At 43.3% G+C, this 72,089-nt stretch overlaps 1 long non-coding RNA gene across 1 annotated transcript; it reads right to left on the bottom strand.

The window, feature by feature from the left end:
* Nucleotides 1-34,579: 34,579 nt before the first annotated feature.
* Nucleotides 34,580-37,903, bottom strand: LOC147346328 (uncharacterized). Its single transcript, XR_015153554.1, has 2 exons — nt 37,772-37,903; nt 34,580-34,838 (listed from the first exon to the last, which is right to left on the bottom strand). It is a non-coding gene; the product is annotated as an uncharacterized LOC147346328 (long non-coding RNA).
* Nucleotides 37,904-72,089: the final 34,186 nt, after the last annotated feature.

Below are 72,089 nucleotides of genomic sequence, written 5' to 3' on the forward strand. Positions count from 1 at the left end.
TTCCATTTAGAAATGAGTAAGGAAGCCAGGTCATGCCAAGATTTCACTGCATTTTACCTGCATTTCACTTAGAGGACACTGAAATTCACAAGATTTGCTCCAAGCTCCAAGTAGCTTGTGTATGGATAGTCCAGCTCCTAAAGTTCCAAGTCTCCAGAAAATATGTGGAAAGTATTACGATCAACTACTGTAGTGAATTTTAGGTGTCTCTTTCTCAAACATAAAAATGTTGTACCCAGCCCTACTTCCCTTGCGGCTTGGAGAATCAATGATTTTATCAGAAATATTCTATCAAACAGCTGTCATTTTTGAGCAGTAAGCAAAGTATTAGAACTTTGGTGCCAGGAAAGAAGAGTATAAGACTTTGGAGTCCATTTTAAGCAGTTCATTTCCATATGCCAAAGAGTCATTGGGAAGGTTTATTTTATGCCAAATGCTAAGCCTGAAACTTACTGTGTGGCCACAGCTACACTTGTGAAAACTGCAGCTGCAGCTATTGTCCTCTTGGTGGTACATATCCAAAGATGTCGCCCACTCTAAGGTGTTCCCCTCTAAGCCTTTCCAGTTCTTGAGATGAATCCCATGTATACATCCAATTAAACCACTTTGTTGTACACCTGAAACTAACACAACGCTGTAAATTAACTACGCATGCATGCGCTCTTAGTCGTGTCTGACTCTTGGTGACCCCATGCACCGTAGCCCACCAAGCTCCTCTGGCCATGGGATTCTCTAGGCAAGAATACTAGGACAGGTTGTCGTTTCCTTCTCCAGGGGATCTTCCCCATCCAGGGATTGAACCTGGATCTCACGCTTTGGTAGGTGTATTCTTTACTGCTGAGCCACCAGGGAAGCTCCAACATAAAGTTGAAAAGAAAATTTTTTAAAGATGAATCCCAGAGACTGGGCCAGTGCCTGCAGCAGACAAAGCCTTCTTAGACTTTTAAAACACATCAGGTGGGTCTGTCCAGAATGGCTTGAGCAAGGTCATGTCCCATAAACTCGGGTGGGTTGTGATTTGTGCCATGGACCTCATGAGAAGGAGCTCCTATAATTCATGGGCTCAGGTCAGACTGAGAGAGACAAGAGAGCAGAACATGCTGGCACTTCTCAGGACAGCATTGCTTTAAAAAATCTTTGGTCATGTTGCGTATCTCTAGTTCAAGACAGTGCCTAAATTTCTGCTGGCTTATTTACCATCAGAAACATATACCTGAGCTACTAGAGGCTCCTCAGCCCCCCTAAATGACACACACCTGAAAATCAGGCCAAATCCCCAAAGCAGTGACCCCATTTCTCCAGCCTTAGGATGGTACATCTTTTGACTTTCTCATCATTATGTAACTTAACCACATGTCCCTGGCATCCTCAGCACTCACTGGAAAGGCTAATTGGTTTGTTTCCTTGTATTTCTTCTGCTCAAAAGGAAGGCATCATGTCCAATGTCCCAATGTCCCAACCACAGAAAGAGGCATTTTAACCTCACTATTTGTCATGGGGCAAGCGACCAAATGTCACCCCAGTTAATATTAGTGGAAATGAATTGACTAAAGAAACCAAAAACTCTTGGGACATATGGCATTACACTAGACTCTGTGGACAATGGGGTGATAATGGTCAGAACCTATGTCTGAGGATAGTTTTTCAGAGAACTGAAAACATTTTACAATTAAAAGCCATGTCAGTGCTAAATGTATTAGTGGATAATTGGACGCAGCCTGGGCAACACTCGGGCTGGACACTTCCACCCCTACCCAGTGGGACACTATTCTTCCCATCACTTCCAAATAAGCTTCTCACAGCATCCTCTGTCAACAGGAAAATACAGCAGCTTTGAATATGAACTCTGGTGAACTGGATTGAGGTTATCTCAAAAACATTGCAACTAAAAATATATCTATCTTTCTACAACATAGAGAGATAATCCACATCCTAAGATTTATTTTTTTTTAGAATAACAATGGTTTCAGCAGGAGTGCTATATCATACAGTGGCATTCAAGCATCCTTTTCAAATATATTCGAATCTCAGTGCCAAGGGCATTGAATTCATCTCTGTGCTTGATCTTGAAAAAATGCTGTGGGAAACACAAATAAGTGGTTAAGAAGGTCCATAAGAATGCAAAACATGTCATTCCATTATGGTATGATAGGAGAATGATAGAATATCAACATGCTAATGAAGCAAAAGAGAAGGTTCCATCATCCCTGGTTTAGAACACATTTAACAAATGAAATCTGGATAAAGACAGAACTGCTGGTAGCAGCTCCAGGGAATGAAAGCAACCACCTATGTAACATATTTTGTTTTCATGTATCTAACCGGCTAAATTTGGTAATTTGTGTTTGAAAACTAGCTGAGAAATAAACCTGGAGACTTCCAGTTTAAAATTATAACTGGATAACAGTTCTGAACACAACCCCATTAACTCTCCCACTAAAACACCTATGAAGACCAGAAGATAAAACATCACAGCTATAAGAAAACCGTCATTTCCAAACTCTTATCAGAATCTTGGAGGAAGCTCTTTAATTTAGAAGCAGATCAAACCAGACTGGAAATTCATTTTGTGACTCACCATTTTTGTGCCTGATTGGAAATATTCCTCCATTGTCCACTGAGATTTAGGAATTAAACATCTGTGCCAATCACAAAATTAAACATCTGTCTTTCCACTATGGGGGATGGGGAAAGCTGAAGTTGTCAATGTACTGTTTCACGCCCTCTACCTCAATCAAGACCTTTCTTTATATCTCTATTCAAAGACAGAATAGTAATATTAATAATGACAACAGAAGGCCATTGAAAAAATTCACTATGCAATGTGCTAAGGGCTTAATAAGCATTATCTCATTTAAACCTTACAATGCTCCATAATAATAACAATAACAATATTACTGATTTCATTTTAAGGCAGGGAAGCTCAAAGATGTGAAAGAACTCACCAAAGTTCACAAAGCAGACCAGAAGCTGAACTGGGATATGAACTCAGATTAGGAGACTCTCAAGGAGGTAATTACTGGATCGTATTACAGCCCTTATAAGATATCTTTCAAGAAATACAGAGAAACAGAGAGTTACATTTAGGATCACAGGAGGTATCGTCCCTCCAGATGATGTGATGTAAAAGACAAGGGGGAGAAAAGACATGGAGAGTTCTGGCACCGGTCCACTTTCACTTCTGTGCATTCATCTTTTCAGAACAGTAGAGCTAGGAAGCCTGGAAAGAAACTCCCTTCTCAGTCCTGAAGAGTCACCTGAAAATAAAATGTAACTCAGCCTCCAAGAAAAAGATGTGACTAGCACCAAAGAGCAAAGCCAAGAGTAAGTGAGACACCCTTTCTATCTGAGGACAAACCAGAAGAGAAACATTAAAAAAATGAGGAGCAAGACAGAAAGTGAATAAAAATAGGAAAAAATCATTATAAAAATTCAGAGGGTGAGCAGACTCCTGAAAAAAATGATTATGAAAAATGAAATTGGTGAAAATAGTCTAGACTTATCATTTAAATAGAGAACAAACTGGCCTCCATGGGTTAAAAAAAGAGAAACTCAGAAAGAGATGAATAATTAAGGTGAAAAAAATTCCACCAAATGAGATAAAAGTGATACAGGTCAGATAGATAAGACTTTAAGAAAAATTTACTGGCGGTCCAGGACTCCATTCTTACACTGCTGGAGGCATGGCTTTGATCCCTGGTCAGGGAACTGAGATGCTGTATGGCACAAGCGAAACAAATAAACCACACGGGAGGCAGTAAAGAGTGTAATCAACGCTGCTGCAGAAAATCCATCAGTAATGTAGAGAGCAAACTTCAGTAGTTCTCCTAGAATCCAGACAAAAATTTAAATGATGGGAGAAAATATTAAGATATATGTAATAAAGATTAAGCTTTGAAAGAAGAAACACAATGTCCAAATGGAAATAAAAACAATATCCAAAGCCAGAGTTGAGGAAATCTTCCTCCAGAGAAAAAAAGAAGTATGAATATGATGATCAACAGCTCATAATGTTCCAAGAAATCACTGAGATGGACAACAGGGAGTGGTAGGGAACTAGGATATATTTTTAATGTTAACAAACAACAAAGCAATGACATTTTGAAGACAAAGTTGTCAACCAAGACTATTATACCCTGCCAAGTTATTTTTCTGAATAATGGAACAGAAACATAGTCTTGGAGAAGCAGGGGGTCTGGTGATATACCATCCAGTTGCCCTTCTTTTAAAATTAGAATGAAAATTAGGAACACAACACAGAGGAAACCACATCACAAAAGCACTGATGAAGAAACCAGAAAGAGAGAAACGAATATATATTAATGCATATACATGGAATCGAGAAAAATGATACTGATGAATCTATTTGCAGGGCAGGAATAGAGATTCAGACATAAAGAACAGACTTATGGACACAGCAGGAGCAGGTGAGGGAAGGACGAATTGAGAGAGTAGCATTGAAATCTATACATTACCATATGTAAAACAGATAGTTGATGGGAAGTGCCTGTATAGCACAGGGAGCTCAGGTTGGTGCTCTGTGACTACCTAGAGGGGTGGGATGGGTGGGAGATGGGAAGGAGGTTCAAGAGGGAGGGGCCATGTGCATGTCTATGGCTGATTCATGTTGATGTATGGCAAAAACCAAAATAACATTCTAAAGCAATTATCCTCCAATTAACAATAAATAAAAATTAAAAAAAAACACACACACACAAAAACACTGATGGCCTGTTTGGTGTGATATCACCCCAGGGAACCACACCTACTCTCACTATGGAAACTGCAGGAGCTGTTGGAGGTTGTGGGAGACAGATTTTTGGGGTTTTTTTTTTCACTCTTGATAAAGCTTTTAAAATAAGGTGTTTTTTTTTGTAATGAGTTATTACTCTTAATTATTCAAATTTAAGAAATAATTCTGGAAAAGAAAATTCTGAAATTCAAATAAATATAAATACCATTATGCAAAATAATAATAATAATACCCACCAAATTCCATTTAGAAAGATTGGGGGAAAGAAATTTTGAAATCATCTCTCATGGATAGAATACTTTTCCTTTTTTTATTTACCACACTTCCTTTAAGGATCTCATATTATTTAATTTAAAAAAAAAAACTAAAAGAGAAAGTAGCACATTCCGATTCCATCACAACTTCATCTCCAAGGATTGATATCTTTGGCTTCACTGTGCTGGCATCAGAGCTTTCCAAGTATCTATTTTGAAGAAGTAGGACACTGCTTCTGGCTGGGTGTGTTCTTTGCACACTGACTGGTGCGTGAAGGGGGTTGACAAGATGACCTCAATGGCCCCTATTCAAAACTGTGACGGCTCTTTTGATTCAGGAAGCTTGACCAAAGTAGCTGGCCAACCCACAGTCCAGCTCAAGGGCAGGCAAGTCTTGTTCACTGCGGTGAATTTCAGAAGCTTGCTTTGCCTGATTTTTTTTTTAAATAACTCTTTTTCCTAATTACAAATGTAGTCATGCTTATGACCAAAAAAAATTTTGCTAAACTCTAAGATAGGAGAAAATAGAAAATCTCCCATATTCTCCAGATTCAGAGTCATGACGGCTGCGAGGCAGACACCAGTCCTCAGGGGCAGTCACGATTTCCACCACCCCACTTTGGAAAGGGGACAGGGACATACACAAGCTAATCCTGGAGGATTTGGGGGCTCATTGTCCCCACACTCCAAGCTCAAATAAAATCCGTACCACCCATTGAAGCTCTTTATAAGTTCTCGAGGATTCTACAAATGATACTTGTAATTATTCTCAAGAGCAAATGGGTTGTTGTTATTGTTGTTAAGTCATTAAGTTGTGTCTGACTTTTTATGACCCCATGGACTGTAGCCTGCCAGACTCCTCTGTACACGGGGATTCTCCAGGCAAGAATACTGGAGTGGGTTGCCATTCCTTTCTCCAGGGATCTTCCTGATCCAGAGATCAAAACCACAATCTCCTGCATTGCAGGTGATTCTTTACCATCTGAGCCTGCTTCGGCTAGGAGAGGTCATTGAATAAGATTCCTGAATCCACCTATCACTCCAGACCCAGAGACCCCGTTTCCTTTATGGATCTTCCTAAAGTTGCATGACCCACGGATCCATGCCCCAAAAGTCAACTCTCAACAGAGCATCCATCTCCAGGCTCTTCCTTATTCTTCTAACTAACTTCCAACCAAAAGGTTTATGGTGTCTTGTCAGCTATAACTTCCCAACCCTAATCAAGGTTGACTAAATACTTTGACTTCCTGGGAAATTTTCCCAACATTTCTACTCTATTGGAAAACTTGGGGGAAAAAAATTTCTACAGAATGGGCTCATACAGAATCGCTTGTTTCAGAAGCCCATTACTACCCGAAAGCAAGCTAGGTGACTCTCTAAGCTTCAGTTGCCCCTCTGTTGACAATGACAGAGAAGTTGCTCAGTCGTGTCTGAATCTTTGTGACCTCACGGACAGTAGCCCGCCAGGCTCCTCCATCCATGGGATTCTCCAGGCAAGAATACTGGAATGGGTTGCCATTTCCTTCTCCAGGGGATCTTCCCGACCCAGGGATTGAACCCTGGTCTCCTGCTCTGCAGGCAGACTCTTTACCGTCTGAGCCACCAGGGGCTCCTGTGCCCCTTTGTTGAGATGGGCATAATAATAGAGAAAGGCTTAGATAAAATAATGCACTAGGGCTGCCGTCTGGAGAAGGCAACGGCACCCCACTCCAGTACTCTTGCCTGGAAAATCCCATGGACAGAGGAGCCTGGTGGGCTGCAGTCCACGGGGTCGCTAAGAGTCGGACACGACTAAGCAACTTCACTTTCACTTTTCACTTTCATGCATTGGAGAAGGAAATGGCAACCCACTCCAGTGTTCTTGCCTGAAGAATCCCATGGACAGAGGAGCCTGGTGGGCTGCCGTCTATGGGGTCGCACAGAGTGGACACGACTGAAGCGACTTAGCAGCAGCAGCAACCGCAGGGGTCTAGAACCACGTTTGGGACAGGAAACGCCCTGAAAAAAACACTGGTTGGACTTGAGTCTTTACAACCCCTATTTCCAGAGTTCATTGACATTCTCATCCCAGGGAACAATAGCTGGAGAACCACACAAAACAAAGGTAGTGCAGGAGTTGTCCCGGGCAGAGGAGGCTTTGAATTAGTGGAGGAAGGAGCCTTCTCTGAGGCTGACCCTGCAGCCAACTGGTGAAGGCAAAGCCTGGGGAGGGGTGAAGGGAAGTGACTAGTCATGAAACTGGTTCCCCACCACCCAGCAGCAGCTCTTGAATCGTGAACCATCAATCAACAGTTCTCAGAGGGCCGGGACTCTGAGGAAGCACTTTCTGGAACTTGGGAGTTCCTCTTTGAATCCTGCATCCTGGGTGCCTGGCTCGCCTGCTCTAGTCCTGGCCCCTCCCCGCAGGCAGCCTAGTAGAACAACCCTGTGAAAACCTAGAGGTTTCCCTCCACGTCCCTCAGGCCCCGGGACACAAGCCCTACCCATCAGCACCTGTGTGCTATGAACCAGTACTCACATGGTTAGGAGTCTGGTGGCAACGGGAGAAGCACTGATGCTGCTGTTACATCCCAACTGCCAAATTAATGCTCTTTTATACCAATTAATATTTTACTACCACTCTGCAGTGGGAGAATCTGTCCTGCATTTCAAATTTCCCAAGAATGCCAAAAAGGAGGAAATACGCTAACCCAGCAATAATCCACAGATCTAATTGCCTGGGAAATTCACAAAAGGATGCACCTGGCTTGGGCGTTACCCTTGAATGTAGGTAATCACCCAAATCACAACAGTCTTTAAAACTAATGAATAGGGGCCATCAGCAAGAGAAGAAAGCCCTACTAGAAAAACGTGGCTCCTAGTAAAGAATGGCTTTATTAAGAACCAGGAACTCACAAGTTCTTCTATGGGGATATGAAATTGAAATTTATTTCCCATTCCATTTTCTATTTTAATGGGGTTTTTAAAAATATCTTTGGCTACTGAGACTATCTTTAAAGGCCCAAATTGTGATGAATTTGCATATCAGATATGCTCAAATTGAAGGCAATCTTCAATACTGTCAAGTCTAACTCTTTTATTTGGGGGGAGGTAACTGCAGCCCAGAAAAAGTGTATTCTTTTTCTAGCTGGAGATCTCAGAGGTGAGCCAAGACCCAGGAACCCAGGAATCTTCCACTATCTGCTTACGACTCCTACCTTGTTCACTTAAGAATTTTCAATTTGGCATATTTCTTCCTTACCTAGATTCCCATTTCCGTTCATTATAAACGGAAAACCTGTATCACATGCCATAAATAAAAGCCAAACAAACAGAATTAAGGTAAAACAATGGTAAATTCTAAGAAGGCTGTGAGACCATGTCCGTTTAAATAGTGATGTTAGCAAACAAAATACCATTGACAGCACAAGCAGCTCTAAAAAGGAGTTGAAAAGGCAATGGTTTTCTCAGTATGTGACTTGATCCATTTAAAGTTTATTGGTGTATCAACTGCCATGTGGTTTCTTTCTGGAAAGCTTTCAGCTGTCCTCTGATACCAGCCACGAGACTCACCTCCTCCTGGCAGCCTACCAGAATCTCAGAAGCGGCAGCCTCGTCAAAAAGTTAAGCATGACTTTCTCAGTAGCTACGCACCCTGCCCTATCACCTTATTTTGAAAACTGAAAACCATTCTCAAAGTTTTGGTGAGAACTGTTGAGAAAGAGTTCAGGGAGTCAGAAACGGACTAGAGGGGGAAAATCTTCAATAATAGTTTACAAAATAATAACAGTCTCTAATTATAATCACTGAAATTTAGGCTTTTTATAAAAGGAAACAAATACTTAACGACAAATATCTACTCCTCTGAAACATACAGTACATCTCATCTAATCTCACAGCGACCTTAGAAAGTAGGTATTAATTGGCTCCATTTCACACAAGCAAAATGAAGCCCAGAGATGTCAAGTAACTATTGTACGTGTCTCAAGTCACACGGCTAATAATAGCAGGATTCAAATCCAAGTCTTTTATGCCAACTGTGGCTGCACATGGGAATCATCTGGGACCTTTCATAAGGATCAGTGTCAGAGCCTCACCCACATTCATTCTGATTACATTAGTGAGATGCGGAGCCTTGTTCTCATGCACTGCCAGCACTGGAAAAGCCTTGCTTTATACCATACCCTCGTGTGGTCGCTCATTCCCTGGTCACTTTTTCAGTTACTTGTCCCGTCCAGTTTCCTACAGTTCCTTTCTTATTCCATTTCCTAGCGAAATTTCAACAAATGAGCAAAAGACCAGATCTGGAAGAAGCAGGTCCCCATTGCCTAGGGGTGGGGAGCCCCGAGGCGAGGGCAGGGAGTCCTGGGCCCCAGCTCCACTTCTGCTCTGATTTAGCTGGGACCTTGGGCAAAGCACTCCACCTTGGTTTTCTCATCTGCAACATAAAGGGGTTGGATCTGGTGATCTGCCCAGCTCCCTCCCAGCTCTGAGATTCTGTGATGGGGTTCCAAGCGCTCAGAGCCGCTGCAAAGCCCCGTGGACATACGGCGCCTGCGCCTCTGTGCCCCATTTGCTGTTTTCTTCCCCAGAACAATTTCTATTTAATGAGCTTGAGCCCATATGCCCCGCCTGTTTCCCCAGTCTTCTTGGCCTGCGTCTAGGTCCCTAGAATATATGGGAACATGTTTTCACGACTAATTTGCTTCTACTTTTGAACCCAACTCCACTTCACTGCAGGCTATGGGGACTCTTTTAATACACCCACGTGTCCATCCATGTATCTTAATGTAGCACAATCATTTTCAAACTCCTCCAACGTAGGGGCCAGGGGCCAGGGGCCAGGGGCCAGTGGGTAGGAGTGGGGAGAAGCAAGCACAGGAAAGAGGTAAGACATGGAATTTATTACAGGATGAAAGTCATTATCAGATTCACCCCCAAAATCAAAGAAGTGAAACTCAAATGTGCAAATGTGTGTGCAAACACACACCCATACACAGCTATATATACTTTCAAATTTTAAAATATTTTAGGTATCTCAGGAGAGAACCCTATGAAGTGTTTAGCATAAAAGAATGTTTTGCAGAGCAGAGTTTGTTTCACTCTGTGGAATTAATTTGCTTCTTTATGTTTGTGTGTGTGTTTCTTAGACACGCAAGCCTCAGGATATACCACCATGAAGCAATTTAGAGAAACTCTCAACACAGGTTAGTCCTTGGGCCCCATCCTAGGTTGTACCCGAAATCTAAGTGTGTGAGTCCCGGGAGCCCCAAAGCCAAAGCCAACGCCAAGGGCTGCTGTGAGCCGGAGGGCTACACCCTTCCTTCCGAGGACTCCCAACACAAGGGGTTCACCTTGTTCATCCCAGACTCCTCCACCACCGGCCCCCAACTTCCCTTAATTGCAACATGGCTTGGAAAATTTGTAACATTCAATCTGAGGTTGATTATTCCACAATGACACTCAGAATTTTTTAGGGCATGACGGTCTTGATGAAGCGTTTGAACATCTCCGTGTCCCACAGGAAGAAAGAACAATTTCCAGGCTGTGCTGGGACAGAGGATGGGGAGCGTCTGACCATTTTTCTGAAGGAAACAATTCTGTTGATTGGAACAGGATTTTGCAAATGACTACTTCGTTTTTCAGAGGTTGCAGCTTTTAAAAATCTCCTAACATCAGTTTTACATTTATCCTTGTTGTGGCTGCTTTTTTTAAGTGGAACTAATAATCAAGCCTTTTTAGGGCAAGTTTATTGTTCTGGGTACAAATGTCCTGCATCCAACCCCACACAGCTACCTTCCCACTATTAGGTGGGAAGAAAAGCTTTCGGGTCCTTTCATTATTCCTCCTTTGTCCTAAAGCCAGTGGTGTGTTTTTGATTTTCAGAGAGAAAGGAGAGTGTGTTTATGGTTTGTCTTTATTTTTAGACCCTTCAATTCTTCCTCTCGCAGTGTATATTGTTATAGCGATCTCAAGTTCTAATTTATTTGTTGTTAAAATGCTCATTATGCATTTGCCTTATTTTGATTGAAATTAAATAAGTACAAAGTTAACGGAGAGTGTTTCGGAGTATGCTTTGAAAAGAAAATCGAGTCCGAATGTAAAATCAAGATGGACAGACGGCGGGACAGATACCCTCCTGGGATTTCAGGCACAGGAAGCCACTTTTGGGTGAGGTCACTGGCCATTTAGTGACGAGGCAGCATCTAACTTATTCCAGGGTTTTTTTTTTAATAAAGCATAAGGACCACAGGAAGAGTAGGAGCTTCACAATTATATTCCACCTGCACGTGGACAGCAGCAAATAGTGTCATTGGTGAAAACACGAGAAGTCTCCAGTCTTTGCAAACAGTGTGATGACAATGGCCCTTGGAAATCCTGGGGACCCTCGTTACCAGCTGTTCATTACAAAGAGTCCTCTGATACATCAAGATGCTGAAGCTAATCGAGCTTGAAGACCACTCAGTTCTAATTCCCATATTACACTGGAGGAAACTGAGCCCCAGAAATGGGAACTTAAGTCACAAGCAAGTGGATGACAAGTGTGGCTTGCGCCTCTCAAAACAGGGCTCTTCCCCATCAACATCTAACAGCAGAAGACCCTCTGCTTCTTAAGGAGAGGAAAAGTAAAGGAGGCCCTGCTTCTTAATCCTTTAACACATACCAGCTAAGTCCCTGTCCACATTATCTTATTTAATTCTCCTAACAGCGCTTTGAGGTTAGCATTATTGCAGATAATTCAACTGTGAAGCAGTTAAGCACTAATTCATTTGCCTGAGATCATATGACTGGTAAGCAGCAAATTCCGAATTTGGTCTTGTGTCCCGCATCCGTGACCCATAAGCCAACACACTCTTAATCTGTCTCTTAACTGCTTCTCTCAACTCTTTGATGCCAAACACCAGCACATCCTACAGGCTACACACTGCCCATGACCTTCTTTCCTGACCTCAGCTCTCTGACCATGGGTTCAGGAGCCAGCAAGTGTCTCTAGATCTCAGGGAAGGTGAGTCTTTCCCTAATACCAGGAAGTAAATAACGGCTGAGCCAATAGCTAGCGGCAATCCCATTCCCTGCCCCTGTGATTATGCAGGGCAGTTGTGTGAGAGCAGTCTGGGAAATGAGAAGTAACAGGGAGAAGTCCTTTCCTTACACCATCCTCTGCTAAGCTTCCTTTGGGCTTCCCTGGTAGCTCAGTTGGTAAAGAATCCGCCTGCAATGCAGGAGACCCCAGTTCGATTCCTGAGTTGGGGAGATCCACTGGAGAAGGGATAGACTACCCACTCCAGTATTCTTGGGCTTCCCTGGTGGCTCAGCTGGTAAAGAATCTGCCTGCAATGTGGGAGACCTGGGTTTAATCCCTCAGTTAGGAATATCCCTGGAGAAGGGAACAGCTACCCACTCCAGTATTCTGGCCTGGAGAATTCCGTGGACTATATAGTCCATGGGGGTCACGAAGAGTCGGACACAACTGAGTGACTTTCACTTCACTTCGCAGTGAAAAGGCAGGCCTTCAGAGGATAGGACCTTTCTTTAGCCTCTGACCTTCACTTTCTTCTTAAGGTGCTGACATGAGCTCATGATGCCTAGAGCTGAAGCAGTCATATTGTGAACATGAGATGATAGCCATGGGGGCGGGGAGGGAGGGACACAGAAAATAGAAGAGAAGGACTAAACATGAGATGATAGCCATGGGGGCGGGGAGGGAGGGACACTGAAAATAGAAGAGAAGGACTATTAGAAAAATACTGGCTCCTGGATGTTTGAAAGATATTACTGATCCATTGCACCAACTGAAATGTGTCTACCTTTATGTTTTTTACTGGTTTAGAAAATTCTGTCAATCACGTAGGGCACCATTAGTTAGATTTTCAGTCCCTGGGAGCTGGAAGCATTGCAAACTGATGGTCTGAGGATAGCTCTCTCATCTCATGCCCAGCCTCATCTTCTTTATAAGAAGTATACAGCTAGAATTATATCAAGATTTTATAATGCATTTACGTTCATTATCCCTTAACATAAAATCTTTAGCATTTGCCCTAATACTATCATTTGAAGTACGGACTTTTGACGAAGCCACAAGGAAAATAAATCTTGACTCATAAAGGAAAAAATTTAGATAAACACAAACTCCACATATGTATAGACATATTTTAAAAATAAATTATATGCATCATGGGTTAGTAAGTCACAAGATTATTCAGTACAGAATTTCAAACAGAGTCCGAGTCTTAGCTTTTCAAGTTCAGACCAAGTCAAATATACCACATACACCTCAGTCTACAGATCTTGCCTACAGAAAGATTTACAAAAGAAGGGGAGGTGGGTAACGCCTGAGAATCTACAGGAGGCATATTCTTGCAATGTTTTCCTCTCTAAACCTGCAGTTCTTTCATTTCCCTATAAGCATATTCTAGAATTAATTTTTAATACATTCACAGTGTTAGTCACTCAGTTGTGTCCGAGTCTGTGCAACCCCAGGAACCATAGCCTGCCAAGCTCCTTGGTCTCTGGAATTCTCCAGGCAAGAAAACCCAAATGGGTAGTCGTTCCCTTCTGCGGGAGATCTTCCTGATCCAGGGATTAAACTTGGGTCTCCTGCCCTGCAGGCAGATTCTTTACTGTCTGAGCCACCACATTCATAGGAGGCATTATATTAACATTTGCTGCTTGATCCTCTTATTTTGGAACTACACTACAGTCCTTTATCACATAGAAACCTTTTCTGAGATGCTCTGGCTCTGTGCCTGTCATCCCTGCATTGTCATTTGTTCAATCAACAAACATTGACGTGTGCCAAGCATCGTGTGGAGAACTTAGGACTCGTGTCTGACAGTGCTGGGCTGTGAAGTTTGTTCTTTTTCGACAACAACACAAATAGAAGTGATCTCAGTGTGAAGACATTATGGTCTTATTCTTATTCTTACCCAAGAATTCCATCCCCAGTCCTGGGAAGGGAAAGCAGAACTGTTTTCGCAGCTGCCATGTTGAGAGAAGAATCGACGAGGGCAAAGCATTCAGTACAAATGCTAAGAGACAGTAGCATCACGTTCCTTGCGCTGGCTACTCTTCCACCGGCTTCAACGAAAAACAGGGAAGGAGAGATTCACCTTCCTTGTTATCTGGATCTTGTGTAATCAGCAGCTCCGTTGGGAGAAAACTAGATAACTAGATTAGCCAATTAATTTCTTTAAGCCCAGTAGAGATTCACTGAAAAGACTGAACTTCTTAAGGCCCAAAGGATATCTCTTACTCATTTTTGCATCCTCAGCACCTAGGATGGTACCCAACACACAGCAGGTACCCAATAAATGTGTATTAAAAAAAAAAACACCCTGAAACCGGTATGTATTACAAGGCTTTTATTACTATCATTATCATCATTATATCTACCAGGGAAGCCCTTCATTATATCCAGGTAGATCGAACTTTGTACCTTTCATTTGGGATACTGTAAACAAACATGCATTCTCTAATAAAATATGATATTCTGTTCTAGCTTTTAAGGTCTGAGCCACAAAAGCCTCACAAAATGTTTAAATGAAATCTTAAAGTTGAATTTTAAAAACCCTGGAAGGAAAATCTAAGTTGGGATCTCAACCTTGTTGCAGAAGGGATCATTAGGTTCCTTTATAATATCCTCTAAAGTAAGAACATGGACTGCAAGATGAACCCGCATCGTTAGGTCCTCTAACAACACCCACGGAGAACTATTCCTGAGACAGAAACACCTGACTCTCTGATCAAGCATTGTATTTGTCAGAATAGATGATTGGGGTGGCACTGACAGAAATTTTCTCACATGTAACATTTGTTCATTTCACACTTCAAGCTCTCTCTCGATCGCAGAATTCGTTTCATTGGCATTTGTCATATCTCGGCCATCTTCTTTCCCCACTTTGTAGATGGTGGCTTTTTTAGGCGACTTTTTCTGAGCTGAGGATTTTTTTTCCTAGGATGCCAATCCAATCTGGTATTTCAAAATGCCAACACCATTGGCCCTGCTGGAAACCGATTAAACAATTTCTATGCCTAACAGCTCTTTTCAAGTTGCTGAGTTTTTGATTTTCATTTCTTAAGGCTAAATTTTCACACACACAAAAATTGCCCACTCTTTGCATGCAAATGAAGCAGTTTAGAAATGGAAATTCAAGCACAGTGAGCCCTGCATTAATTTACAAATCCATGGCATATTTAAAATATTTTTTCAAATTGCTTCACACGTTTTGGGTGTGTGACACATCGCCATTTAACTTAGTCAAAGTTATTTTGCTGATAAACTTTAGATAACTCTAAAGAAGGCATCTTTGTGAGAACTTTATTATCTATTCCATTCGATATTTTTTTTTTCATTAAAATTAAACAGGATCAAATTGTGTGAATTCTTTGTAAAGGCAGGACTTTCTCACCCAGGTGGGTCTTTTAAAACTTGAGTGACTGGAAGCGTGACATGAATGAATGTCCTTGTGAGTAGAAGTTCCTCAAAGTACAAGTGTGTATGTTATCAACACTTTACATTTCAGCCACTTGATTTCTGGTTCCTGTAAGGAGAGAACCCAAATCTATCTTCACACCTCTGTTAAGATAAAAATAGGTAATCACCACTAGTCTTCAGCAAATTATATCCTAGCTTTCTGCTGTGTATTTGCAAAAAAATTGTACATTTGCCTCAAATAGGGCTATTGAAGAAAAAGACTTTTTTTATGCTTTCATTTTCTTGCAATATTCAATGCCAGGACATTTTAGAACTGACATTTTTGAGATGTTTGAATTTAAAGGAAGTCTTCTATTTATCTATCAGCTTAGTCCTGGCCAACTCAGATTCCCACTGGATCTGAAAACTATATGGTGCCCTACCAGACAAGAATGACTATAAACTCGGAGAAAAATAGAGAGTGATGTTGGTGCAGAGACAGACAGTCTGTGGGACAGACAAAGATGCGCAAACTGACCCACATATACAAGGAAGAGGCAACATCACCAATAAGTGGGAAAGGAGGGATTTTTCAGTAAATGATGCTGCACCAACAGGTTAGTAATATAGCATAAGGAAAAACAAGAGAGAAAACTAGATCGATTCCTCACACCATTCACTAAAAGCAATTTCAGACAGATCGATGACTTAGGAAGAACATACTCACACTTTTTAGGAAAAGAAAAACATTTTTGTGACCTCATGATGGGAAGGACTATGAAGCAAGTCACAAAAAGAACAAACTATAAAGAATAAATTGTGATTGGTTCAACCACATTAAACCCCATTCTTCAGCAGACATCATATAAGAATAAAAAGACAAGATACAGATGGAAAGAAGAGATCTTCAATACGTACAGTTAACAAAGTCTTAATATCCAGGAAATAGCTTCTACGTCAATAAGAAAAGACAAACCACCCAAAAAGGCACAAAAAATTCATAGTCAAAAGAGACAAAGAAACATTTCATAGATGAGGCAAGATGAATGCCCATTATGTATGGGACAATGTTTCTTAATAATCAGGGAAATGAATAGTAAAACCACAATGAGATACCATTCACTCCCATCTGGTGGGCAAAAATTTTTGAGTCTAATAATATCAAGTAATAGTAAGATGTGGAATAAAGATGGATTAGTGAACACTCCATACATTGTTAGTAGAACCAACTCCCCACTTTATCTTTCCCTTGGAATACAGCATACCATCACACAGTAACACAGCACATTGGCAAACCCCACAAGCCAGCGACTTCTCTCACAGATGTACAGCCAAGAGACTCGGGCACATGTTCACCAGGCAACACGGACACGAATATTCAGAGCAGCACTGCTCTTCAAAGCAAAACCCAAACATCTATAAAGAGGAGCATGCATGAATGAATTATGACCTAGTCACAAAGTAGAATGCAATGTATCTCCATATGAACATGATTCAATCTAGAGTGTACATTGCTGAGCAACAAAAAGCAAGTTTTAGAAAAATACATACAATATGATTTTATTTACCTAAATTTCCAAAGCAGGCAAAACGAAATAATACATTGTTTAGGAATACCTATACATCAAGAAAACCATCCTGAATTTATGGGTAATACAATTTGGAGATGTCACGTACAAGGCTTCAAAAATATCAGTACTATTTTTCTTCTTACTGGGTTCATTTTGTCGTTATTTTTTTAACTCTTGTATTACAGCCATCAGTGCAACTTCTTTTCATTGAAGTATAGTCTGTGTACAATATTATATAAGTTAGAGGTGTACAATATAATGATTCACAATTTTTAAAGGTTGTACTCCATTTATAGTTATTATAAAATATTGGCTATATTCCTTGCATTGTGCAATATATCCTTGTAGCTTATTTCATACCTGCTGCTAAGTCACTTCAGTTGTGTCTGACTCTGTGCGACCCTGTAGACGGCAGCCCACCAGGCTCCCTTGTCCTGGGATTCTCCAGGCAAGAACACTGGAGTGGGTTGCCATTTCCTTCTCCAATGCATGAAAGTGAAAAGTGAAAGAGAAGTCGCTTGGTCGTGTCCGACTCTTAGCGACCCCATGGACCGCAGCCTACCAGGCTCCTGCGTCCATGGGATTCTCCAGGCAAGAGTACTGGAGTGCCATTGCAAGAGTACCGGAGTGCCATTGCCCTCTCCGTATTTCATACCTAATAGTTTGTAACTCTTATGCCCCTACCCTCGTACTGCTCCTCCAAGCTCCCCCTCCCCACTGGTAAAACTACTGGTTTATTCTCTATATCTGTGAGTCTGCTTCTTTTTGCTATATTAAACAGTTTGCTGTATTTTTTTATCTCACATATAAGTGAGATAAAACAGTATCTGTCCTTGTCTGACATTTCATTTAGTATAATGCCCTCCAAGTCTATCCATGTGTGGCAAATAGCAAAATTTTACTCTTTTTTATGACTGAGTTGTATTTCATATATATATATATATATTCATCACATCTTCTTTACTTATCTGCTTACGGACACTTGGGTTGATTCCACGTCTTGGCAATTGTAAATAATCCTGCTATAATGTTGGGGTGCATGTATCTTTTGAAATTAGTGTTTTTCTTTTTTTTTTCAGATATATACCCAGGAGTAGAATTGCTGGGTGTTATGGTAGTTCTATTTTTAATTTTTTCAGAAACCTCCGTACTGTTTTCCATAGTAGCTGTGCCAATTTACATTGCCACCGACAGTGTACAAAGGTTCCCTTTTCTCCACATCCTCGCCAACATTTGTTATTTGGTTATTTTTGATGAGAGCCATTCTGACAGGCGTGAGATGATCGCTCACCATGGTTTCGATTTGCATATCCCTGATGACTAGTAACGTTGAGCATCTTTTCAAGTGCCTGGTGACCATCATTTAGTCATTATTCTTGAAATTGTACAGAGATGTTAAGTTTCTAACAGAACTTTGATGTGTGAGGGCCAAATCAACAGTACAAACACACGGTAATACCCTTCCACCACCCCCACCAGACTTCGTCTTAACCCATAAGTTACTTCTAAAACTGTTCTCCAAAAACCACGTGGACTCCTCCTCACTGCACTGCTGGGAGGCAAACAGAGCTGGTGGACAGCAGCACTCAGAAAACAGGTGGAGCCCCATGGGCCGTGTGCTTGTCACCGAGGCTGATGGTCTGACTGTTCTCTTGCCACTGTGAGCTGGGTCACTTGTCTTTTGGTCATGTCCTGTGCTGGGAAGATTGAAGGCAGAAGGACAAGATGGTGACAGGGGATGAGATGGTTGGATGTCATCACCGATTACGGATGTGAACTTGGGCAAACTCCGGAAGGCGGTGTAGGACAGGGAAGCCTGGCGTGCTGCAGTCCACGGGGTCACGAAGAGTCAGACACGACTTGGTGAATGAACAACAGCAACGGGCTGAAAAAACGCAGAAACCTTTTGGCAGTTTCTTGCCCTTATTCAGCAGCCGCATTTTAATAACTCCTTTGGTGGGGGACATTTGAAGAAAGACTCGACAAAGAATCTCGTCCTGAACTCTGGGTTGAGCACTTTGTGGAAACAAAGATAGTTTCAGCTGAGAAAGGATCTTTCCTTTGTCTGTATTCATTTAGTTTATGCTTGTTAGATCCCAAATTTCCTTATGTGGCCCCCCAAAACGATGATTATGTATTTCCTCGAATCTTCCATGCAGTTTTTGTGGTTATTGTAACATTGCTGAAATCAAGCTGCATTTGCAAACTAGAACACGATGTAGTTTGACAGCATTAGCGCTTTTTTCTTTCTTAGAACACAAAATAATGGATTGTCTTTAGACTGATGATTCCTTGGATTCTCCGGCATATAACATCATGTTTCAGTGAGAATTCCCATCAGTTGGGGTGGGGAGGGGGGGTGACGGTCAAAGGTCCCAGAACACAGAGAGATCAATGTGACCACCCTCCCTAGGTATTAAAAAACCCGTGCCTGAGTGTCATTCTTGTAGGTGGGAAAGCTGAAGATAAACCAGGAAGGAAAAGATGGTTCCATTTGCACCAAAATACTGGTAAATGTTTGCTTCACTGCCAACACACGCACACACACACACACACACACAGAACTGCATTAAACCTCAATTATTGAGGATGCTCTGCAAGGACCCTGACATCAGAAAGCTCCAAGCATAGCTCAAAATGTTCAGCCAATCACTACCTCACACTGTACCTTCTCTTAGATGTTTGTCCAAAACAAATCTAATTTTTCAAAAGTCATTCTTCAGTACTTATCCAGATAACATGTAAATTATATCTTGCCAAGGGTTGGAAATAAAGTTTGTGATTCTGCCTAGAAGAAAATGTTCAGTCAAGACACTTCCATGCAAGCTTGAGGAACTGCACCCAAAAGTGAAGCTGAGCATCCGTTCCAGGGACCACATCTACAGACAGCGGTGACAATGAGACCAAGAGCACGCCAGCCACTCTGAAGCTCTGAGGGCCAGTGTTTCCCTGATGAGTGTTTCCATTCTTAATTTAAAGACAGAGAATTAACAGCCACCACTTTGTATGTCTCTTGCCTCTACCTGGGTTCACTCAGCCTCACTGTAAGTAGTTGATGGACTATAACCCAACTTGAACAAAAAAGAATCCAAAGTTCTTCAGCCTCTCGCATCATGTTCATTCAACACATGCCGATCATTTCACAAACACCAGCACAAGAAAAGCTGCTGGGTGCTTGGTTGCCGGAATCGAGGCAGAATAAGGCAACTCTGACTGAGCTTGAACTCAGAAAATAATGAGTAAGGGGTTGTCTCGCCATCCACAGTGTGAGAGGTGAGAAGACCCTCTTGATCAAATCTCTGGTCACGTGGCCCAGATGGTCTTGACCAAGTGCTCTGATGTCCATAAAGGAATCTATTTGAATAAACCAGCATCTCTTCATGAATCACCAGGACTTGTAAAATCTCCATGGAGCAAACAAATAAATCAATCTATGGGGCGGAAGGTGGGGAAACTGCCCCCCCCTCCACTAGCTAACTCTACCCTGGCTTAACTGTTTTATTTCAGCAACTTGGAGGCTGACGTATCACGTTAGACGGCGGACTTACAAAATCACATGAGGATATATTTTTTATACAGGGTTTCTTAAAGAGTTATTCATTTCTACAGATCCCTTGAGTGTTCAAGAGCTACTTGATAGGTTGCACTTTGGGAACCAGTTGGTGTACGCAGCACCCTCTTTGGGACTTCAGGATGGGATGCTTTCTGTGTCCAGCAGGAATTAGCTAAACTGGGGGCAGAAGCCGTGGCAGCTGTCCATCTGCTTGTGGCAGCACCTCCTTGAATCAGGACTTACTAGAAGCGGGGCTGTTGTTCAGTCTCTCAGTTGTGTGTGACTCCTGAGACCCCATGGACTGCAGCACGCCAGGTTTCCCTGTCCTTCACTATCTCCCTGAGTTTGCTCAAACTCACGTCCATTGAGTCCGTGATGCCATCCAACCATCTCATCCTCTGTCATCCCCTTGTCCTCCTGCCTTCAATCTTTCCCAGCATCAGGCTCTTTTCCATGAGTCAGCTTTCCACATCAGGTGACCAAAGTGGTGATGGGGGGTGGGGGCGGGCAGGGCCATGCTTATTTGGTTTCATGTGTTACAGGGAGAGCCAAGGCCCACACCATGAACACAGGGCACTTAGCAAGTAGAGACTGTCCAGAGTTTCAGTGGATTGAACCTGGGCAGAAAGGAAGAGCAGAAATCGATCAGCACGTGTCCGACTTATTTTGAGGAAATGACGTTGATCTGACCTAGCACAGGCCACACTGATGTAGTCCAGCTTTTTCACATTCAAGGTCTGGGTAGCTGGTTCCCCACATCCCTGAGGGAAATCAGGGTAGAGATTCTGACAGTTCCCCTTGCAGGAAAGGAAACAAACGGGAAGAACTGATGTAGCTAAAACACCAGGCTGGCAGCCTGAGGAACTCCTTGCCACCTGGCCACTATGACACCCTGAGTTCCTGCCTCCGTCATGCTTGCTTTCCACTCCATGGAAGCAGATCCTAGGAAGCAGTTTGCCTCCACCGCCCTGCTCCGTGACAGTTTCCTCTACAGGACTTTTATTCCTATTTGGCACTTGAGCTTCTAAATGACTCAGTGAGTCAGGCTTCGCTGCTGCACGTGATAATTACCTTGGCAGAGAAGGATGTCTTTGTTCTTGCCCACTCACCTTTTGTGCGGAGTTTCCCACTCCCGTTCCCTTATTTATGACTTGTTGACAGTCATCTATATTTAGCAAGTGTTTTGCTAATATCCAAGGAGTCATCGAAGATGCAGCTGCTGCGTCCCTACAGGAAGCCCCACTTTAGGGGGCGAGTGCTACTCTACATGGATCTGTTCCCGAACATTCCTCTGCATGAAGATGAGAAATGCACTTCTTGGTTTTTAAATTAGCTGGCTAATGCCTCTATCTTTTCTCCCCTTTTGGAGCTCGATGAACTCATATGTTATTCTTGGTTGGTTGTCAAACGAGCGAGGATGTTTTTCTGATCATCTTTATGTGGAGTTATATTTGGCTGTTTTTTCCTCCCTTTTCAGAGACTCCTTTCTTCATGGTGGGACACGTGACCTTGTTTTTATGCTTTCTGGGTCCCAGGCTAGGAAACTTGTGATAGCCCTTTCCTGTTCCTTCTTGAGTCACTGGTTTGTGTTCCCAATGCATGGCTCACTTCCTCCAAGACCTTAGACAGGGGTTTCTCCAAAACAACCTGTGTCATCGCATGGACACAGCAGCAGAGGCCATGACAAGCTCCGACCTTCTCCAATACCATCGCAATCTGGTTAATGAACAGTGTACTCGGAGTGCTCTGCTTTAAAGGGATCTCATCTTCAGGTGGCTTAGACGGTAAAGAATCTGCCCTCAGTGAGGGAGACACCATGATTCAGTCCCTGGGTCAGGAAGAACCCCTGGAGAAGGAAATAGCTACCCACTCCAGTGTTCTCGCCTAGAAATTTTCATGGGCAGAGGAGCCTGGTGGGGTCGCAAAGAGTCTGAGCAACGGAGTCTGAGTCAAGTCAGTTGAGTCTGAGTCAACTGAGCAACTAGCACACACACCACACCATAAGACAGGCCACTCTAAGGTTCACACACACACACACACACACCATAAGACAGGCCACTCTAAGGTTCTCACACACACACACACACCATAAGACAGGCCACTCTAAGGTTCTCACACACACACACACACACCCCATAAGACAGGCCACTATAAGGTTCTCACATACACACACACCATAAGACAGACCACTATAAGGTTCTCACACACACACCATAAGACAGGCTACTATAAGGTTGACACACACACACACACCATAAGACAGGCCACTATAAGGTTCTCACACACACACACACACACACACACCATAAGACAGGCCACTCTAAGGTTCTCACACACACACCATAAGACAGGCCACTATAAGGTTCTCACACACACACACACCATAAGACAGGCCACTATAAGGTTCACACACACACACACCATAAGACAAGGCCACTATAAGGTTCACACACACACACACACCATAAGACAAGGCCACTATAAGGTTCTCACACACACACACACCATAAGACAGGCCACTATAAGGTTCACACACACACACACACACCATAAGACAGGCCACTATAAGGTTCTCACACACACACACACACACACCATAAGACAGGCCACTATAAGGTTCACACACACACACCATAAGACAGGCCACTATAAGGTTCTCACACACACACACACCATAAGACAGGCCACTATAAGGTTCACACACACACACCATTAGACAGGCCACTATAAGGTTCACACACACACATACACCACACCATAAGACAGGCCACTATAAGGTTCACACACACACACACACACACCACACCATAAGACAGGCCACTCTAAGGTTCTCACACACACACACACACCACACCATAAGACAGGCCACTATAAGTTTCTCACACACACACACACACCATAAGACAGGCCACTCTAAGGTTCTCACACACACACCATAAGACAGGCCACTATAAGGTTCTCACACACACACACACCATAAGACAGGCCACTATAAGGTTCTCACACACACACACACACCCCCCCACACCATAAGACAGGCCACTATAAGGTTCACACACACACACACACCATAAGACAGGCCACTATAAGGTTCACACACACACACACACCATAAGACAGGCCACTATAAGGTTCTCACACACACACACCATAAGACAGGCCACTATAACGTTCTCACACACACACACACCATAAGACAAGGCCACTATAAGGTTCACACACACACACACACACACCATAAGACAGGCCACTATAAGGTTCACACACACACACCATAAGACAGGCCACTATAAGGTTCACACACACACACACACCACACCATAAGACAGGCCACTATAAGGTTCACACACACACACACACCCCACACCATAAGACAGGCCACTATAAGGTTCTCACATACACACACACACCACACCATAAGACAGGCCACTATAAGTTTCTCACACACACACACACACACACACACACACACCATAAGACAGGCCACTATAAGGTTCACACACACACACACACCATAAGACAGGCCACTATAAGGTTCTCACACACACACACACCATAAGACAGGCCACTATAAGGTTCTCACACACACACACACACCACACCATAAGACAGGCCACTATAAGTTTCTCACACACACACACACACACACACACACCATAAGACAGACCACTATAAGGTTCTCACACACACACCATAAGACAGGCTACTATAAGGTTGACACACACACACACACCATAAGACAGGCCACTATAAGGTTCTCACACACACACACACACACACACACACCATAAGACAGGCCACTCTAAGGTTCTCACACACACACACACACACCATAAGACAGGCCACTATAAGGTTCACGCACACACACACACACCATAAGACAGGCCACTATAAGGTTCACACACACACACACCATAAGACAAGGCCACTATAAGGTTCACACACACACACACACCATAAGACAAGGCCACTATAAGGTTCTCACACACACACACACCATAAGACAGGCCACTATAAGGTTCACACACACACACACACACCATAAGACAGGCCACTATAAGGTTCTCACACACACACACACACACACCATAAGACAGGCCACTATAAGGTTCACACACACACACCATAAGACAGGCCACTATAAGGTTCTCACACACACACACACCATAAGACAGGCCACTATAAGGTTCACACACACACATACACCACACCATAAGACAGGCCACTATAAGGTTCACACACACACACACACACACCACACCATAAGACAGGCCACTCTAAGGTTCTCACACACACACACACACCACACCATAAGACAGGCCACTATAAGTTTCTCACACACACACACACACCATAAGACAGGCCACTCTAAGGTTCTCACACACACACCATAAGACAGGCCACTATAAGGTTCTCACACACACACACACCATAAGACAGGCCACTATAAGGTTCTCACACACACACACACCCCCCCCCACACCATAAGACAGGCCACTATAAGGTTCACACACACACACACACCATAAGACAGGCCACTATAAGGTTCTCACACACACACACCATAAGACAGGCCACTATAACGTTCTCACACACACACACACCATAAGACAAGGCCACTATAAGGTTCACACACACACACACACACACCATAAGACAGGCCACTATAAGGTTCACACACACACACCATAAGACAGGCCACTATAAGGTTCACACACACACACACACCACACCATAAGACAGGCCACTATAAGGTTCACACACACACACACCCCACACCATAAGACAGGCCACTATAAGGTTCTCACATACACACACACACCACACCATAAGACAGGCCACTATAAGTTTCTCACACACACACACACACACACACACACACACCATAAGACAGGCCACTATAAGGTTCACACACACACACACACCATAAGACAGGCCACTATAAGGTTCTCACACACACACACACCATAAGACAGGCCACTATAAGGTTCTCACACACACACACACACCACACCATAAGACAGGCCACTATAAGTTTCTCACACACACACACAGACCATAAGACAGGCCACTATAAGGTTCTCACACACACACACACACCACACCATAAGACAGGCCACTATAAGTTTCTCACACACACACACACACCATAAGACACGCCACTATAAGGTTCTCACACACACACCATAAGACAGGCCACTATAAGGTTCTCACACACACACACACCATAAGACAGGCCACTATAAGGTTCTCACACACACACACACACCCCCCACACCATAAGACAGGCCACTATAAGGTTCACACACACACACACACCATAAGACAGGCCACTATAAGGTTCACACACACACACACACCATAAGACAGGCCACTATAAGGTTCTCACACACACACACACACACACCATAAGACAGGCCACTATAAGGTTCTCACACACACATGCACCATAAGACAGGCCACTATAAGGTTCTCACACACACACACACACACACACACCCCCCACACCATAAGACAGGCCACTATAAGGTTCACACACACACACACACACCATAAGACAGGCCACTATAAGGTTGACACACACACACACACCATAAGACAGGCCACTATAAGGTTCTCACACACACACCATAAGACAGGCCACTATAAGGTTCTCACACACACACACACCATAAGACAGGCCACTATATGGTTCACACACACACACCATTAGACAGGCCACTATAAGGTTCACACACACACATACACCACACCATAAGACAGGCCACTATAAGGTTCACACACACACACACACACACCACACCATAAGACAGGCCACTCTAAGGTTCTCACATACACACACACACCACACCATAAGACAGGCCACTATAAGTTTCTCACACACACACACACACCATAAGACAGGCCACTCTAAGGTTCTCACACACACACCATAAGACAGGCCACTATAAGGTTCTCACACACACACACACCATAAGACAGGCCACTATAAGGTTCTCACACACACACACACACCCCCCCACACCATAAGACAGGCCACTATAAGGTTCACACACACACACACACCATAAGACAGGCCACTATAAGGTTCACACACACACACACACCATAAGACAGGCCACTATAAGGTTCTCACACACACACACACACACCATAAGACAGGCCACTATAACGTTCTCACACACACACACACACCATAAGACAAGGCCCCTATAAGGTTCACACACACACACACACCATAAGACAGGCCACTATAAGGTTCACACACACACACCATAAGACAGGCCACTATAAGGTTCACACACACACACACACCACACCATAAGACAGGCCACTATAAGGTTCACACACACACACACACCCCACATCATAAGACAGGCCACTATAAGGTTCTCACATACACACACACACACACACACACCATAAGACAGGCCACTATAAGTTTCTCACACACACACACACACACACACACACCATAAGACAGGCCACTATAAGGTTCACACACACACACACACCATAAGACAGGCCACTATAAGGTTCTCACACACACACACACACACACACACACCATAAGACAGGCCACTATAAGTTTCTCACACACACACACACACACACACACACCATAAGACAGGCCACTATAAGGTTCACACACACACACACACCATAAGACAGGCCACTATAAGGTTCTCACACACACACACACCATAAGACAGGCCACTATAAGGTTCTCACACACACACACACACCACACCATAAGACAGGCCACTATAAGTTTCTCACACACACACACAGACCATAAGACAGGCCACTCTAAGGTTCTCACACACACACACACACCATAAGACACGCCACTCTAAGGTTCTCACACACACACACACACACCATAAGACACGCCACTATAAGATTCTCACACACACACCATAAGACAGGCCACTATAAGGTTCTCACACACACACACACCATAAGACAGGCCACTGTAAGGTTCTCACACACACACACACACACCCCACACCATAAGACAGGCCACTATAAGGTTCACACACACACACACACCATAAGACAGGCCACTATAAGGTTCACACACACACACACACCATAAGACAGGCCACTATAAGGTTCTCACACACACACACACACACCATAAGACAGGCCACTATAAGGTTCTCACACACACACGCACCATAAGACAGGCCACTATAAGGTTCTCACACACACACGCACCATAAGACAGGCCACTATAAGGTTCTCACACACACACGCACCATAAGACAGGCCACTATAAGGTTCTCACACACACACACACACACACACACACACACACCCCCCACACCATAAGACAGGCCACTATAAGGTTCACACACACACACACACACCATAAGACAGGCCACTATAAGGTTCACACACACACACACACCATAAGACAGGCCACTATAAGGTTCTCACACACACACACACACACCATAAGACAGGCCACTGTAAGGTTCACACACACACACACCATAAGACAGGCCACTATAAGGTTCTCACACACACACACCACACCATAAGACAGGCCACTATAAGGTTCACACACACACACACCATAAGACAGGCCACTATAAGGTTCACACACACACACACCATAAGACAGGCCACTATAAGGTTCACACACACACACACACCATAAGACAAGGCCACTATAAGGTTCACACACACACACACACACACACCATAAGACAGGCCACTATAAGGTTCTCACACACACACACACACACCATAAGACAGGCCACTGTAAGGTTCACACACACACACACCATAAGACAGGCCACTATAAGGTTCTCACACACACACACCACACCATAAGACAGGCCACTATAAGGTTCACACACACACACACCATAAGACAGGCCACTATAAGGTTCACACACACACACACACCATAAGACAAGGCCACTATAAGGTTCACACACACACACACACACACACCATAAGACAGGCCACTATAAGGTTCTCACCACACCCTGAGCCCCTCTTTGCAGGAAAAGAGGACACCCAATGACAACTCCCCATAGGGCTTCATGGGTCAATCCGCCAACACATTTCTCCTAATCCTTAGAAACAGAAAACATTTATTCTCCATTGGTCCAAGCTTTCTAACATCAGGAGAAAAAAAAAATTACCCTTTTCATAAATCTTAAGTAAAGAAGGGAAGTCTAGAATAGACTTCACAGGTTCTTCTGAAACTGGTACAAATCTACGGGAGGAGGAAAAGTAAATGGAAGAAACTGGAATGGGGAGAGAAAGCAGGGCATTTGTCTGCTTCACTGTTACCTTGCCTCTGGCATCCACTGGCTCTTGCCACAGAACCAGAAGGACAGGGAAACAGCAGGCAGACTGCTGCACGCGGAGCTGCAACACACGTCCTGGAACACCGTGCGGCACCGGGGCTGAGAACACAGGCTACAGAGCCGGGTTCGGATCCTGCCTTCCCCTGCCCAAGCTTTCAGCCTTTAGCCAGTTACACTCATCTCTCAGTGCCTCAGTGTCCTCATCTGTAAAATGGGCGTCATGATGGTATCTCTCCCAGAGTTATGAGAAGTAAATAGGTTGATATTAAACAGTGCCTGACAGGCAATAACTATGATATAAGCATTTGATGAGCTTAAATATCAACTTAAGTTAATAAATAAGTCCATCTGATCCTTGTAATGCCCTGAGCTAGATATTTGTCACAAACCCCATTGGTTGCTGGCTCAGAAGACACCCTTCCCCGCCCTGTGGGCGGGGCTTGCAGGGGCTGCAGAGGCCCTGTGCGGCTTTCCCAGCATTCCCTGCAGCTGAGGCGGGAACGTGAAGCCCAGCCCTGGTCAGTGGAGACTGAGGACACGTTGGCTCCTATCTTTTGGAAAGATTTTCCTCCCTACCAAAGAAACAGACAATAAGAGATCCACTCCCAGGGTCCCTGTCTGCTGATACCATTCTATAGCCAGCATCTTGTGATCATGAGGAGGAAGCCCAGAAAAGCCAACCTGGTTTCACGAACCACTGGAGAACCACGGAGTCCAGGCTGCTTGTCAAGTGCAGTGTCCACTTGACAATAAGGGACACTTTGTTGGCCACTATATAATGGCCAATAATGGCCACTTCCTAACAAAGAGATGAATAATCTCCAAGCCACCCTCAGTCCAGTGGTTTCATGTATTTGTAGTCAAAAATGAAGTCCCTCAGTCGTGTCTGACTCTTTGCGACCCCGTGGACTGTAGCCTACCAGGATCCTCAGTCCATGGACTTTTCCAGGCAAAAGTACTGGAGTGGGTTGCCATTTCCTTCTCCAGGGGATCTTCCCAACCCAGGGATTGAACCCAGGTCTCCCGCATTGCAGGCAGACGCTTTACCATCTGAGCCACCAAGGAAGCCCATTTGTAGTCAAAAGCATCTGGAATAACACAAGGTTATGCTATATGAGGAACATAGAGAGTTAAAAAGGTTAAATGGCCTCACTGGCCAGACAGGTGGTAGAAAAGTGGAAGTGTTAGTCGCGCAGTCGCGTCCAGCCCTTCGAGACCACATGGACTGTAGCCCGCCGGGCTCCTCCATGGAGGAGAATCCATGGGATTCTCCAGGCAAGAATACTGGAGTGTTGCCATTTCCTTCTCCAGGGGATCTTCCCTAGCCAAGGATCAAACCTGGGTCTCCTGCATTGCAGGCAGAATCTGTATCGTCTGAGCCCCCAGGGAAGCCCACAGATTGTGGAACTGGAATTCCAATTCAGTCTCACTCCAGAGCTTAAGCTCATGCTGCTGCATCAGAAGTTGCCACAACCGACAGTGCTCACCGCCTGGATGGTACCGGTCAGGACTCAGAGCACCGGGGGATGGCTGTGGTCAGGGATGACTGGGCAGAGTGAAAAATAACAAATGACTCCTAACGTATGATTGCTTTCATTGTTTGTACATCACTGTCACCTCAAGAAATGTAGAACTGAAAGGGAGCTCACAGGCCTTCTGGTCCACAGAACAAAACTGAGATAACTAAAGTCACACTCATTAGTAACAAAGTCAGCTAACAACTGAATTCATGACCCCATTTTACAGATGGAAAAACAGGCACCAGGAGATTTTTTTTTTTTTTTAATATATATCATCCAAGATTGCAAAGCTAGTAAGTGGTTAAACTGGAATGTAAACTCAGGTGACCTGGCTCCAAATTCCTCCATCACTGTGACGTACATTTTCAAGCACACTGCTTCTGCATCTTGGCCTTAGCTTATAGAGATGCATGAGTGCTAAGTTGCTTCAGTCGTGTCCAACTCTTTGGGACCCCATGAATCATAACCCACCAGACTCCTCTGTTCATGAGATTCTCCAGGCAAGAATAACAGAGTAAGTTGCCATGTCCTCCTCCAGGGGGACAGGGAATCTCTCCGACCCCTGTGTCTCTTATGTGTCTCCTGCATTGGCAGATGGGTTCTTTAGCACTGGCAACACCTGGGAAGCTTATAGAGATAGTGCTCTTATAATTTGGGTGCTTAGTCACTCAGTCATGTTAGACTCTCTGTGACCGCATGGACTGTAACCTGTCAGGCACCTCTGTCCATGGGATTCTCCAGGCAAGAATACTGGAGTGGGTTGCCATGCCCTCCTTCAGGGGATCTTTCCAACCCCAGGACTGAACCAGGTCTCCTGCATTGCCAGCCAATTCTTTACTGTCTGAGTCACCAGGGAAGCTATAATTTGGGAAGGGATTGTAATAAAAATGCAATCAGTATCCTAAATGCCAAGTGGTCAGCTTAAAGATTATAAGCCCTTGATCCTGGCTGGCTGGTACCACCACCCGCCTATCACCGCTGACGTGAACAGCTGGCTTGACCAAAGTTCACACTAACTCATGCAAAGAGCACCAAAGAATTAGGGGCAACCTGAGAAGGAGAAAAGTTCAACTTGGAAGAATTTACCCAGAATTTTATAATTGAAAAATCTGAAAAGATGCACTTTCAGTTTCAGCATGAAGATAAGTTTTTTACTTGATGGTTTTGGATTGCCACCCCAGCTGTGACCTAGACGTGATGGAGCAGAGAAGAGTCTTCCCTGAGTTTCTGACTCACAAAACCCTTGAGTGGAAGTGTTGGGGTAGTTTGCTCTATAAGAAAAAATAATCAAGCACTACCTCTTCAGAGGAATCAGCAGTTTGGCCAAATCGGGCTAATTTGTTAAACAATTGCTTCGGAGCCTCAAGTCCATCTCCCAGTCACCTGTTTGGGGGTGTCCAGGCCACCTGCACTTCTGACCAACGGGCTACGAATTCAGAACATCCCACAAACCACCTTAGGTTTGACAATTTGCTCGAATGGTTCTCAGAACTCAGGAAAGCGCTATACTTAAAATTGCAGTTTTATTATAGAGGATACGGGCTTTCCTGGTGGCTCAGATGGTAAAGAATCTGCCTGCAGCACAGGAGACCCAGGTTCAGTCCCTAGGTCAGGAAGATCCCATAGAGAAGGGAATGGCTACCCACTCCAGTATTCTTCCCTGGAGAATACCATGGACAGAGGAGCCTAGAGGGCTACAGTCCATGGGGTCACAAAGAGTCAGATACGACAGAGCAACTAACACTCCTTCTACTATAGAGGATACAGATCAGGACCAGCCAAATAGGTCTGCGTGGGTCCAAGACTCAGACCTCCTGTGCGCTTCCCCTGTGGAATCCGCCCATCTCCCCTCCTGATGTGTTCACAGCCAGAAGGGTCCTTGGAGCTCTGGGGTCCAGCTTTCTCTGGGGTTTCCATCTGTAGACTTGGCTGATGAAATCATTGGCCCCGAGGTTGGATTCAGCATTCAGCCCCACCACCTCTCCCCGGAGGCTGGAAGTTGGGCTGTCTCAAGGTCCTAACCCATTAATCATGTGGTTGGTCTTCTTGGTGAGCAGTCCACATCTGAATCATCTTGATAGCATAACTACAGGTGTGACCCAAGGGGCTTATGAGTAACAGAGATACTCTTAGGACTTGGGAAATTCCAAGAATTTAGAATCTTCCTCCCAAGAGCTGGAGAACAAGGCCAGTCAAATTCTTCATTATATAACAGGCCCCTCACCCTCAGCCTCATACTTTGCTTCCCAATGTTGGGGCTGGGATTTGGCAAGACATTCTCCTTAGCCAGTTGGGTCCCTGCTAGGCTTTGCCCGAGGGATGCTAGAGGAAGCCTGGAAGGTGAGAAAAGGGAAGCAGGCTTTACTCCTGGGTGTCTGCCTCCTGTTTTCTGCCTGTTTCTTTCCTCTTTCTGTGAACATGACCCCAGTCACACTTCCCACCCCTACAATGGCAATTTATTCCAGTACCTGCTGTAATTCCAGTTTTTAGTTTTTCAAACTCCCAGAATCAGCCTTGTCATGCCTTCTTGGAGACAACAGAACAAGCCAGCCATCAAGAACTCCCTCTGCTACTAAAGGTGTGGGTCCCAGCCCCACGGAGCTCCCCCTCCCCCGCTCCTCGCCCAGCTCTCAGAGGTACCATGACCTGCTGAGCTGCATCCCTTTCTCAGGGGTCTGTGTTCCCGTCCCTAGACCTGTCCTTCCAGTTCAGAGCAGCTAATTAACCAGTGTAGATTTTTATCTCCTGACTAATGCTCAGATGGTCAAAGATGATTCCTCTCCAGAATCAGATATTGTTCTGTCATCCCTGGAGATCACCTTGATCCCCTGGACTTAACACATCATCATAGTAGCTCTAAACCATCATTGCTCAGTAGAACCTTCTGTGATCATGGAAATGCCACACGTCAGTACTGTCCAAGATGGTAGTCAGTAGCCACAAGTGGCTGTTGAGGACTTAACTTTGACTGGTGCAACTAGTTTCATTTGATTTTAACTAACTTTACTTTAAATTGCCACCTTTAGCTAGTGGCTGTTGTGTTGATGCCACAGCTATATGACCTTACTACGAGCTCTCCCACTTACTGGAAATTATCGTTCTGTTTTTCCATAGCACCTTGTTTTATGAAATACTCTTCATATTCTATCTTAATTATTTACATGGTAATCTTGCTTACTGATGATAGACTCCTTGAAGGGCCATCTGATGGTCTCAGTACCTGGGTACATGGAAGGAAAACATACTCAAAAATGATTCACAAATTGATTGTGGTGTCTAAGCACATACAGCCATAGACAGACTGTGACTCCATGTCAGGGAGGGCGGGGAGAGCCTGGGGCGGCTGAATGAGACTACTAAGACAGAATTCTTCTCTGTGTTTCCCCTCTTGTCATCTGTAAAATAAGCCTTACAGACTAAGCTGAGGTTGGTGGTGGTGGTGGCGATTTTGTCAGTGAGTCATGTCCAACTCTTGTGAGCCCATGAAGAGCCCCACCAGGCTCCTCTGTCCATAGGATTTCCCAGGCAAGAATACTGGAGTGGGTATCCATTTCTTTTTCCAGGGAATCTTCCCAACCCAGGAATCAAAATCACAACTTCTGTATTGCAGGCGGGTTCTTTACTGACTGAGCCACCAGATAAGCAAGTTGAGGTTATCAGGAATTAAAACATCACTTACAAAGTTGGTCTGGAAGCTAAAGATTCATCTTGGCTTTAACTTTGACATTTTATCTCGCAAAACTGGGCTCAATGCCTTATCCTCCTACTCATGTTCCAGATCAACTAGGTCTTTAGGTTAAGAAAAACATCTGTCTTTTAAGGAGAAAACACAGAGAAAAAGTTCAGGAAGCTTGTCCCAGTGTCTGGGCACAAAGGGAGGAATGAAGGACTCCATTTCTTTCTGTCATCCGTTTATCTAAATGATCAGTCAATAGTCAGGAGAGGAATAAATTAGGAGTTCAGGATTAACATATTCACTACTGTATATAAAATAGATAATCAACAAGGACCTACTCTATAGCACAGGGAACTCTACTCATTTTCTGTGATAACCTACATGGGAAAAAATCTGAATAAGGGGGACTTCCTTGGCTGTCCAGTGGTTGAGACCTCTCCTTCCAGTCCAGGGGCCACGGTTTTGATCCCTGGTCGGAGAGCTAAGATCCCACGTGCCTCGTGGCCAAAAGCACAAAACAGAAAACAGAAACAAACTTTTAACAAATTTAATAAAGACTAAAAATGGTCCACATTAAAAAATATATGTTTAAGAAAAAATATGAAAAAGAACAGATACCTGTATGTGTGTGCTCAGTCACTCAGTCATGTTAAAGTCTCTGTAGCCCCACGGACTGTAGCCCGCCAGGCTCCTCTGTCCATGGAATTTTCCAGGCAAGAATACTGGAGTGGACTACCATTCCCTATTCCAAGATACGTGTATATGTAGAGTGAAATTGCTTTGCTGTACACCTGAAACTCACACAACATTGTAAATCAATAATACCCCCATATAAAATTTAAAACACGGTCATTCAACAAATAATTGTTCCATAAAAGTCAAGTACCAAGAACTACAATTCCAAAACTATTATTTTGAAATTATGTAAGTTAAATCTCTGCTAATCTCTCTCATGGTATCTTGTATTTCTCTTTGTATGCAGTAATCAAATATTCTATGAATTATATAATTATATTTGTTGTGCGTTCATCAATCAGATGGTAAGCTAAATGAGGGTGGAAATCATACCTGTCTTTTCATACCTGTATTCTCAGCAGAATAGCAATATAGTATGTACTCATTAAATCATTCTTTAATAAATGAATAAACAGAAAAAGAATAGCATATATAGTATTTTGAAAATTAGTCACCAATGCCATAATCTGATAAGAATTCATAATTGCAATTAATAAGTTTTCTTAAGAAAATTGTTGACCAAGTATTGAAAATCCTGAAGCCCCAAAGTGAATGTGGCGGGATAAAATAGGAAGCTAATACCTGAGCTTTCTTTTTTCTGAAATTCTCTCATTGCCCCACAGTCCTCCACTCCTTGAATCAGCAGCATTCAGTGAATCAGCCAAACACAAAAATATCAGTCAGGGACATAAATAGGTGTTTTTAATTTCAAAAAGGAAACAAGCGTCTTACAAATTGAGTCTCTTCATTGTAAGAGCGAGACTTTCCAAAGAAGAAAAAGAGCTTTGATCTTCAAAAAGTTAATGGTCCGAGGAACTCAGGGTGTAGGGTCAATCCTTAAACCAGAGATGAGAGGAGAATGCCTGAGGATGTGACCACAGTCCTCTGGTTCAAAAAGAAATGGATGTCGATCAGCCAGGAGGAAGACGAGGACGTGAAACAGAGCCCAAGAAGGGTTCAGATGCTGCTGGATTTACACAGTATGCCTCTTCCTTCTGGACCAAGCCCTGGGGTAGGGAAGAAGTTCTAGAAACTCTGAAGTCTAGAACCCCAAATAGGTTTAGGGAGGGGATGTCCTCCAGCAAGAGGTTGGTGCTTAGGTAACCAGTGAGCAGTTTCAGGGAGAAGACCCACGCCCCACCTTAGCTTTGCAACAGACAAGGAGAAATGGTGGTAGATTATGTTTGCAGAGAGGACCTAGAAAAGCCTGAGTCTTCCATGGCACTGGAGAGGCAGGAAAGGCGTCTGAATTTCCTGTGCCCGTAGAAAAGGATTTCTCATGAAGCTTAGGATGCTTCAGCTTCAGGGCTAAGCTTCAGGGTCCTCGTTTACCTGCCCCCTTATAAAGTCCCAGGAAATGTGTGTTCACCTAGTCCCATATTTTGTAAAACTTGCGACAGTAAAAATCTGGAACCCCAATGAATTAAGCCCATTGTCTCTTTCCATTCTAACTTCCCTCCCATGTCAGATGATGTTGGGGTAACCATGAGTGTTTTGGGCTGCAGCTCAGAGGAAGCTGAGATGAGGATATACTTATATTTTGAAGTTTTTTCTTTTTTTTTTTTCCAGTTTAACTCCACGCAATTTCTTTAGGGCAGAGGGTAGCATCATTTGCTTAGACATAGAGTAGTGTTTCTGAAGGACCTATGCTTTTAAACTTTTTATTCTGTCTTGGGGTGTAGCTGATTGACAATGTGACAGTTTCAGGTGAACAGCGAAGGGGACTCAGCCACACATACACATGTATTTGTCCTCCCCCACACTCCCCTCCACTCCAGGCTGTCACATAACATTGAGCAGAGTTCCGTGTGCCATAGAGCATTTCCTTGTTGATTATCCATTTTAAATACAGCGGTGAGAATACACTTATGTTTGAGTTTAGTCAGATGTATTCTTATGGTTCCCAGGCACTTCTGTGTATAGTTGCTTGGCTAGCCATCCAAGTATACCAATGGATACCAAAAAGCCTCCTAGCATCCCCTGTGCCAACACCCAGAGTCATGGCACAAAGTTGCAGGGCCAGAAGATGCCATCTAATATGAATACGTCCTACAGCACCAAGAACCAGAAAGTCATGGAGAGAAAGGGTTTCCAATGTATGGAGCCAGGCACCAGCCTGTGGGAAGTTCTTCTAGTCACAAGATATGAAATTACAAGAAGCGCCTTCAGCTTTCACTGATGCCCAGTCAAAATGGAGGCTCTTCCCAGCCAGGAAATATCCTCAGTAATCCTTCCCACGTGGCACGGTGGTAAAGAATCCACCTGCCAATGCAGGAGATGCGGGTTCGATCCCCAGGTGGAGAAGATCCCCTGGAGGAGGAAATGGCTATCCTTGCTTGGAAAGTTCTATGGACAGTAGAGCCTGGCAGGCTGCATACAGTCCATGGGATCACAAAGAGTCGGACACAACCGAGCATGCATGCACGCACACAATATACTTAACCCCACTAAGTGAAAAATTCATATTCTGTTTCTCAAAGGGAGCTCCACAAATTTAACTAAATCTCTCCCTACAAAATCTGGCTTCTCCCCTTGCTGCACCCAAGAGGAGAGTGGAGTGTTGGCGAACCTGCAGGGACCTTACAATGCAGGGGAACAGGGACACAGAGGGACCTACAAGGACAGAGAGAAGAAGGGCCCGTAAGGTCCTTCAGCCAAGAGGGCAGAAAGTGGGGACCAAATGCCTCCCACTGAGGCCAGATCACCTAACCGTGGAACTCTAATCAAGGCTGAGGGAGAAGAGAGAAACAAGGGAAGCGCTAGCTCTGACTGAAAAAAGTTTAAATACTCAGGTGACCAGTATCCTAAAGTGCCTAAATATTTAAACATGGAAGTAAACTGCTATTTCAGTCTCAGCATCAGTAGAAAGGGAGGACTCAGATCTTAGTTAAACTTCAGTTAAACACCTAAGATTTGGGACTGTAAAACTAAGACCCAATAAACAGATGAAAGGTAAATTCTCTAAAGAGGTTGAGTCAACTCAACTCACCACGCTGCTGGGGCCAGTGTTGAACTTGCCCTGAGTCCTGTGCTCCAGGAAAACAGCCATGGTTGTGAAACACCCCTACATTTTAATGTTTCTGGAAACAGCTAATAGCAACAAACCCCCTTTCTCTCCCATAGTCCAGATAAGACAAGGCTGTATCCCTCTGAATGGCTCCCAAGAGACTCACGAATGACTTCCTTGTTTACTGGCCTCTATAAAACCCCACACAGCCTCCTTTTTTTCCCCCTCTGAGACATTCCTCATTAATAAATTTCTCTCTATTGCAAAAGCCCCAATAAATCATCTCCTTCATTGTCTGGTACATCTTGTCCTTGATGCTGGCATGGTCTCCCTAAATGGTAACTCAGAAGCTACTTGAGAAGTAGTTAGGAGTTAGAGTCACAAAACCAAGCACAGTGGGGTAGGGCATTAAAAGGTTCTGAATGATCCTTTCAGTGGAGAGAACTTAGCAGAAGTTAAAAAATATTTTTCAAAGAAACAGAATAAAATTTCAGACTCCCAAATAATAATAGTACATACACACACTTACACACACACACACACATACACATGCATATACATGCACACATACGCACACACATACACATACAGACACACACACCCTAACACATACCACCTCATCTCTGCCTCCACACTCAAGACCCCACACTCTGGTGACCATCATCCTTTTAGAGGAAAGAAGAGAAAGGTTTCTTCTGGTTAAGGTCAGAGCCCCTCTTCCAGGGACTCTTCTGGGGACCCTCCCGGGGAAAGAAAAGAGAGCAGGAGGAGGGAGCCTGGCAGAGGTGAATCAGAGCTGCGCTCCATTTCCTGACTTCAACCATCCTTAACAACCCAGAGTCTAGTTTAAGACTTGGCTAGACAACAGAGAAGGAATGTCTAAATGTTTGAGAATAAAGAAGACATATTTGTAGCTCTTCCCAAGTTCATGTTAAGACGTGCCGAGGGAGCCTTACAATGTCACAAGCGTTATGAGGGGATTCGTGTACTGGTCATATTTATATATACCATAGCAAATACACTTTTATCCTCCCAAAAGATTACCTTGGGAAATGCACACCGATTTTTGCAGGCTTCTATGGAAATATAATTAATATTCACTTAGTAACCAGTCAAAATGTAGAAAACCAGCTTTCATGCTATATGCAATACAGAATCATCCCAAGTGCAATGTCTGTGACACAACAAACAATCCAAAGTGGAATTTTTCATCATCCTTGCATCAGCACCATCCCGTCTTTGGCCAGGATTTTCCCTAAGATCCAAAGTTGCAAGGGCTTCCTAGGTGGCACAGTGGTAAAGAGTCCATCTACCGACGTATGAGACGCAGGAGACAGAGGTTTGCCCTCTGGGTTGGGAAGATCCCCTGGAGGAGGAAATGGCAACCCACTTCAGGATTCTTGCCTGGAAGATCCCACGGACAGAGCAGCCTGACAGGTTACAGTCCAGGGGGTTGCAAAAGAGCCAGACATAAATGAGTACACACTCACCAAAGTTGCAAAAGAGCATCAAGACATTGTCTACTTTTAAAAAACTAGTCCAACATCTTCACATCATTCTTAGCTCTTAAGATTCATCTCTCAATAGGGGAAATGGGATTTTGAGGGTGTGGGTTTTGAAGCAATTCTGACAATTCTGTATCTCCATGTCTGAGTTTCATTTCCTTCCCCAAGATCAAAGCGTACATGACGGCGTTGGGTGTGGACAGGGCTGAAAGCCGGGAGATGAACGTGTCCCGTGCGCTCACTGGTGATTTATGTTAGATACGGAAATGAGTAGTGAGTGTATGGCGGGGAGTGCTTTCCCTTCTGTTTAGTATGTAGGCCGCGTCTCCCCTGGCGGCCTAGCCCGTTATCTTTCTCCTCCTTCTTCACACTTTCCATAAGCCTTCTGGTTTCACAGCGGACACGTTGTAAGTCTTCTCCTTCTAAGTGTCCCACATATGTTTCATTAAAAGTGTTTGTTTCTTTGATCAGCTTGACGTTTCTAATGTGAAAAAAAATAATAAGTCGGTCGCCTGGCACTTGGAAATGTACAGGGCCCGAGTGAGAAGCTGCAGAGCGGACAGTCAGCCTGGGGTCTCGGTGTCCCCCGTTCAGGCTGCGCTGGGAGTGGGCCCGCTGCCCCCGGGCCCGGGTGAGCACGGATGGGATGAGACAGGAAACGCTGTGGATTAAACAGCCAAGGCTGCCATAACAAGATTCTACGGGTGGGGTGGCTTCAAGCCACAGAAATACACGTCACAGTTATGAAGCCTGAAAGCCCCATATCAAGGCATCCTCAGGGGTGGTTTCTTCTGAGGCCTCTTTCCTTAGCTTGGAGATGGGCACGTTCCCCCTGGGCCTCACATGGTCTTGCCTCTGTACGGGCGCATGTCCTTTGCACGGGTGCGTGTCCGGGTGAGTGTCCTCCGTACAGGCGCGTGTCCTCTGTACGGGTGAGTGTCCACTGTACGGGCATTGAGTCCTCTGTACGAGTGTCGTCTCTACAGGTGCGTGTCCTCTGTATGGGCGTGTGTCCACTGTACGGGCGCATATCCCCTATACGGGTGCGTGCCCGCTGTACGGGCATGTGTCCCCTGTATGGGCGTGTGTCCCCTGTACGGGCCCGTGTCCTCTGTACGAATGACTGTCCTCTCTACAGGCACGCGTCCTCTGTACGGGCGCGTGTCCTCTGTAAGGGTGCGTGTTCTCTGTACGGGCGCGTGTCCCCTGTACGGGCGCGTGCCCCCTGTACAGGCGCATGCCCACTGTACGGGCACGTGTCCCCTGTACGGGCGCGTGTCCTCTGTACGAGTGAGTGTCCTCTCTACAGGCGCGTGTCCTCTGTAAGGGTGCGTGTTCTCTGTACGGGCGCGTGCCCACTGTACGGGCGCGTGTCCCCTGTACGGGCGCGTGCCCCCTGTACAGGCGCATGCCCACTGTACGGGCGCGTGTCCCCTGTACGGGCACATGTCCTCTGTACAGGTACGTGTCCGCATCCTCATTTTCCTTTCTTATAAGGACACCAGGTCTGTTAGATTGTGTGTGCTCAGTCATCCAGTCGTGTCTCACTCTTTGCGACCCCATGAACTGTAGCCCGCCAGGCTCCTCTGTCCATGGGATTTTCCAGGCAAGAATACTGGAGTGGGTTGCCATTTCCTTCTCCAGGGGACCTTCCCGACCCAGGGATCGAACCTGTGTCTCTTGCACCTCCTGCCTTGGCAGGTGGATTCTTTACCACTGGGTTTTTGAACCCGTCCTAATGACCTCATTTTAACTTTTTTTTTCTTTTCTGGTTGTGCCACACACATGTTGGGATCTTAGTTCCCTGACCAGGAATCGAACTCCTGCCCCCTGCATTGTCATCGCAAATTCTTAACCACTGGACCACCAGGGAAGTGCAATCTCATTTTAACTTAATCAGTTCTTTGCCAACTCTATCTCCAAATAGTCACACTCAGAAGTACTGGGGATTATGACCCCAACATATGAATTTGGGGGTGGAGGTGACACAGCTCAGCCCATAGCACCTGATGTGTTTGGCAAAGTACAGGAAGAACAGGGAGGGAAGAGGGTAGCCAGGGAGAGGCACCCTGCATGGATTTCTTAGCCAGGTTGAGTGGGCTTTTTAAAAAATTCTGTCTCTTCAGAGCAGTTGGGTTAGCAACAAAATGAAAAGAAAAGCACAAGGATTTCCTGTACCCGCTGCCCGGACCCGTGCACAGCCTCCCCATGATCTACATCCCACCATACATGGTGCCTTCGTTACAACTGATGAACTGACATTGACACAGCAATTGTCACCCAGAGTCCATGGTTTATCTTAGGGTTCATCCTCAGTCTTGTACATTCTGTTGGTTTAGACAAATGTATAACAACAGGTGGTCTTCCCTGGTAGCTCAGACAGTAAAGAATCTGCCTGCAATGCAGGAGACCTGGGTTTGATCCCTGGGTCAGGAAGATCCCCTGAAGAAGGGAATGGCTACCTACTCCAGTATTCTAGCCTGGAGAAGTCCATGGACAGAAGAACCTGGTGGGCTACAGTCCATGGGGTTGCAAAGAGTTGGACATGACCAAGCGACTAACACACTGACACACACACACACACACACACACACACACAACAACATACATCCACCATTATGATATCGTACAGAATATTTTTACTGCCCTAATAGAGTGGACTTTTCAGGGGCTTCACACTCCATCTATTAAGGGGCACAGAGTGGGTAGGGCACCAACACTTGAGCAGGCAAATTAAGCCATCACAGCAAGGGCCGGGCGAGCTCTGAGTCAGGGATGAAGCTCTATTTGGGACTTCTTGCCCTCTGAGGACGCCCATTCCCCAGCAGGAGGGCAGCGGTGCCTTGCAGGAGACTGATAATTTCCCCCTCCTGCTCCACCTCCTGCATGCCATCATCGCCAGGGGTAATCACAGAATATGCCACATGCACTTGTAGCCTTTGTCCCCAGGCGTCCAAGTGACTAAACTTCACCACAGCTCCCGAAGCATCATTTTTACTCACAAAAGGGCCATGAAAGCATTCTGTCCCCTGGGAAGTGATTCCACTGCCAGCCAACCCACCCCCAAGGTGACTTTCTTCAGAGGGTTATGAGAATGTAGCCCTCCTCAGGATTCCTGAGTTCCAGTCTGAGCCCCCTAATCTTCTCAACACTGTGTTACTTCCAGCTATATGTGCTTCCCTTGTGCTTCACCTGGTAAAGAATCTGCCTGTAACGTGAGAGACATGGGTTCAATCCCTGGGTTGGGGAGATCCCCTGGAGAAGGGAAAGGCTACCCACTCCAGTATTCTGGCCTGGAGAATGCCATGGACTGTATAGTCCATGGGGTGGCAAAGAGTCGAACATAACTGAGCGACTTTCACTTTTTTTCAGGTTTATAGAAAAGCCTATTTTATAGCACTTTGTGTACGCAAGACACTGTTCTAAGTGTTTCAATCATCAATACATTTAATCCTCTACCCTAGCCAGTGCTGCTATCCAAATATGGATGCTTATAATATAAACATGGTGCGTCTCAGGTGGCACTAGGGGTAAAGAATACACCTGCCAATGCAGGAGACACAAGAGACGCGGGTTCGACCTCTGGGTCAGAAGGATCCGCTAGAGGAGGGCATGGAAAGCTGCTCCAATATTCTTGCCTGGGGAATCCCACGGACAGAGGAACCTGGTGGGCTACAGTCCATGGGGTGGCAAATAGTCAGACACAGACAAGACTGAAACGACTTAGCATGCACAATATAAGCATAACATAAGTTAAGGAAGAATGTAAAAGAAGAAAGGACATTTCAATTAGAACCCTCACAGCTCCCAGCCACAACCTTACCACCTTATCAGTTCAGTTCAGTTCAGTTCAGTTCAGGCGCTCAGTCGTGTCTGACTCTTTGCAACCCCATGAATTGCAGCATGCAGGCCTCCCTGTGCATCACCAACTTCCGGAGTTCACTCAGACTCACGTCCATCGAGTCGGTGATGTCATCCAGCCATTTTATCCTCTGTCGTCCCCTTCTCCTCCTACCCTCAATCCCTCCCAGCATCAGAGTCTTTTCCAATGAGTTAACTTGTCGCATGAGGTGGCCAAAGTACTGGAGTTTCAGCTTTAGCATCATTCCTTCCAAAGAAATCCCAGGGCTGATCTCCTTTAGAATGGATTGGTTGGATCTCCTTGCAGTCCAAGGGACTCTCAAGAGTCTTCTCCAACACCACTGTTCAAAAGCATCAATTCTTCAGTGCTCAGCCTTCTTCACAGTCCAACTTTCACATCCATACATGACCACTGGAAAAACCATAGCCTTGACTAGATGGACCTTTGTTGGCAAAGTAATGTCCCTGCTTTTGAATATGCTTTCTAGGTTGTCATAACTTTCCTTCCAAGGAGTAAGCGTCTTTTAATTTCATGGCTGCAGTCACCATCTGTAGTGATTTTGGAGCCCAAAAAATAAAGTCTGACACTGTTTCCCCATCTATTTCCCATGAAGTGATGGGACCAGATGCCATGATCTTCATTTTCTGAATGTTGAGCTTTAAGCCAACTTTTTCACTCTCCTCTTTCACTTTCATCAAGAGGCTTTTGAGTTCCTCTTCACTTTCTGCCATAAGGGTGGTGTCATCTGCATATCTGAGGTGATTGATATTTCTCCCGGCAATCTTGGTTCCAGCTTGTGCTTCTTCCAGTCCAGCGTTTCTCATGATGTACTCTGCATATAAGTTAAATAAGCAGGCTGACAATATACAGCCTTGACGTACTCCTTTTCCTATTTGGAACCAGTCTGTTGTTCCATGTCCAGTTCTAACTGTTGCTTCCTGACCTGCATATAGGTTTCTCAAGAGGCAGGTCAGGTGGTCTGGTATTCCCGTCTCTTTCAGAATTTTCCACAGTTTATTGTGATCCACACAGTCAAAGGCTTTGGCATAGTCAATAAAGCAGAAATAGACGTTTTTCTGGAACTCTCTTGCTTTTTCGATGATCCAGTGGATGTTGGCAATTTAATCTCTGGTTTCTCTGCCTTTTCTAAAACCAGCTTGAACATCTCGAAGTTCATGGTTCACGTATTGCTGAAGCCTGGCTTGGAGAATTTTGAGCATTACTTTACTAGCGTGTGAGATGAGTGCAATTGTGTGGTAGTTTGAGTTTGTAGTCTATGGTATATACGCTGTTGCCCTCACCTTTGCTGACCTGAGTGGAAACCACTTAGGGAGTGGAGGAAGGTAGATACAGAGCCAGATGCCATTCTTGCTATTTTACATTTCATAGCTCTGTTCATCCAACACTGTCTAGTAAAGACACACTTCACTTCACTCTATACATAAAATTATCATAATTTAAAATATTACTAATTCAACCCTTTGCCCATTAACTTAAATCATTGCAAACAAAGGGGAAAAAGTTTTATTGCAAGCTACCTTACCTATGCTGCGTGTGCAGCCAGATGGGTAGGTCCTAGGACTCAGCCTCCCGAGAGCCACACAGAGAGGAGAGGACGGCTCCCCAAAGGCAGGGAGGCTGTGCGGACAGAAACCGCGTCAGCCCAGCGCGGGGCAATGGCGTCTGGGGCAGGGATAGTAGAGCCACATGGTACGTGATCGTTTCCTGCAAACAGGAAAGAAAATTTTGTTTATGGGGCAGTGAGTTCTGGTCTGGATGCTACTAGTAATTAGCTATAAAACCTTAATAATCCTCTTTCTCTCTAGGCTTGTTTCTTTATCTGGAAAATGAGGGTATTAAAGTACATCATCTCCAGACAATTTGCAGGACTCAGAGGATCTCTTTACATTACTGAAAGGTAGGAGAGTTAACCCTAATGTCAACTAGCATCATGAAAAAGGGAAAATCAATTATCCTCTCTAAGCCACATTTATAAAACAGGAATAGTAAGTTGCCAAACAAGATTGCATATGAAAAATAATATGAAAGATCAAGAATACTAACAGCTACCATTTATTGAGCATCTTCTATGTATTCAATATGCACTAAACACTGCCTTGTGGCTGCATCATAGTTCTCTGCTCTGTTCACCTAGTTCTGCCTGACAAAGACCCATCTTTTGTTCTTTTTACCCAATTTCTTTTTTTCCCAATACTCTACAGTTTGTTCTGATGTCTGAATAGACAAAGATAATAGAATATTTACAAATGAGTAGTCACAGAAACTTAATGGATTTTACTGTCAAGAATATGCTTAAAGATGGGGTCATGTAATAACAAAAAAAAGTCATGAGAGAAGCAATAAAGGAAGGAAGGAGGGAAAGGAAAGAGACTGAGAGAGGAAGGAAGAAAGAAAGGGAAAGAAACTCAAACTGAGATGACAAGAAATTAGAACAAGATAAAAACAAATACAGGTAAGGACAAGTGCAAGAAAAAATGCAATAACAAAATAGAAATATGCATTGAAGCTAGTAAAGACCAGGTTTAAAACTACAAAAAAGTGGGTGAATAGTGTGAAGGACATAACTGATACATTCTCTGGGATATAGGAGAGGAAATATTACAAAGATGAAATTTATGAGAAAAATATTGAGTTTGACATTTAGTCTCAGTCTTTCAGAGCAAAAGATCCTTGAATAAAATCTTTGAATTAAGCCTCTTGAAACTGAAGAAATAAATGAATGCAGAATTATAGAAAATTTCTTGAACCTAAGAAAAGAGAAATATTGAAGGGTGTCACTGTGTTACAAGCAAAGTCATGAATAAACAACCGTATTTAGACTTATAGTTGTATATTTTTAATTATAAGGATGAAGAAAATCCTATAAAAATCTGAGCTGAAAACAATTAGCTATAACAATTAAAATTATTTGTTTGTAATGCTTCCCAGGTGGCTCCAGTGGTAAAGAATGTGCCTGCCAATGCAGGAGACACAAGAGACATAGGCTCAGTCCCTGGGTCAGGAAGGTTTGCTGGAGGAGGAAATGGCAACCCATGCCATACACCAATGCTCCGTGCAAGATGACCATGGAGCAACATCTGGAGAGTTGTGAGGTTGAAAGTCAGTGAACATGAATTTTTATTCCCAACCAAATCATTGTTTTTGTATAATAGGAATTACTAAAGAAGGTATCAGATATGTACAAACTCAGGAAAATATAATCCCATCTTCCCACTAGGAAAGACAAACTACAATTGATCAACTGACCGAGAGAAGAACCAAAATTACAAACTCAAAAAGTGAAAACTAATGATATAAAAACCAGCTTTTTGTTTTCCAGTTATCAAGGACTGCCACACAAAGCCCTGATGAAACAAGATGATGGAATGTAGCATTTTCAAACTGGTCCCTTGAGTTCTGGGAGCCACAGACTCAGAGATACCAGGAAAGTTGTGCTAAAAAAATTCTGAAAGATCCCCCCCTGTTTCCTTTCAACCACAGTAGCACCATGTTTATCTCCTTCATATATTATAGTCCTGCAAAATTCAGTTTGGAAAAGCAGGGAAAGGGGACTAAAACCCATTAGTATCAATAGAAAGAACACAAACAGGAAAATCTAGGTTTGGACCCCCACTCTATCACCTCCTAATTATGTGATGTTGGACTAACCATTCATCTCTCTGACTTTTAGGTTATAAACTCATATCATCCCCATAAAAAGGTTCTTGTTAGAACAGATCAAGATGAAAAAGGAATCCTTACTGTGCTATTATTACCCACCCAGAGATCCATACATTTCTCGCAGAAACCACAGAACTTACATCATTTATTTGGAGTAGGGGCTGACTCAGTGATATTTGTTCAAGCTCCTGCTGCGAGCAGGGGTTTGATAGGTGAGACAGCTTGTCACGTGGACTAGGCTTCTCCACCACTTTCACCTTTCGACAAACACAGAGATTGTTACTTGGAGTAGAAAGAGAAATCTGTTTGTGGCCCAGGGACTCCAGCCACTCAAGCCTCACCCAGATACCCAGAAGGACTAGGAAATAAACATCTCAACCCACAGTAACCCACTCATGACACAACAGTAAGGAAGTTCTGATGTAAAGATCCTCATTTCTCAATGCATTATCTTCTAGATCTAGTTATATTGCAAGCTTATAAAGCTTAGAAAGCTTCAAGTCTTTTGAATTGTTGGTCAGTTCTTCCAGAATCTAGACCTTCCAGGATTAATTTCCACTCACCAACCTAAGTTTATCATCATCTTCCTGAACCTTCACCCAAATCTACACCTGCCTTACATAGGCTGTGCTACATTCTATAGATTGGCACCACTGTTTACCCTATATCTGTGGGTATCTCCAATTCAACTTTAGTATCTCTGAGGGGAAATTACATTTTTCAAGGGTTTGTAGAGTTCCTTGGAAAATGTTTATGTTAAAAATGTGAACTAAAGGTATATAAATTGTATATGGATTATAATCTCAATTCGTAAAGACTATGCATTGAAAAAACAGTCATTACTCAGCTGTAAAAAGAATGAAATAACGCCATTTGAAGCAACATGGATGGACGCAAAGATTCTCATAGTAACTGAAGTAAATCAGACCAAGACAAACAGAAGATATCACTAATATGTGGAATCTTATAAAATAAATTTATTCATAAAATGAGGAATTTATTAATAAAACAAAATTGACTCAAGGTCATAGAAAACAAACTTATTGTTACCAAAGGGGAAAGATGGGAGAGGGATAAATTAGGAACTTGGGATTAGCAGATACGTACTACTATATATAAAATACATAAACAACAAGAGCTTACTGTATAGCACAGGGAACTCTATTAATATCTTGTAATAACCCATACCTAGATAGCATATTCAAAAGCAGAGACATTACTTTGCCAACAAAGGTCCGGCTAGTCAAGGCTATGGTTTTTCCTGTGGTCATGTGTGGATGTGAGAGTTGGACTGTGAAGAAGGCTGAGCGCCGAAGAATTGATGCTTTTGAAGTGTGGTGTTGGAGAAGACTCTTGAGAGTCCCTTGGACTGCAAGGAGATCCAACCAGTCCATTCTGAAGGAGATAAGCCCTGGGATTTCTTTGGAGGGAATGATGCTGAAGCTGAAACTCCAGTACTTTGGCCACCTCATGCGAAGAGTTGACTCATTGGAAAAGACTCTGATGCTGGGAGGGATTGGGGGCAGGAGGAGAAGGGGACGAGAGAATGAGATGGCTGGATGGCATCACTTACTCGATGGACGTGAGTCTGAGTGAACTCCGGGAATTGGTGACGGACAGGGAGGCCTGGCGTGCTGTGATTCATGGGGTTGCAAAGAGTCAGACACGACTGAGCGACTGAACTGAACTGAACTGAACTGAATAAGCCATAATGGAAAAGAATCTGAAAAAGAATACATATACATATATGCGTATAATTGAACCAATCTGCTGTACACCTTAAACGTTGTAAATCAACTATACTTCAATTTAAAAAAAGCAGAAAATACTGAAATAGTCCACTAGATCAGCAATGGTTTTCTATGAGCAATAAATGATTATTTCTTTCTACCTTTATGTATTTTAAAACTATCTTATAACGGTCAACATTGCTTATGTTTAATGAGCTCTAACTTAAATAATGTACACAAATCTGCAGTACACAGCTTGACGGATATTTACGTTTGTGTACATACAGGTGGCCCTTAACCAGATCTATTCCATCTCCCAACAAGAAGCTCCTCAGCCCCCTTCTAGCCACTGATGCCCTCAAAAGTACTCATTATCTTGACCTCAGTCATCATGGATTGATCTCTTCTGTCCATGAAATTTTCCGGGCAAGAATACTGGAGTAGATAGCCATTCCCTCTTCTAGGGTATCTTCCCAACCCAGGGCTCTAACCTGGGTCTCCTACATTGCAGGCAGATTCTTTACTGTCTGAGCCACCAGGGCAGCCCATGGAGCAGGCAGTACTTTTACAATGGAATAAATAATAAACTTAAGTTTTTAATTATAAAAAATTTGAAAGAGATAAATAACAGAATGTAAATATCTTATTTTAACATAGACACACGCTCTTCCTTAAAGGGTTGACTGATATTCATGATTATTTCATCCCTGCAAAATAGATCTTCCAGAAAGTGGCCACCATGAGAGAGAAATAACCCACATGAGTTGAAAGTGAACCTTGGGGGCTCTGCAGGTTTGGTTCAGAATAGCAAGCTTCGTCCTAATTGTCACACACACAAAAATTAATATTCATATGAATTTGCAGAGAGACCCTGCATGAACAGACTCCCCTTTGGGATTTCTGATAATTATCAATTCTCAATGAGCAGAACTGCTGACTCCAAGTACCTTCTTTCTAAATATAGTTGAGTATATTTTGCACTTTCACAGCCTGGCCAAACTCTAAAGAAGTAAAAAAAGATGGATTATTAAAACTTTTCTATAGAGCCCAATGAGCTGAAAATATTTCTTGTTTGAAGTGCAATCATGTTCTCCATAGAATGAGTTTCCACCGTTTCCCTTCAGGTCGAAACACCATCACTGAGAGCGGCCTCCTTCTTTTGTGTGATCAGGTTCAACATAAGATGAGGTTCGGCCCTTTCTCTCTGGTGTCTCCCTAATGGACATAGCCACTTCTTTCAGCAAGCTTTATTTCATAAACTGTCATATACCCGAAAACAGTTGTCAGCATTCCCCCTCTGATGTCTCTTATTAAGTTTAAATAATGTATTCTGCTACGTTTCCACATGGAAGTGATTTTGTATAACTTCAAACATTTTAGGCCCTCCATTCCTCTCTAGAGCCTCCATATGTGGGGAGGTGTGGACGGCCGTTGCCATGGGAATCCGAGCAGCGCTCAAACAGAAAGGAGGATGGTTCCCATTTACGGTGGATCCAACCAGCTCGAGCCCTCTCTCAGTTACAGGGCTTTGCTCGCTGACCCTCACCCTGCTGCCAGACCCCTTCTGCCCTGCACTAAACCCCACTGGCTTTTCTTGATGTGTTATTTCTGGACTCTCAACATCCTGCCTCCAAACCCTGTCAGGTCCCCTGAGAGGTTCCTCTTCCTTCCCCCTTTTCACATAGAAGCTCCCTTTACTTAAACATGTTTGGGGCAATATTTTTGTTCTTCTGTTTTTCAGATCTCGCTCCCTGACCCATTTCGATGCCTCAACCATGCCCCACTCTGATCACTGAGAGATCTTCCAAGCTGTGTCCTTACCACACAGAGCAGAGCACTCTTTCCAAGCAAATCTTCACCATACCCCAAATCTAGCTCTCCATTTGCTTCTCAGTGATGGCTCCCCGCATGTGCTTAGTATCCCGAATGCCTCTTCAACCCAGAGTCAGTGGGCTGTTTTCCAGAGACACACACACACTAAAGATGAGTAATCAGAATTTTCTTCATTTCCCTTTAGATGTCCAGCCTGGTCCCCGTGTAATATTCTAGCCACATAGCAGACGCCTGCCCTGTTTAATGCTGCTGCTTAGTCACCGCAGTCATGTCTGACCCTGTGGACTGCAGGGTCCTCTGTCCCTGGGATTCCCCAGGCAAGTACTGGAGTGGGTTGCCATGCCCTCCTCCAAGGGATCTTCCTGACCCAGGGAGCAAACCTGGGTCTCCTGCATTGCTGGCAGATTCTTTACCACTGAGCCATCAAGGAAGCCCTTTTTAATAGGTTGCCACAATATATTCAAAGACTTCATGATAATCTGGCACTGAGGGCAAAACCTGGGCTTGGAAGGCAAACAGGCTTGAGTTCCAGTGTTGTCAACGCCCCAGACTCTCAGTGTCCTTAATTTGAGTGAAGGACATAAACGTTACTTTACGGAACACTGGGTGGGCAAAATCAGAAAACATAGTCTCCTATGTACCCATAGAGTGTTCACTTCTAGGAGGAAGCATTTTTAATTTGTTCTGTGACCATTCTTTCCCCTGCTTTTCTTTAAAAACAAAATGTGGGGGACGAAAATAAATTAGAAGTTTGGGATTACCATATTTATATTACTATATATAACCAACAAGGACCTACTGTACAGCACAGCAAACTCTAGTCAATATCTTGGAATAACCGCTAAGGGAAAATAACCTGGAAAAGAATATGTATATATATATGTGTATATATATGTATATATGTGTGACTGAATCACTTTGCTGTACACCTGAAATTAGAACAGCATTGTAAATCAACTATGCTTCAATTTCTTTAATTTCATATAAATTGATAGATAAATAAATGAAAACACTGGCATGCGTGTGCGTGTATGTACACACAAACTGGTATTAACCTAAACTCCCTAGACTAACCCCAAATTAAGTTGTCTCTCCCCTTGGCCACAAACCCTATCTCTTACTCCTTCCCTTAAGGCCACCATTGGTGCTGAACCTCTCGCCCCACACTCGCAGCAGAAGCGGTCTCCACAGCCACGCTTGCTCCTGAGCTCTGCATTTGCAGAACCTCCCTCTCCACTCCCACCGAGAAGATGCCCCCACGTGTTTTGCTCGCTTCTTGACTTGACAAACGTAGCTGTTGTCCAGAGCCTGTTCTCCCTACGTGCTTCTCGAGTCTGGTAAATATTAGCGGCTGCTGCCAAGATTCCCTCTCCCTCTGGTCCTTCTGAACCTAGTTCAAATCCCTCCTGGCACTTTTATAATCTTTTTTTTTTCTCCCACAAAATTCAACGTCTCTACACTCAGAAGTGAAAGCCAAGTGCCCTCTCAAATATGTCAGGTTACTTCTTTGGGTCTTCTGCTTTTTGACTTCTCTAGGTTGCTTCTACTTCTTTCCTTTTTTTTTTTTTTTTTTTTGCTCATTCTTCACCTGCCACCTGGACTTTTCCCATTGATGTCGTTGTTTCCAGTCCTCATTCAAAGGTGCTCCTAAAACACCATTTAAGAAGCTAATGAGACCTCAGTCTTGATACTATCTATTCAGTGGATACTGTGAGGACTTTAAAAGAATGAAGTAGTTATTCTGGGATAGAGGAATCTCCCAGAAATACTATTTAGTTGCAGGGGACAGATATGGACAAGTCTGTATAGTTTGATCCTTTTACAATAAAAATACATATACATCTGTTGTATGTTCACACAGAGAGATAAAGCTGCATGTTTTTTTTGCAAGGATATACAAGAAATTTTTTTTAATGTTTACCTTTGAGAAAAGAGTTCTCTGTTTGAATTTTCTAGCTTAGGTACCTTACTGACTTTTCCCCTAATATCCTCAGAAGATACCTGGGCATCAGGATTATGGCAGTTATTGTTTCTTTCTTATACTACGTGACGTATTAATATCTCAGAAATGTTACATTTGAAAAAGTAAAGCAATTATGCCCCCACCTTAGAGGCTCGAGCCTTCTTCCCCTCATTGCTGAGCCCTGGATTCTTCATCTTTCACTGGTGTCCGTAACCCTGTTCTTGCCTATGTTGGATTATCCCTTTATTCAACTCTCAACTACCCCTTAATACGTCATCTGTTCGCTGCCAGGATGCACCCATCTCAGTTCCCCAGCCTTCTCCGGGATAAGGGACTATACTGGAAGTCCGACAAAGACAAGTCAGCCCAAAGAAACAGCCTCCAAACAAAGTCCTCACTGAAATCTACTGGAGTAAGTTCCCCTGTGTGCTGTTGGTGGGAATATAAGATGATACAGTCACTATGGAAAACAGTATGATATTTGCTCAAAAAATAAACAGTTTGCTCCACAAAATTAAAAAGAAACTAAATGATCTAGCAGTTCCATTTCTAGCTATATACCCAAAAGGATTGAAAGCAGTGACTCAAACAGGTATCTGAACAGCCAAATTCATGCAGCATTTTTCACAGTAGCCAAAGGTGGGGGCAACCCAAGCATCTATCAACAGATGAATGGGTAAATAAAATGTGGAATATACATACAATGGTATATTATTCAGTCTTGCAAGGAAATTCCAACATATGCTAGAACAAGGATGAACTTAGAGGATGTTAGGCAAAGTGAAATGTCACTCACAAAAACACAAATACTGCATGAATCCACATATGTTAGGTACCTGGAATTGTCAGGAAAATCATGGTTGCCAGGAGCTGGGGAAGGAGGGAATGAGTTATTGTGTAATGGATTTGAAATTTCACCTGTGCAAAATGCAAAGAGTTCCAGAGATGGATACTGGGGGTGGTTGCACAAAAATGTGAATGTACTTAATACCACTGAGGCATATCATTTAAAATAACTATCAGACGGTAACTTTTATATGTATTTTACCACAATTAAAAATAATTTTAAAAATCCCCTGCACCCCGATAAATATACTTTTTCCCCCATGAGAGCAAGCATCAAGCGTGCTTAATCCAAACAACTCCACTGGATCAAGTGAAGTAGGAAGTGAACAGCGATGCCTCCAGACAAGCTTTCACCAGGGCTGGGACCCCCAACTGGACCAAAACATGTCATTTTGCAGAAACCAGAAACCCACACCATATGGATCGCCTGGAAACTGGACTTAACTGTCCATGCACAGGGCTGTGTCCTAGGAAGGAACGCCTCTCTCAGGCAGCAGAAATAAAGCTCCTGGTTCCACGCTCTCCAGCAGCCTGATTTTGAGCTTGAGCCTCCGTCCTGAAACCAAAGATCCTTCACTTCCCCCCTCCACCTGGGTGGAGACATCAGAATCAGGACACTGGCTTTAAAGTTTAATTAAAAAAAAAACAAATGAGTTCCTGGGGAACTTCCCTGGGAGTCCAGAGGTTAAGAATCTGCCTTCCAGTGTAGGGAACACAGGTTCGATCCCTGGTCAGGGAACTAAGATCCCACAAGCCCCAGGACAACTAAGCCTGCGCCCCCATTAGAGAAGCCTGTGCAAGGAATCGAAGAGCCCATACAGCCAAAATTTAAAAAGTAATTAATTTTTTAAAATTGGTTCCCATAGCCACTCTGGCTAACCTAGTTCCCCTGGCCACTCTAGCTAGCCTAATTCTAATGCCTAGAATCCACAACATCATTGTTTTTCTTCTGAAGCCTAGGATCTAGTCACAAGTGAAACATATGGAGCATAATATTCTGTATCTCAGGATATAATAGGTACACAAGGTCTGCACTCCAAGAAGCATGTGGTCCTGCCTCCAGGGTAAGGCAGGGCTGGGAAAGCCCAACTACAGCTATTGAGAGAAACTTCCATCAGGCTGACAGTGTAAAGGCAAATTATAATCTAAACCAGTGGTTCTCAAGGAATGAGCCCTGAATCAGAATCAGCATCACTTGTGAGCTTATTAGAAATGCAGCTTCAGAGGCTCCACCCCAGCTTTGAGTCAGACATTCTGGGGGCTTCTGGGGCTGGGACCCAGAAGCCTGTTTTGTAACAATCCCTATCCAGGTGACCCTGATGCCCACTCAACGCTGTGAGCCACTGGTCCTCACCTGTTGAGTCTCAGTGTGCGTGCTTGTAAATAAAGCAAATTCCCATGCCCTATTCCAAAAGTCTGACTCACGTCAGAGGCATGGCCTGAAAACAAGTTACAGACTAGCCAAGTATATATAAGAAATCTAGCAAGGGAAGATACTGCTAGACTGGCACTGAGTGAGCAATCAAAGGACAGGTCTTATTCTGTGAACAGTAGATCCCTGAGTCAGGAAGATCCCCTGGAGGAGGAAACAGAAACCCCCTACCTCCCAGCATACTTGTCTGGGAAATCCCACGGACAGAGGAGCCTGGTGAGCTACAGTCCACAGGGTCGCAGAGAGTTGAACATGACTTAGAGACTAAACCACCACAGGAAAGTTAGCAGAGTTCTGGTCCTAGCATGGATTCTGGAGACAAAACTCTTGCCCAGAGGAAATGAGGGAGTGGGGGAAATGGAAATAGAAAATGGAAAAGGTCAGGAAGGCTTAGCAAAGGCATTTAGCCCTGGGGAAGAAGAGGGAGACTCAACCATCAAAACTGGAAACACAGCCCTCACCCCCATTTAGTCTGAAGAAGATCCACTCGTCAGCCCAAGAGCAGAAGAGCTGAGGCAAGTGTCTCCAATGATGACTTCAGATTCCACCTGATGAGCTCAGCTGGCCCCCGGAGCACTGGGGAGTGAGGGGGCAGGCTGGGTCCTCAGGTGGGATCTACCCGGGAGGAGGGAAGAGGTGTGGATGAGAAGCCAGCACACCCAGAAGGAGCTGGGCACTGGGAGCCTCCTGGGGAACGGTGCAGTGTCTTCTCAGTCTGAACTAAAACACGAATTCAGTTATGTTCATTTAAGGCATATTTGGGGCTTGCCTGATAGCTCAGTTGGTTAAAAAAAATCTGCCTGTAATGCAGGAGACCTGGGTTCGATGCCTGGGTTGAGAAGATCCTCTGGAGAAAGGACAGGCTACCCACTCCCGTATTTTGGCCTGGAGAATTCCGTGGAATCGCAAAGAGTTGGACACAACTGAGTGACTTTCACTATTCACTAAGGCATATTTACCAGGCACACAACTGAGGTAGTTATCACACCCTTAATAAACAAGGTTAAGTTATCATGCCTACACACTACAATATACACCCCCTGCACAGACCCAAACTGAGTTTGTAATCGTATGAACAGATGTCCCGTCTCCCATGGGGAACACTTTCAGACACGACAGTGCTTTCTAATTCTCTGTTTTCTGGGGTCACTATATTTCAAGTCTCCATAGAAAATGCCATGGTGGGAGGTCATCCTTCTCAAGTGAGCTCTCCTTCACACAGACAGACCTTCCCTTCTCTCCCGGGGTGGGTCTCACTCCCACGTTCCTTCAGATCCCTGCATATTAGAATGACCCTTGTTCTAGCATGAGTCCACTTTGTAGATAACACAAGGTTTTCAGTGTCATTCGATAGAACTCCATTTTCATGATTTCTCTTTAGAATTAGTAAGTGATAGTAATGTCACAATAGCTCACATACTATTATATTACACACACATGCACCCAACAGGCTCCCAAGTGAGCCTCATTATAAAGGAGGGGACTCCTGAAGTTGTGATGTCTTAACCCAAAGGGTCAGAGCTCCAATGGCAGGCAGAGTAAATACCTTGTAAGCCTAGTTGGCTAGAGAGTGGGGACACAGAGGGCCTGAAGCACTCTTCAAATTATATAGAAAAGGAAACCGCTTTCTTCTCCAATGACCACACCAACCCTGAACTCTGGAATTTCAGAGGAGCTCCATGATGGGGGTCCCAGGCTCTTCCAGGAAGACTGTTGAGTATTCACTGCTTCCCACACAGACTGTCTCCCTTTGAGTCACCACAGAGAGAGCAGAGGCTGTAACCCAATGTCTTCATCAAACAAATGGCTCTTCATTTCCAAGAAGAGAAAATGCTCGCCCATGAAGAGTTTCATCAGGTTGATAGATAAATAATGTTGCGGTGCTTCCAGAACTGTGGCATTCATTTTTACCCAAAAAAAAAAAAATCACTCCCCAAATTTTCCCAAACACGGCATTACCACTGAAAGCATTTCCTCAGAGGTGGCTAAACTCCTGGAAAGTCTGCGACGTCTAGATTGACGAGGCCACGTTAAGAGACATCCCCGCGCCTGCCATGGCCAGTTGTCTGCCTGGAGCCTCCGTGAGGGGTGACATCCATCAAGCGCAATCGTCCCACGACCTGCACGACAGCGTGATCTTCACGCGGCATCTGTTCCTTCCTGTCAGGAAGCGCAGATGATGAACGACCAAGAAGACCATCTAATGGCTGCTTTTTTTAGCCATATTTTAAAATTGAAGTATAGTTCATTTTTGGCGTTTCAGGTGAACAGCCAAGTGAGGTGGTTATCGATATACATATGCACGTACATATTCTTATTCAGATTCTCTCCCATTATAGGTTATTACAATATCTTAAATATAGTTCCCAGGGCTATACAGTAGGACTTTATTGCTTATTTTATGTATAGCCGGGCTGTTAATACCGAATTCCTAATTTATCCCACCCCCGCCCCATTTTCCCATTTGGTAACCATTAGTCTGTTTTCTATATCTGTGAGTCTGTTTTTATTTTGTAAATAAATTCATAGGTATCATATTTTAGATCTCACGTATAAGTGATATTATATGATATTTGTCTTTGACTTACTTCACTTAGTATGATAATCTCTAGGTCCATCCATCTGCAAATGGCATTATTTCATTTTTTATGGATAAGTAATATTCCACTGAATGTATTTATAAATAAATAATCCATATATATATATACACAAAACCCATATGTGTGTGTGTGTGTGTGTATACACAAACAACCCAAGTGGCCATCATGAATATATGTGTGTGTGTGTGCGTGTGCTAAGTTGCTCAGTTGTGTCCGACTCTGTGTGACCCTACGGACTGTAGGCCACAAGGATCCTTTGTCCATAGCATTTTCCAGGCAAGAATGCTAGAGTGGGTTACCATGCCCTCCTCCAGAGGATCTTCCCAACCCAGGGATCAAACCTGTGCCTCTTATAGCTCCTGCATTGGCAGGCAGGTTCTTTACCACTAGCGCCTATATATACGTGCAAAGAGCCAACTCACTGGAAAATACCCTAGTGCTTGGAAAGATTGAGGGCAGGAGGAGAAGGGGACGACAGAGGATGAGATGATTGGATGGCATCACCAACTCAATGGACATGAGTTTGAGTGAGCTCAGGGAGACAGCGAAGGACAGGGAAACCTGTCGTGCTGGAGTCCATCAGGTAACAAAGAGACATGACTGAGTGAACAACACATTTATGTATATCCTATGTGTATATATATACACACACACACACATCCATAGCACACCTTCTTAAGCCAATCGTCAGTCGATGGGTCGATGAGCACTTGGGTTGTTTGTTTCCATGTCTTGGGGTTTAACATGTTTTTGTTTCGTTTTGTTTTGGCCTCACCTCGAGGCATACAGTATCTTATTTCCCAGATCAGAGACTGATCCCATGCCTCCCACAGTGGAGGCACAGAGTCTTAACCGCTGGACTGCCAGGGAAGCCCCCAAATGTGTCTTGAATAGATGGAGAAAACAGAGGACATCCAGAGTCATGGATACAATTCAAACTACAGCATAGATCACAGCCTGTGCCTGGAAGAGCAAGACCAGCCCGTCCATAGTGGAGGACAAAGGTTGGCATAACAAAAAGATGGATGGAGAGAGTTGCCATCAGTTTACAAAGGGCCTTTGGAAGTTCAGCTGGGGAACCTAGGTTTGACTGAGGAGTAAATGCACAAGAGGTTCTTCTCCAGCAGCCCTCTTGGAAGCTGGATAAACACACTTGTAGGTCCCCTTCTGTCTCCCTCTCCTCTCACGCTCATCCTTCCAGGTCTGATGCCTCACCTGGACTGTTGCGGAAGCCTCGTGACTGGCCTCTCACCTGCACCCCCTGTCCGCTCCCATCCACCCCACACTAGCTCTCAGGTTCATCTCCCTAAAACTCAGCCCCCATCAAAAGCCTGTTTGGTGGCTCTGCACTTCAAGTTAAGCAAAATCCCAACTCCTCACTCTTGAACTCAAGGCAACGCGGGCTCCACCCTCATGGCTTCCTTTCCCACCTTTGACCTATTTCTTCATCCTGCAGTGAAGACAGACAACACAGGGACACATTTCCATTTCTACCTGCCTCACCCTGAGTGGTCCTCTCCCTGGAATGGGTTTCCTAGCTGTAAAACCAAGCAGGAAAAAAAGCATCCAGAGACCGTGTAAGTAAGAATGGTCCATGTAGGTAGTGGGGCTAAGGAGGACCTCAGGAAGTGCCAAGGAGGCAGGGTTGTGTGTGTATGTGTGTGTGTGTGTGTGTGTGTGTGTGTACACACACGTGCAGAAAGAGGCACTGCAGCCCAGCGGTTATGGACTCTAAAGTCAAGCAAACTGAACTTGCACCCTGTATCCAGCATCTCTTCTTAGCCTGAGACCTCGGATTAGTTCCTTAACCGTTCCAGGCTTCAGTTTTCCCATCTAAAATCTGAGACTACTAATAAAAACCACGTTCCTCTTAGGGTTACTATGAGAATTAAATGAGATGATATATATATATATAACTAATAGCATAGTGCCAGGCAAACAGCAAATGCTAACTAAGTGCTAGCCTTGCTTTGGGCAGAGCTCAGTGAGAGTGGACTCTGGTTCATATTTATTTCCAAATGTCTCCATATTGATCATTCTTCTCTTTCACTGTCCCAAAGCTAAGCCCCTCCCAGTTCTTCTAGGGGTCATCTCCTTCCGTTGCATCTTCAACCTTTACTTTCCATGAAAAAGCCTCTTCTCACCTGCAAATGTCTCACATCCCTGACCCAGTACCTGGCAATGTGCAGACTGAGAGGATGTGGTCAAAGCTGGAGTTTGGAGGGGAAGGCAGAGTGGGAGGTGTGGATGTGGAAGATGTTAGCAAAAAAGAGACATCATTCAAACTAATGAGCCTTCTGAAGAGAGAAAAGAGAGAGAGAGAAGGAAAACCCTGGAATCGAACCATTAGAGACAAATATCTGGAATCCAGGTACTTGTGAGGGAAGGCAGGCTGCTTCCAGGGATGTCCTGGAGCCTCCCTTCCCTTACACAGACGGCTCATGACCAAGGTACTGTTCCTGACCCTCCTCTTTTCCAGAGTCTTCTGTCATGTCAACACAGACGGCACACACAGGTCTCCCTTGCTCTGCTACCTCACCCAATGTTCAACTTTACCCCGAAGGCCCTTACCTAACAGATCTATGGAACTTATCCTCCGTATATCTTGAAATGCAAGGAAAGTAGAGAGAGTTGATCAATATCCAAATGTGTCCAGTTCAAAATTGTCCTTTCAGAAAACCTACAGAACAAAATGACAGCAAACCTATTTTTCTGTAGAGTTACTCTATCTCCTAAGGCAGTGAACATCCAACATAACTCTGAATACAATCTTTGGAGGGTGGATTGGATTAGGTTTGTATCTTTCCTTTCATCTTCTGTAAGTTAAACTCCTAGCAACCTGAAAAGAAGGGAAGAGGCAGCAGTCACCCACCATGGCTGTAGGGCATGGGTCGAAGAACCAAGCCCAGCATAGCAACCTCACCAGGGAGCCAGCTCTCTGATCTTACAGCCCAATCTTTGCAATGTGTACTTTTACACTGAGGCTCTGTATGTAATTTATAGTAAAGGACACTCATCTTAAGGGTATAAATCGATTCATTTTGCATATGCATACACACCTGCTTGAAGGCTTCCCAGGTGGCTCAGGGATGAAGAATCCACCTGTGATGCAGGAGACCCTGGGTTGAGAAAATCCCCTGCAGAAGAAAAAGGGAACCCACTCTAGAATTCTTGCCTGGGAAATCCCACGAACAGAGGAGCCTCATGGGCTATGGTCCATGGGGTCACAAAGAGTCACATATGACTTAGCAACGGAGCACTCATGCACGCATACCTGCCTGACCACCACACAAATCAAGATCTAGGATAATTCCTAACCACCCCCCAGCAGACTCCTACATGCCCCTTTCCAGTAAGTACTGCTCTCCTCCCAAGATAAACACCACTCTGACTTCTCTCATTTTTAATTACTTTTGCCTATTTGTGATCGCCTAAAGTGAGCCATCCAGTAGGAACTCATTGGCTTGTAGCTTTTTTTGCTCAAAATAATGCCAGATTCATTTGTGTTGTTGTGTGTATCTGTAGTCTGTTCCTATTGCTATGCATTATTTCTTTATATAAAAACCACAATCTATTCATCCATTCTCCAGTGGATATTTGGTTTGTTTCCATGTTTTTCTAATTTTGTTAGAAAGCTACTAGAACATTCTTAGACATGTCTTTTGTTGGTATGTACTTGTTTCTTTTGAATGTGTATGTGTGTGTATGAAATTTCCAGATCATAGGGTATGTACACATTCAACATTTTAGGATACTGCCCGACAGGATTCCAAAGCAGTTCTATCATTTTATTATCCCACCAGTTGGAGGATTCTGGTCATTCATATCCCCATCACAGCCCAGTCTTGACCCAACTGTAACTTAATTTATAACAAAAGGAGCTCTAAGCGTTCTTGACCTGAAATTTTCAGAATTGGGTTTTCTTTCGAACATCATCTATCTTCTAGAAGGAGAATATGAAGATTTTATTTCATCCACCAAAGAGAAGAAAGTTTTTTCACTGTTGCATTCTGCAAAGGACTTGAGATATCTAAGGAAAAGACAGGCGCATACATAGAAAAATAAAGAAGAGAAATGCAGACTGGGGAGTGACCAGGCTTACACAACTCCTGACTTAGGAAAGTGTTTTAATTTGATACATACCACTTGGGACACCCACATACCTACTTCAGCCCAATAACACCATTTGGTGTAGAAAGCAATTGTCTCAGAAGACATCATCACTAAAAGAAGAATAGACTTGTAGCCAATGGGCTGGAGGAAAGTCTAGAAGGCTACCTTCAATCTGTACCATAAGTCAGTCACTCTCGCATGGATTTTGGCATAATCGGGCTTTTTGTTGTCATTAGAAGTTTTCCTCCCCCTGGCTGTTCAGAAGTTTCAGATGAAATCTTTCTGATGTTTTTAATGAAAGATGATATTTGCTTACCCATCATAGAAGGTATTTCCTCTGCAGGAATGCTGTCGAACATGTTGCATTCACAACATGACACAAAGTCTAAAAAGCACAGAGAGACTAATTACTGGAGGAAAATGACACCAAAGGACCTATTTCCTCATGATGAGGATGACAGCCTGGTGCCCCGTTACCTGGCCCGACCGGGCAAGTAGCCTGTGCGGCACAGTTCTCTGGCTTCGTGTTACAAGCCACAGCGGAGGAAAGAGGCCTTCGGTCCTGTAACCAGCTTGGTGAGAAATCAAGGTAAGCTGTCAGTCAAGTGAGGTCTAATTATAAGTCTCAATTCCAGTATTTATGAATGTGACAGAGAGTAAGCTGCATCTATGGATGAGCAGATCCTCTTGACGCCGTCATCTGAATTGTCATCTTGACGCCTTGACACTTAGTGCTGAAGGCCAGGGCCTGCCCCCAGCCAAAGCTGTGAAGCGAGGACCACCCCTCCTCATCACTCTGCTTTGCTTCTTCTCATCAGCTTCCCAGTACCAAAAGGGTCTGTTCCTTTCCCTATCAGAAACCTCTTTATAAAAGACAGAAAGCCATCTTTTCTTCCTTAATATGAATTTAAATCACCTCAAATCACTTCTCTTTGCAGTCACAAAACATCCCGTGTTATATGATTCCATTTATATGAAATGTCCAAAACAGGCAAATCTATAGAGACAGAAAGTAGATTAGTGGTGGTGGGAGAGGTTGGAGGGGAATAGGGAGTGAATGCTAACAGATATGGGGTTTCTTTGGGGTTGATGAAGATGTTCTAGAATGTATCTGGTAATATCTGTGAATACACTGAAAATCATTGAATTGCACTGGCCGCCGGGCCACTTCAAAGTCCCTGCACACTTTAAAGTAAATGGGTGAGCTGTGTGGTATGTAGATTATATTTCAATAAAGCTTCTTTGTTTTAAATCACTTTTTAAAAACTCTGGTCTTTTTCCCAAATGCAGGAAATTTCAAGCATCCAAGAGCAAATGAGGAAGTTTAAGAGTGAAGAGTAGCTAAGGAGGAGATGGAATCATTTCTGTTCCCCTGAAATCACTCTTATAAATTCAGTCTTGGTCATTGTATTAGAAAAGGGGAAGCTTGCTTGATTTTCATCAGGGATGCTCAAATTGTTTAACCCATAACCATTGTCAATAAACCTAAGTGTGTCATGACTTCCTTTGAGCAATTTGAAATTTCAAAATAAATATCACGATTACAGGCAAATCCAAGCAATTATATCACAGCCTCTCAAACCTGATGCTACAGTCTTTGTTTAGAATCATGATATACAGAGAGGATTATATTTTGTTTCTAAAGCTGCCTTTAACTTTCTTCTCATATCATGTCATCACTGGGATGGACTTTAAGAAGCTCCCTTTATTTTTTTTATTTTTTAATTAATTTATTTTTAATTGAAGGATAATTGCTTTACAATATTGGTTTTATTTCTGCCATACATCAACATGAATTAGGGTACATATGTCCCCTCCCCGTGAACCTCCCCCCACCCCTCTAGGTTGTTACAGAGGCCAGCTTTGAGTTCCCCGAGTCATGCAGCAAATTTCCACTGGCTATTGATTTTACATATGGTAGTGCGTATACCTCCATCTACTCTCTCCATTCGTCTCTCCCTCTCCTTCCTCCCCTCCCTCCGCCTGAATCCGTAAGTCTGTTCTCTGTGTCTGCATCTCCATTTTTGAAGACACTGATCAGCCAGACAGGCGCCAGCACCTGGGCCTCAGAGAAGACAAGAAGACGTGACAGCGCTTGAGAAGGGTCGGGAAGTACAGAGTAAAGAGGGGGAGCGACAGTTGTCGAAGGGAAGAGGAGGAGCTGTGGGCACTGATGATAGAAAGTAAATTTGAGCAGAGAGGGCTTTATAAGTAAAGGGGGGAATTCAAGTTCAGATCAGACCCCAGGATGTCATTCATCGGGAATATTTCACTCAAGCAATGCCCTGCCCTGACTGCGAGGGCATGGAATTTTATGTCGCCTAAGTAGTTGATAGGATTAAACACTGTTACTCATATTAGTTTTTGTGACTATGATCATGCCAGTGTGGTTATGCACTTTTTAAAAGCTCTTATCTTCTAGAAATTCATACTGAAACATTTGTAAATGAAATTATAAAATATATGGGACTTGCATCAAATGAATTCCAATCATCTCCCCTCAGGCAAAGCAAGAGGGTATATACATGAAGAAAGCTTGAGCATGAGTGGGTAACTGTGGACAGTGGATGATGGGTATATAGGGTTCCATTATATTATTATATTTACATGTATGTTTGAAATTTTTCCATAATAAAAAAATTGTTAAGAAACACAACGTTTTCAACCACATGGAATAACAGAGACTGGATTTATTCTCCTGCTTTAGAAAACTTAGAAAACCACTATACATAAATATATAGAGAGAGAGACAGAGAAAAAGATGTATGTATATGTCACAGTTGTTTCCAGACATTGAATTACAGGCAATGCATGAAGGGAAACAAAATAAGTCAGCCCTATAATTGCTCCAGCTTATCACCCAGGGTCAGTTTCCAAGCTGTTACACAGGAAGGAGGAACCCAGTTGAAGGCCAGCATTCTCACTGGAAAGGAGGAGACAAATATTGACATTCAGGAAGACCAAGACTTGTAGAATATACAGGGCAGAGTACCAGCGAAGACAGTGTTGGAAACCAAGGGGGAGAACTAGAGAGAGCTCCAGAATCTGTAATATCGTCTTCTTGGCTGTCTGTGCTTGAGAGGAAACTGCCCAAGGTCAGTGCAAACTGCATGGAAAAGCAGTAGGTTGAATAATTCCGTAAACCAGAACAGAAGGACTGAGTAATACATAGAGTTCTCAGAAGAGTTTTTCCTTAGTAATGGAACTAAATTAACCCCAGACTAAAGGCAGATTTGGACTGACTTCATAGATCTTCAAAACAATCCTTGAAAGAATCAAACAGATGCCAAATAATTTAACTGCATGCCAGAACAAAGTTCAACAGATTTAAGGAAATACAAGGAAACCAAGAAGACAACAAAGTAAAACTCACAATGTCCATCAGCCAGGCAAAAAGACTAGGCATGCAAAGAAACAGAAAAACATGATGCATATCCAGGAGAAAGTCAATCAATAGAAACTTGCTTCTTGAAAAGTCAGTCAAGAAATGACAGAGATGGTATAATTAAGAAATTAACACATTAAAATAGGTATCATAAATGTGCTCTGAATTGTTCAAGAAGGTATAAGAAAATGTGAACATAATGAGAGGAATGGAAGATATGAAAAGAATTAAATGGAATATATGGAAACTACCATATCAGGACAGTTTTAATACACTAGATTGGGAAGCACTAAGGAAATAACCAGTGAACTGAAAACAAAGCCAGAGAAACCATCCAAAATGAAGCACGGAGAGGAAACAAAAAAGACCAAAAAAAAGAGGAGTCTTGTTGACCTGTGAGAAAATATCAGAAGTCCAATATACTTGGAGTTCCAGGAAGAAAGAGGAAGTGACAAAAAATATCTGAAGAAATAATGGCCGACATTTTTTCTAAGTTTGATGAAAACTATAGACTCAGAGATCTGACACGCTCAACAAAGAGACCCGAGAAGCTCAAGGAGGATAAACACAGAGAACACCACTCCAAGGCTCATCAGAAAGACAAAAAATAACAGAAAAGCAGGGCTAAAAAGAAAATGCTAAAACCAGCCAAATAAAAAGACATGTTAAATACATTCCATACACAGGAACACAAACAAGAACTCCCCTGTGGACATCTATACAAGCCAGAAGGCAACAGAGAGACACATTTAAAGCACTGAAAGAAAAGAAGTCAATACCCTCAAAATATATTTCAACAGTAAAGGTGAATTAAGACTCTTTCACATGGACTAAAGCTGAATGAATTTACTACAAATATACCTGCATTATGGGCTTCTCTGATGGCTCAGTGGTAAAGAATCCACCAGCAATCCAGGAGACAGGGGCTCAGTCCCTGGGTTGGGAAGATCCCCTGGAGAAGGAAATGACAACCCCCTCCAGTATTCTTGCCTGGAGAATCCCATGGACAGAGGAGCCTGGTCAGCTACAGTCCATGGGGTCAGAAAAGAGTCAGTTATGATGTAGTGAATGAACAACAACCATGCTTGCGCTATATAGATGCTAAAGAAAATTCTTTAGGCAGAGTAAGAATGAGGCCCAATATGTACGAGATGGAAATTCGGATCCACGTGAATGAAAAGCACCAGGGATATTTGTGGTTTCCTCCTGAACCTCTCCTGCCTCTTCATCTCCTCATGACTTGCCCCCTCTGTCTGTCTTGAGTCCCGGAAAACTGCTCATTATCTCCAAATGGCTTCAATGGGAGCTTCTCCCCAAAGCCTTTCTAACCACCCACCCTCTCATCTTCATCCAGGCACTTGACGCCCTTCTATTGAGCTCCACAGATGCCTACACATTCCTCAGACCTTCTCTTTGTCCCACTTACGATTTTTCAGCTGGCCCCCACCTCAGACTGTGGCAACAGATGGCAGGACTCCATCTTATCTTTGTGGGAAGCTCAGTGGCTATGAATGAATGCAAGTTGGCTGGACAAGAACCAATTGGAACATTTGCAAGAACACTGAGCAAGTCTCTGTCCATATTCGTTCTTCAGATATTGACTCACTCGTTCATTTATTCAATAATGACTTCAAATTCATCAAGGAAAGAGAAAGTTGATCTATAGCCTACCCAAGAAAAACAAGCTGTCATCTGCAGCAGTTCTCCAGTGAGAGAAACCATAAACTCATCAAGTCCATCCTATCTATTATTTTATGCAGAACTCTGAACAAATAAGACTTTCTGAGAAGCCAGCAAGGTTAGTGGTGGGAAAGGAGCCAAAGTGAGCATAATCTGTTCCTTTACTGGAGTCAAACTGGTTAAAACACACACCTTGTTTCTTCACATCATACAAAGTTGACTACTTTCAACTCCCTACCTTACTTTATCTACCTTATGTGTTTAGCTAATATCAGAGGTAAATAGTTTTTCCTGCTAATCTAGTACTTTAAAATAAAGAAACAAATACTAGAAGACAGAAAAGTATAAAGTTCAAATAATGTCTCTACTCTATTTATAAACTTGTTTCTGATTTCTTTTGCTCTCCTTTCCACTTAAAATAATTGCTTGAGTAATCAATACCCTATTTATTTAAATATTCAATGCCTATAAATAGCTTTGAATAGCTCACACGTGTCTCAGAAATAAAACTGCTAGTCACACTGAAGAGAATGTTTGACTTCCAGATGTTTCCCCAAAAAACTGGATATTTTAACCTAGTTAAGAGGTTGGTGGTAAGGCTATTAAAGTAGATTTTTCAATTTTTTTTACAAGTGTCTTACCTGCAACACCCATCTGTTTCTAAGCCACTTCCTCTTTAAAAGCAGAAAGCCAAACTTTACCTTTAAATCTGTCTTTTTCTTTTTATAGATTAAACAGTATTTTCCCCACAATATCTCAATGAAATGCTTTGCTATTTCTAACAGCAGTTTTTCTAATTAATTTCCTGATTATTAGATGTTTCAATAATCAAAAAATAATTTATGGTCTTTTTTTTCTGATTGTTAAATGCTATAATAATGTACTTGGATTTTAGAGTGAAAACCTCCGTGGGGCAAGGATTTTTGTCTGCTTTTCTTGTGGTTGCTGTTCTTCATGAATTCCTAGAGCATGTATGGATGTGAGAGTTGGACTGTGAAGAAGGCTGACACCAAAGAATTGATGCTTTTGAACTGTGGTGTTGGAGAAGACTCTTGAGAGTCCCATGGACTGCAAGGAGATCCAACCAGTCCATTGTGAAGGAGATCAGCCCTGGGATTTCTTTGGAAGGAATGATGCTAAAGCTGAAACTCCAGTACTTTGGCCACCTCATGTGAAGAGTTGACTCATTGGAAAAGACTCTGATGCTGGGAGGGATTGGGGGCAGGAGGAGAAGGGGACGACAGAGGATGAGATGGCTGGATGGCATCACCGACTTGATGGATGTGAGTTTGAGTGAACTCCGGGAGTTGGTGATGGACAGGGAGGCCTGGTGTGCTGCAATTCATGCAGTCGCAAAGAGTCGGACACGACTGAGCGACTGAACTGAACTGAGACAAAAGTCTGTCACAGATTGAGAGTGTAATTCCCTCCATAAACGGTGGAATGAATGAATGAGCTGTGTTCAGCCTGGGGCAGACTCAGAAGTTTTCCTTGGGCACCTCTTACAGCCTTTGGAGTTGCTATGCTTGGAAGTGAGCTCTGGCCATCTGTTCTGTCTCATCTTGTCCACCTGACCTTTCTGTTTACAGTATGTTAATATATTTGATGACATTATTTAGCTTTGACTAACCATTTACAAATAGACCCCAGTGATTTTGAAAGAGGGGAAGGGGAACCATACTGCAGTCTCACATTTTACAAAGAGGCTTCCTTTAATCCACTGGGCTTTCAGCAGAGTGCCATGTTTCACACCACCATGGATCCCAAACTCAAATGCTTTCATTTTCCAGTACTGCTTTTCAAGTGTTCTCAGAGGGTTTCATCTTGAGAGTAACCCAAAGCCAGATTATATTCGCAACTAAAACATCCCATGGCAAAGCTAAACCCAGCCTAAACCCTGAAAAGAGACAGAGGAAACCCGGGCACCAAAATCCACTTGCTCTCTTAAACAATCTGGCTGACCGGTTAATTGGCCAGGATCAGAGAAATACCCTGAGCCAGGGTAAAAGCCTAATTAACCTTAAAATGAACTAATCTATAAAAAGAAAAATGAAAGAAATAATGCCATTGGCAGCAAGATGGAGGGACCTAGAGATTATCATACTAAGTGAAGTTAGAGAAAGATAAATACTCTACAGATCACTCGCATGTGGAATCTAAAGTATGACACAAATGACCTTATCTATGAGACAGAAACAGACGCACAGACATAGAGAACAGACTTGTGATTGCCAAGGCGGAGGGAGGGATGAATTAGGAGTGTGGGTTAGCACATGCGAGCCATTACATATAGAATGGATAAACAACAGAGTCCTACTGTGTAGCACAGGGAAGTATATTCAGTATCCTGTGATATAGCACAATGGAAAAGAAAATGAAAAAGAATATATATATATATACACACACATATGTATAACTGAGTCGTTGCTTTACAGTAGAAATTAATACAACATTGTAAATCAACTATACTTCAATAAAATAATTTTTTTAATGGGCTAATCTTATTTGGTCTGTCCACAATCATCTCCGCAAGTTTTCTGATGCAGATCTTTCCAAGGACTGAACAACAGACTCAAGAGGGATCAACCACCAGATTTCTCCACATTCTGGCTTATTCAGGATACATTCTGAAGTATCCAAACTCCATTATGATAGAAGAGATGTGCTCAAAGCCTACAAAGCAAGGATTTTGAAGACCCAAATGGGTGTGAGTGAATCAGCATCTTTCTAAACGTCTGTCACGCAGATCACCAACACTGTTTGGAATGCTTTTCAAAGCTGACGACCTGACATTTTAGTTAGTGGTAAAGAGGTTAATTTCCTAAATATCATTGCAAACACTATGCCTACTCATTTTTTTTTTTAAGCCAGATCATGAAACCTGCAAGGTACATTTATTTCAGCAACGTTGATTGGTTCAAAGGAGTCATAAAGACTTCTTCTAGTTGAAGAAGATCACTTTTTGCTATGATTGTGGAAAAATCCCCACCCATTTTCATCAGAAGATAGTTCCAACTTATAAGTAAAACAATCTATTTCAAAGGACACTTAAGGCACCTATGTTTAGTAACCTCCCATCCTTTCAATGCATTCCTCAGCGGAAAGGGGAGCATGGTTATTTTAGGGTCTTAAAAGCACTGGTCACAGAGCCCTGTGGCATTTTAGGGCAAAAGGCTTATCTTTCGCTCAGTGTTAAACATCTTTGGTCATTTTCCTGTATCAGTTGTACAATCCCATATTTTTACAAGCTTCCTTTGAAAGACAACAAACTGCATGTATTGGGTATTTACATATTACATATTTCACACTGTACATTCTTTCATTTTTAAAAGCCTACAATGGATTTGAGCTAAGTGAATATAAGAAGAAAGTCACAAGAATTTATCCAAAACGATGACTATTTTATTCTATAATTTACTTGCCTAAATTGTCTCAGAATGATGCTTCCTTTTAATAACAAAATTCCCACAAAAAGTGAGTGATATGGGAATCTAAATGCACTTCCCAGACTTGCTTCCCCTGTAATATCTGTAATAGAACAATCCTGAATTAGCTGCTACTTTCCATAATTCTTGTCAGCAAAATCTATCAGTAGTTCTAACTCTGATTATACACGCTGGTAATGTAATTAAACATGTTTTAAGCCTATCTCTGATGTCACAGTTTCAAATATAGCCACATAAATTTTAGCTATGAGTATTTCATACATAATTTATATATACAAATGTGTTTGCATGTGTACCTGGATTAAGGATAATAAATGTAAATTATATAATTTATATCTATATATGTTTAACTGTGTTTAGTTTCAATCAGACAATGGTTTGATATATATTTTTTAATGAGGGAAAATCCTACTGCAATATTCAGATTTTGTGTTCTGCAGACTTCATTTCTTAGTATTTTTTTAATTAAAAAGACAAATACATTTCAATGTTCTTTTTAGTAAATGTTATGCTTCCTGTTCCAAAACAACCTTAAGTTTATAAATAAGAGTTAATGAATCCAAGAACCATGAGCTTGTGAACAAACAGTTTAAAGTCAAACTCGAATTCTTTCCAAGTTGGATTTTCACATGATGCCGTTTATAAACACATTTTGAGGGACAGAGGGAGTGGTTTTGTCTTGTTTTGTTTTTCTATATTTTTAATAGACAAAATTACAGTTCTGCCTTGGAAATGACTTAAAGATTAACTGGATTTCTAAACCCATCACAAAAATGAACTTGTGCTAAGTCGGGGATTTCTCAGGAACCTCCACCCTGCACTGTTTTTTTTTTTTTTCCCTCTCTGGGAACATTCTAGACGGAAGCATGAATGGTTCTGAAACAGTTTGCAGAATCACATGACATCCTGTTCATTGAAGATCAAGGGCGCTTGCGTGGCATCCATTCCTGAAACGGGGATCAGAACAAGATCCTGAGAGAAGTAACGCTAACCTTGGCCTCCAGCACGCCGACACTTGTCCCTTTTGTGATTGTGACAGACACTCCCCCACGTACGCTTTCCATTCCCATGATCACTTCATCCCTCCTCTCTCTGCTGCCAAAGACAGTGGAGTTCCCAGAGTTTTGACACCTTGTAAAGACATTCCAGTGGATTCTAGCACACCCAAACAGATGGTGTGAAAGGAATACAGGGGAAGAAAATACAGGCCTCTGCCAGATTCTCATGTATTCTAGGTAACATCGTGTTCCAGGGGAAGAAAAAAAAAATAAAAAGGAACTGATATCATTGTTACCGCCTGCTTCCTAAGCCAAGCCACCATGCTTCTGCCAAAGATAACAACGTCTTTAAGATGGCTACAAAACTCCTGACATCATATGAGGCAAAAGAACTGGGCCTACCAGGGGGTATAAAACAATCATCTGTATTATTGTTATACTGTGTTACACTGACACTTACATGAAACAGAATTTTTTTTTCCCCTTTGAGCAAGGAATAACATCCAGCTCCAAATAACATCTCTGCTTCTCTTCCTCGTCCAGGGTGTGCAAATCTCGACTGAGTTTCTTCTCTGAAAGCTGGTGACATGAGAACAAAGTCTATATGAGACAGGCATTAAAGAACAACTAAATACTTTTCCTCCCAGGTGTTTAAATAAATACAGACACAAATAAAAAAATGAAAACAAGAAAAGATGTTTAACATCATTAGCCATTAGGCAAATGCAAATTAAATCCACAGCGAGATACTATTATACACCTATCAAGATACTATCATACACCTATCAAGATACTATTATACACCTATCAAGATACTATCATACACCTATCAAGATACTATCATACACCTATCAGAATGTCTAAAATTAAAGAGTGACACCACCGAATCCTGGCAAGAATACGAAGAAACTGCATCGTTCATACATCGCTAGTGGGAATGTAAAATGGAAACAGTTTAGAACTTTGGAAAACAGTTTGGCAGTCTCTCTAAAAACTAGACTAGCAACTACTATACAACCCAGCAATTATACTCTTAGGCATTTCTCCCAGAGAAATGAAAACTTATGTTCACACGAAAAACCTGTACATGGATGTTTATAGCAGTTTTATTAATAATAACCCAAACCTAGAAACAACCAGATGTCCGAACTGTGCAAACTGTGGTTGGTTAACCAAATGGTGGTATACCCACGCTGTGCGAGAGGGGTGGGCTTGGCTATCAAAGG

This window comes from Bos grunniens, chromosome 24 (genome assembly GCF_055505025.1).
Source record: "Bos grunniens cultivar Pamir isolate PY7600 chromosome 24, Bosgru_T2T1.0, whole genome shotgun sequence".
In the NCBI taxonomy this organism is placed as follows: Eukaryota; Metazoa; Chordata; class Mammalia; order Artiodactyla; family Bovidae; genus Bos; species Bos grunniens.